This window comes from Lichenostomus cassidix, chromosome 7 (genome assembly GCF_008360975.1).
Source record: "Lichenostomus cassidix isolate B80296 chromosome 7, HeHo_3.0, whole genome shotgun sequence".
NCBI classification, from domain to species: domain Eukaryota; kingdom Metazoa; phylum Chordata; class Aves; order Passeriformes; family Meliphagidae; genus Lichenostomus; species Lichenostomus cassidix.
Genome location: NC_139488.1, coordinates 17,170,980 through 17,231,927, shown reverse-complemented (window position 1 = coordinate 17,231,927; position 60,948 = coordinate 17,170,980). Strand labels below are relative to the sequence as shown.

Here is a 60,948-nt window from a genome sequence, read left to right as displayed (position 1 = left end):
TTTCACATATTAAAAAACCCCCTGACAATACAGTTCACAAAATGTTCTGTCCAGATTCCCCACAAAGTCCCTGCTCTGGCCTATTAATTTGAAAGCCATTTGACTACACATGTAGTTTGAAGATTTGAAGAATGCTGTTTGCATTAAGCATTAAATGGAAAATTAACTGCAGTCTGAAGTTTTGCTTCAGCTAGTGCCATCAGTACTCAACATTTCAGATGATGCTCTTAAAAGCTGTGAAGGTTGGCTACTTTTCTAGTAAAATTCTGATAATCGTGATTCAAGATGTTAAGGGCTTTTATAGTTGATAAACTGCATCTCTTCTTCCACATAAGTAAACTGGTATTTGTAGATTATCTTTTCTGAAAGTAGTAAAACTACATCAAAATTCAAAAAACATCCCACTCTTCCCAACTGAGCTGTCTTGTTTGGAAGCCATCTGGGTGGCAATCCTCCACTAACATGGATTTAGATGAATGGAGTGTGGTCTGGTCTCTGGAGAACCGGTTTAGTTCATCTGCTTTTGTGTGTGTGCTGAGAAGCCAGCAGTGCAGGTAAGTATGTAATTATGGGCTTATTGAAAATGGAGATTCTTTTACATGACAAAGTGCAGCATGCACAGGAAGAATAATGTCCACAGAAAATAGAGTACCGCTGTGAAGGCTCCTGTACTCTATTGTGCTGTAGCCTGTTTAGAGGCTTTGGCTGGTTTGTGGTTTGCCTTACACGGGCACAGGTTTGCCCATTGCACTGGGGACTCACCTGCTGTCAGGGAGGCACCTGGAAATGCTGAGCAGCAACAGTTGCACTGGTATTGAGCCCTGCTCAAACCGCAGGGTAAACAGAGGATTACAGGAAACACCGGCGCCACAAATCCCATACTGCTTCTTCAGGGCTTCTCCCATTACGATTGCTGCCAAATACCACGTAGCAGTTATTTTGCTGTGTTTAACGGCTGTACTTGATTTAATGCACTTTGCTTTTATAAACGTTACCAAAAATGGTTTAGAATGACCGATCTACTTTCTTCTGGCCTGTCTTCAAATAGTATTTTGATCGCAAAGGGCAAGGCAGCCAACTTCATTGTAAAATTCGGTTGGACTGCTGCTACCCGAGGAGCAGAGGCGTCACCCATAGTCTCACTGCTAACGCTGATCTGTGCTCCTGGGGGCCTGGTAAGTGACCCTCCGCGCCCGCGGGAGCTCAGGGCAGCCTGCGCGCCGCAGGGTGGATGCTCTAACCCAGCGCACTCGTACCACACTGCTCGGCAGGCGGTGCTGGGTGCGGGCACTGCTGGGGGCAGCCAGAACAGAGACCCTTGGCCTTCTCGCGTGGAGAAGCCCCACTGCCCCGGAAAACTAGCAAGTTTGGGGCTTTTATTTCAGAGTGAAACCAACCTAGGTTTGGCACATAAAATTATTAAAAAAACCCAAAAAAACTGGAGAGCTAGAGACCACGCGAACTTCCCAGCCCCCGCCCCCCTTCTGCACTCCGGTCCCGCCGCCTTCCGCCCGGGAGGTTTTCGCGCCACAGGGCCAGGCCCTTGCAGCTCCACAAACCCCATACCGCGAAGAGAAAAAAAAAAAGAGGACGCCGCACTGGTCCTTTCGGGGACATCCCGGGAGAACTCCTGATCCCCTCAGCAGTGGCGGGCGGGCGGGCGCGGGGCGAGGGCGGTGGGTGCCCGATGCCGCGGGGCTGTGGGTGCATCTGCCAGGACGCGGGCGGCACCGCGGGAAAGGCACCGCCGGGCCCCGCCCCCCGCGGTCAGCCGCTTTGGCGCGAACCTTCAGTTCCCCGCGCTCGCCCCGCCGCCGCCAGCATGGCCCCGCCGCGCCCGCAGGTGAGCCCTGCCCGCGCCCGCCGCTGCCCGCCGGGCTCGCCGCACGGCTGCGGCTCGCTGCTGCTGCGGGGAGAGGGGAGGCTGTGGAGCTTGCGGCCCCTCCGGGGCCCTGCGGGGTCTCGCGACCCTGGACAAGCCGGGCTAAGCCGCGCTGCCGAAGGCTGTGGGGTCGGGCGGGAGGGCTTTTTAGTTTGGGCACCCCAGGGAGGGCGACGTGGGGGCAGCCCCACCGCTCGGGCCGGCAGACTCGGGTCTCCCGCCCCGCCGCGGTGCTCGGGCGGCCCGCGCATGGCGGTGCCCTTGCCCTGCTGACTGGGGTAGGGAGGGGACTGGGCTTGGGAGCCGCGCTCGGCGGGAAGTTGGCGGCCCGGAGCCGTGCGCCCATCGCCCCCGCCGTGCCGAGTGTGCGGGGCGGCCGTGGGCGGTGTTGCGGGGACGGCCTCGAGCCGTAGGGACGAGACGGGCGGGAAGGGGCGCTGGGGTCGGGTCGGGGCTGAGGCGGGCGGCCCGGCCGCGTGTGTGTGGGGGGGGCGGCACCATCTTGGCGGTGGGCGGGAAGAGCCGCTGGCGGGGCCGCGCCCGAGGGGACGGGCGTGTCTGCGAGCCCCGGGCCGTCCCGGCTCGGCTGGGCTGGGCTGTACCGCCCCTGAGGCCCCCCGGGGCGGCAGGCACGGCAAGGCACGGCGCGCTGCTCTCCGGCTGCTCGCCCCCTCAGCCGCGGCGGGCGCCACAAACAGCGCATTGTGTGTCTGGGGCGGGCCGGGCCGCTGCTCGGCGGAGCTGTGAAGCCAAAGCGCACGAGCAGAGCGGGGCCGAGGAGAGCACGGAGGGCTCCAGGTTGTCCCGGGTGTTTCAGCTGCTGTTTAACTCTGCCTGTGCAGCGTTTGGCCCGCGCTGTGGGCCCGTGAAGCGGCAGCGCTCATGAGCGGGGGCAGCCCCTCGGGGCGGGTGCGGCACCTCGGCATCCATGCCACCCTCGGGAGATAAAACGGGTCACTGCCAGTAGAAACACTTACTGGGAAAGGAAAACCTGCAGCCCATGAAAAAAGGTCTTTCAGATCGGTGGCAAAATGGACAAAACGGCAAGCTGCTTTGCCTAGAACAGTTGTTTCAAATCTGTGGGTAGAATTCTTTGGCCCTTAGGAACTGCATAATATTTAGTGTTTGCCTCAAACCGAAAGTAATAAATGAATCAAAGCAGATTTCTAGGTACTTTCCGTGTACTTGCACATTTTTCCATCGCTGGCTATGATGACAGGGGAATGACATGATTTATGAACCTACTTCCACTTGCCTGTTTGCATAAAAGAAGTATTCTTAAATACTGAATGAAACTCATCGATAACAATGAACAGAACTGTATCAGAGAAAAAATTATTGCCATTTCTAACTCTGAAATTTGTTTAAAGCTGATTAATTAATTTGTTTAAAGCTGTTTAAAGCTGTTTCTTCTGCTGACTTGCATTCAAGATTGTTAAACATCTTAAAATGTTCAAACCTCCTAAAGTTCAATAAAAAGATATTCTTAAAAGCTAGTGTGCTGCAGTAGGTCTCTTAATGGTGTTACTGTTGTCCTTTTGCAGCGCCGAGGTTGTTCAGGAAGGAGAAACTTCACAGCCTTTCGAAATACAAAACTGATTCCCATGGAAACATCCTCATCCTCTGATGACAGTTGTGACAGTTTTGGTTCTGATAATTTTGCAAACACAGTAAGTACAACACAAGAACAAATAAGACCATATGTGCAGTACTAGTGAAGCTTGCAGAAATGTAAAGCTAGTAAAGGTGGTGAATGTTTTGTGCACAGTTAAAACTAATTGCTTTGCTTATGTTTTTGAATGGTAGTTACAAACCTATGCCATATGCCGTAATTTTATTTCACTCTTCACTTGTACTACTAGGTGGTAATTGTTGGAAACAGATTAGCTATCAGTTCTAGCCTTTGAAATGTCACCTAACCTAAGGTGCCTAGTAATTTGCAGCTGTGGTTCTGAAACCCCTTGTTAAATGCCTTAACTATTTTTCTTCTTTATTAAAAAAGCTATTTGCTTATAATGCATTTGTAAATGTTAATAATTTTCTGTATAACTTCAGCTAAAGAATATTTTATTTTTTGTAGAAATGCAAATTTAGGTCAGATATTAAAGAAGAACTGGCAAAAATTTTTCATGAAGCCTCTGATGATGAATCGTTCTGTGGCTTTTCAGAAAATGAGGTTCAAGATGCATTGGTAAGACAGTTGATTTTAGTTTGCTATTTTATATTTAAATTCTTACATGTTCTTAATTGGAAAATAATGCCAGCTTCAGCTTGAAAGTTCAATGTTTCAGAAAGAAGCATCATTTCACTTAATATACAGTCTGAGTAGCTGAAGTTTAATTTTCTTTTTGTCTCCATGAAAAGCACTCAAGATCCTGAGCCTTTAAAATCTGCCATATGTATTTTCAAATATACGTCTTAAAACTGTACTTGCTGGATGTTACTCTGCTGGACCTTGACACTTCTGATTTCCTCAATATGAAATGCTAGGCTAACCCACGGACTCCAGCAAACCACAGAAAAATTTCTGTGTATCTTGACATGTAGTTAGACTTCCACTCTGCCACTGTAACAGGGAATGCTGTGCATCTTTCAACAGCATAGAAATAATGGTAGGTGGTGAAGTCTGCCTTCCTGCTTTTCGTTGACATCAGTGGAAGATAAGTTTTATTGCTTAAAAAGATCAGTAGTTGATATTCAGAAGAGAAACCGAAGGAGTACCACATTTGGCAAAAACAGGTTTGTCATAGCTTCAGAACATGCTGAGGAATGACTAGAAAAGAAAATATCTAATTGGAAGAAGACACATCTGAGTTAAATAATACACAATAGTAAGGAGACTAAGTAGGACACAAAGCTGGAATAGAGAAGTAGAAAAAAAAATCAATAACTACACATAATGTGCAGCCAAGAATCACATACCTGCTTAACAAAAACACTGTGTAAATAAAAATGGCCATTTGATGTCCATTGTTACTGCTGATCAAAATAAAACTGTTACTGTGTCTAAAAAGAAAAATCAAAGCCTGTTGCAAAATGAGCTTTTAACTAAATAAATTATGTCCTCACCATTGGTTCTTGGAAAATTTGTAAGCAAGATGTTAGAATTCAAAGATAAGAAAATACTGGGATTTTATTCATAATTATTTCATTGGCTGGCTCTAGAAGGAAGTTTTCATTTGTTTTCATTGGTACTGTGAGATGACTGTTCTTGACAGCTTACAAAATTGGGTTTGACCCTGTGCAGACAACTGCATAGTGGCTTTTTTTATGGACAAATGCTATATGTGGCAAAATTGAGCCCTTTAAAGGCAATTCTCTTTCTCACACCACACACACAAACTATCTTTGCTATTAGACCTGCAAGTGACAGCTAAGACTGCTGCAACTGGACCTACACTCCCTTTTCTTGTGTGTTTGGTATGACTTGAGAGGCTTTTATCCCCTGTGCTCCCTTCTCCTTCCCTCCTGGCTCCAAAACACACTAGAACACTAGGACTGGATGTCTAGATTTCAGCCAGATAGCCTCTTTAACCACCCCCAGACAAATGTTGTTGACTGTACTCAACTGCAGAGCAGCTCTCTTGGTTTTACATGCTTCCATTCTGGTTTCTTAACAGAAATTGGAGTCAGATTCAGAAGAGAGCGATACAAGGGCTGAAAGTGAGATAGAGCAGAGAGGGCAGAAATGCTCCGTTCCTCTGAAAGTAGCCATGAAGTTTCCTCCTCGAAGATCAGAGAGGAGGAAGGGTGCGATGGAACCTGTTCCTGAAACACTGATGTCCGTTCCAGATTCAGACTCTGACACTGAAGAAAAGGGTGCTGTGTTTTTAGAAAAAAGAGCTTTAAACATAAAGGAAAACAAAGCAATGGCAAGTACTCAATGTCTCCCTGGGGACTCTCCCTTTCTCCCCCCTCCCTCTTGACTCTTGGGGGACCTCTGTTTAAATTCACTGTAATGGGAATTATGTGAATGCATTAAGATAAATTTGCATTCCTAAAATATAAATCTGATATTTATATATTTAACTGGCATATGAAAATCCATAGGCTGCAAGCCTAACGACATAATAAGTTTGAACATTTCCAAATCACTTGCAGTCACTAGAACATAAATAAGACATAAATGTAAAGAGTTGAAGAGTGACTGCATTTCCTGTAAGTAATTGTACTTTCAGCCAATTGCCCTAGTAGTCTGTAATAGCTCATAAATACCCTTTTAAGGCTTTGGTTCATTTTTCTTTCTCTTGTTAGCTTGCAAAACTAATGGCCGAGTTGCAAAATGTTTCTGGTATCTTTGGTGGGAGAAAATCGTTGCCAGCTGTCAGTCATGTGAGTATAAACTTAGTGTACTTGCCTTCAGATTTCTATGAGTCAAATTCTGACCTTACAAAGCAGGATTCTCAATGAAAAAACTTAAAAAACGGTGCAAATCAAAGTCTGGTTAGGATTTTATTGCTTCCTAAAACAGGTATCCTCACTGTGTAATTCTCTTTTGATTTGCCGTGGTATAAAGCAGAACAGATTAATTTATAAAGGTTAAGTGTCTCCACAGGCCAATAAAACTAAACAAGGTGCAATGTAAATATGTATTTATACAAAGGCTGGAGATAAGGGGGGAGGGGCAGCTCAGACTTTGAAGCTCAGGCCTGAATGTTCTGAGAGTTTGGAGCCTCAAAAAACACCTGGCATTTAGCGGAACTTTGAAGAAGGTTGGATTGTGAATCAGCAATGTAATGAATTTCACTGCTGATTTATTTGAAGATTAGAGCAGTGCTATAAATTGCAACTCCTTATAGACATGAGTTCTGCTGCTTTCGACTGTTTCTCTGTGACTAGCAGAATGCCTAAGATGAACTTGCTTAGAATCTTCTTACCTTGTGTTTTCCAACTGGGAGCAGGGGTAGACATATTTTTGGAAAAGATGGAAGGAAGGCATCTTTAGGGCAGGAATTCTGTAAGGACAGAAGCTGTCTGAGTTTTCGCCTGTTTCATTAGGGGCTTTTAAACTTTAGCAGGGACCAAAGCGACTTCCAAGACGTTCATCTCCTAAGTATGCCTTGAGGAGGAACCCAGACCGAAGTTCTCGGCCTCACACAAGGTCCAGGTCCTTGATTGAAGGTCCTCCTACTCTTGAACCAGAAGAGGAAGAAGATGATCCGTACATCTTGGTGAGAAGAAGAAAGATGTCTGATGAATACCTGGAGGTATGATGAAGGTCTAGTTCTCTTTTTGTGGATTGTGAGGGTGGTTTTGCATCCCTTCAAGAAGACAGCAATTTGCAGTTGATGTTCTCCGTTTCCCCTTCCTTGTCCTTGAAAAATCACTTCCTCTTGCACTCTAGCAGGAGTGAAGCAAGATCAGTAGCATCTCTGCACCCAGAAGGTGACAGATCAAGTGAGGGTGCTAAAGCTGCATCCATATCATACATCTGTACAAAGTTCTGTTATATCTTGCCTAAATATATGATGAGTGTGTAAATATATGATGTCTCAAGACTTTAGCATTGCTGTGAAGATCCTCACCTTTATAGAATTTTTGCTGAAACTAATAATAAAAGTATTGTGTATTTGCTATTCAGCATGAAGCCCGTACTCCCAGGAAGGGTCACCGTGGTGCCATGGCTTTTCCACACATTGTGCGCCCTGTTGAGGACATAACAGCAGAAGAGCTGGATAATATTTGTGGATCTGCAAGAGAAAAAGTGTATAACAGGGCCTTGGTGAGTATATTTCAACTATGTGAAATGTGTACTTTGTGAAGAATTTTTCTTGTTATTCCATGTTTGTGTTTTAGCATGAAATAGAGAATACTCCCTCTCACTGAGAGACAGGATGTGATTTTTGGGAGAATTATGCCTGATATCTTGAAACGTCCCTTCTTATTTTTGCCTGAATTTGTAGAATGGCCTTTACCAAACCAATTAGTTTACTTTCACTCTGGAACAACTGTAATACCTAAGTGATACCAGCCAGGGAAAATGATTACCAGACAGTGAAGATGCAGTGTTAAAACAGTCTTGGTTCAAACTCACGGGGTGGCTTTCTGTTTCAGGATAAGCCTTGCTAGCTGCTAAAGAGATTTTGTTCAATGCTTTATTCCCCTAGCTAAAATGCCATCTTAACTGTGTTGTTCCTTTTTCCTGTGTTCTAGGGATCCACTTGTCATCAGTGTCGCCAGAAAACCATAGACACGAAGACAAACTGTCGTAACCCTGATTGCGTAGGAGTGCGGGGCCAGTTCTGTGGGCCGTGCCTCCGCAACAGATATGGGGAGGATGTCAGAACAGCCCTGCTGGACCCGGTGAGACAATGCTCACTGCTGGTTTATTGTGCTTGGCTTGCACAGCCAGGTGTATTGGTCACTACCAACAGGAGTTTTAACAACTGCTTACAGTGCTGTAGTACATAATGCAGCCCTGGCTTGATTCACCCTGAATCACCGAACTGTGTTGTGTGCAGCTTGTTGTATTTACTACTTCTGTGGTTTTATTTGTAGCAGTAAAGTGTGGGAACAGAGTAGCAGCCAAAATATTCTTGTGTTTGTGCATCAGAATAGTGCTCTCTTTTGCCTTGCAGTAGTAGAGCTTAATGCCCTATGGAAAGGAACTGTAGTGTGGACAAAGTGCTGCTGTTGTGGGCTGTGGTGTATGAGTTGAGCAGAGGGGAATGCTTCCTGTGGTTATGTGCAAGGCAGGCAGTGGAGAGTTTAACACCCCACAGACTGAAGAATCTGTACTCTTGCACTAGTTTAGACAAAGTATGAAGTGCTTATATTCACTGCAGAACTCAATGTGGAGCAGGGAGCTCTCCTAAGCTGTGGGTAGGAGTTGCACCTGGCGTAGCAGCTCAGCTAAAATGGCTTGTTGTTACCTCTCTTTTGTGTAGACCTGGAGGTGCCCACCATGCCGTGGGATCTGCAACTGCAGCTTCTGCAGACAGCGAGATGGCCGATGTGCCACAGGGGTCCTGGTCTATCTGGCCAAGTACCACGGCTTTGACAATGTCCATGCCTACTTAAAAAGGTGAGTATGCCATTATGTCAGTGATGTGCTTGCTTTAAGTGGGATAAGCATCTCAAAAATGGGAGGGCAGAGATGTCCACATCCTAGTTCATTAGGTCAGTCTCAAGATTAGTCTGTGTTGCTTCCAGAATCTGAGATTTTGCCCTACGACTTTTCTGATACCCTGGTTCTCACCCAAAACAAGTGGTATATCCACTCTGCCTTTTAGCTCTCAACTTCTGTTGACTGTTGAACAGTGTTTTGCTACAAGCTGACTCATGTTTTTACTTGTTTTTCAGTCTGAAACAAGAACTTGGAATGGAAGACTGAAGCTGTGACTGCCTTTAAATTACATAGTCTTTCACCAACATCATATTATTGCCTGCAGCGAATTGTTCAATCAAATGAGATTACAAAGTGCCTTCCCTGCTTCCCTCTCCTTTTGGGTAAAAAAGGATAAAAAACTTCCATTTATTTCAGTATAAATCATACTTGGCAAAGCTGTTTAATGAAGGTCTTCACCCACAGGCCATTGTTTTCTCTTTAAACAACTTTGCAAATCAGATAGCATCAGTCCTTGCTTTCATGACAGTAACTTTTTTTCCTGAAAGGAGATGGGGCTTTAAGCCATTAGTTTCACTTATGCAGTGACCTGTGCTGCAGGTTTACTTACACTCTAAAATTGGTTGCAAAAAGATAGAGATCTTCTGAAAACTTGGGGCAGTTTTCTCCACAGAACCAAGCAGCCACCTTCTGCAATACAGACACTTAATTGGTCAAATGGGATCATAGAATTCTCTGAAATGAGAGCATGTTCTAGAGTTCAAAGAGGAAGCCCTCTAAGTTGCACCTGAGCAGTCTTCAAGTATTAATATTTGGTTATAGAGTACTAGAAGTTCACACTGACCATTTCAAGGGAGATTGTCTGAATTGAAAAATGCAGCAGTAGCCGTTTGAGGTAGCACTTTGTGGTTTTGCTCAGATGAGAGAAGGCCACTGCTGTTACGGCCTTCTGCAGCACTAGCATTGCCTACTGATGACAGTGATGTGAACATACTGGTACACATTGTGGAGTGACCACTGTGTAAAACAGAATGTTCCATGTGTTAAATTATTGTTTTGGTGGACTCTCTTCTGCCTGTTCTTGCTGCAGCTGCAGAACTGCTTTGCAGAGTCAGGAGTGGTCCTGGGGAAGAGGGATACCTCCAGACCAGGGCTTGGTCAAGTAAAGGGCAGTTCACGTGGCTGTTGGCCAACTTCAAGTGGATGAGAGCCGGTAACTTGTGTAATTTGATTATCAGGAAAAGGGGCAATACATGTTTCTGTGTTTGGCTCTTTTTGTGGAAGGTTCTTTCACATTTGTGAAACGCAAGGACAGCAGAAATGGAGCTGAAGAATTCTGGTCTGCTGTGCGCATGGGGGTCCCCTGTACTCAGTGTTGTAGAACAGAGGGTGCCATGAAAATTGCATCCAGAGAACCACAAAGTGTGTGAATGTGCTTAGTTTGGTTATGGAAACTGCTGTGTAAGCTTTGCATAAGGTTTAGAATGTAATGTTATAAATAATGTACAGTTGAATAGTAGAAGAATCAACATGGGTTTAGACTTCCCTGCTTGCGCAGTATTTGCACTGTGTGTATACAAAATGATCCACAGTTCATACCTTTCTGGGAATTACATCAGTGTGTGTAGGAGGGGAGGAGAGAGGAATTTAGAAACAGCAGATATTTATGTCTCAGACTTGCAGGTCTGTTTCATAAATCATCTGTCCTATGGAAAATCTGTCCTCTCTTCATCTGTTTTTATAGTGGGAGTAGCTGTGCAATCTGAGGTGTGGAGAGTGCTCTTCCCTCTAGGTACATTTTGTGAAGAAGGAACTGATTTTAGAAATACATGTTCTTGACAGATAAAAGTGGTTGGGTTTTTTTTTTCCTCCTAATTGCTTGGCTTGCCTTCTGATTGCTAGAGTGTGAAAGTACTGTGCTAAAAGGAAACCGTTGTGTTATATTACAGAGACTGCTGTATTTAGATTTACTCAGATCTACACTGTTCTGTACAAAATTTTTTATTTTGAAAATAAAAATTTTCAGCTTTTGAATACTTTTGCCTCTGAACTGTTGCTAAAAAGCCTGTTAGAGCTGTACTTATATTTTACCACCTTTCAGGTAAACCTGTGCTGCAAAGTAAAGGAGTTGGTTGTTCCCACCATACCTGGGGAAGCAGTGGGACTTGGACATCTTACTGTCCCTGGCCCTGTGTTCCTGAACCAGGCTTGCTCTGATATTCATGCTGCTTGGATTGAATTGTTTGATACCTGGTGACTAACTTGTGATGGTTAAAATACAGAGTGCTTCATTCAGGCTAGATACAGGTTCTAGGCAGATGTGCTTTGTGCTTTACCCTTCTGCTTTTTCTCTTTTTTTTTTAACTAGATGCCTACATCCTGTGCTGACAAGGATGAGGAAAAATTTTGGACACAAGTGGCTGCCATTTAAATTTATTTATTTATTTATTCTTTTACAAACAAGCTCTTAAGTAGCCTCTCAGGAGCTCTTTCCTGGAGCAGAGAATTACCTGAGGGGCCTTGATTGCAGGCTGATAGTGAAGACTGGTTTTGGCACTTGTGCTGCTTTTGCATCCTGGGTCTAGAGACAGGAGTTGTGTGAGGCTGGGGTGGAAGGTTACACAAAGCTGGCCTGTAGTGAGAGGAAATGGGGAAAAAAGTGATCCAGCAGAGTGAGCTGTCCCAGATACTCTTTACTGGTAAAATCTTCACCTTGTTACTCTCACCTAAAAGCTGTGTTTGGATGTGCCTTTCATCACACTACCGGTGATGTGAAAATAAATTCATATTTATGAATCATGCAGGATGTTAGTTCATGTTTTATGTGATAATATTGTGGTGTCTCAATACACCACTTCCCCAGGGTCCTCTACCACAGCTACTTAAGTACTGTTGATGTGAACTTGAAAAATAGTTAACGAGCTTGTGGTTTATAAGTGTAGTGGATGAGCAGCAATTTAAGAAACTTGAGAGAAAAAGGTCCTGTCAGCTTTAAAAACCAAAGATACATGGAAATAGAGTACCTCTGTGTAAGGAAGGACAAAAGAATGAAGCTCATGTGTGAGGTAGAATGACTACTGATTTATTACTAAAAAAGGCTGCATGGGTTGGCATTCCCTCACTTACTCAGCTTTAAAGCCAGGTGATCTTGTGCATTTTAACCTGGTATAATAATTTATGATGAATATGTAGTATATACACTGATTAGAATTGCCATAACCTTATTATCAGAAGATTTTCTTAGACTGGTATATATTAATATGTCATTTGCTTCTTCCCCATTCCACTTGCTTTTTACTTAAGCTGAACATTAAAACATTGAAGCTCTTCAAATCTTGAGAAAAAGATTTTTGTCTTAACAATTAAACGTTTTTCGTTTTATGTAAGTTAAAAAGCCGGTATGGCAGTGTTACTTCTCAGGCTGAAGGAGCATACACTAAACATTGCAGAGCAGCACACTTGGCTACTTAACCAATTATATCAGCATAAGGAACTGCAATAAAATTTTAAACTTTGGAAACTATCCATCTTCCTTCCTAGCCTCATGTGCTGATATACCTTTATTTTGTCTGCCAGCAATCTAAAAATGTATTTTGAAGAGAAGAGCACAGGGATGGCAACACACCAAAGCATCATCATCATTTGCTTGGGTAGGCAAATGAAATGAGAAAGGGCAAAATGGTGGAGTTTAGTTAAAGAATGGCTTGAAGTGTTCCAGGGTGGAGGAACACAGTTGACTTTGAACCCATCTGTAATACACTGTGCATCTGAAACTTTTGGCAAGAGAGTCACCCACTGACCTCTGCTGGCATAATCCAGATTGTTCTCTTACACCTTTTTGCGATTGCAGCTCTTGCACAGCCAATGGCATGAGCTAGTGGGGAAATTTTGGAAGCACTGCCTGCTGTTCTTTCATCTAAAGCAACTCTAAAGTGAGTACAACTACAAGTGAGTAAAAAAACCTGTCAATTAGAGGCTGGCCAGTCTATGAGGTCCTAAACGCCCAGATAATGCTGGGCTTTGTTGTAGATACAAGTGAGTGTATGGGCTCCAAACACCCAAGAGGGGACAGCACCACACTTGCATGACTGGGTCTCACTCTTACAAGCAATAAGCCTGGGTCTCCTAAAAGGGTGTAAAAAACCCTACAAACCATCTGGACCTGGGAAACAGTAGGGGAATTGTATGATTGAACTCAAAAATGTAATGATCAGTGCTAGAGGTGTCCTCAAAATGGAAGGTGAGAGGGGTAATAGGAATCCTATAGTGACTGATACAAGAAGTTGTGGATATTGAATCTGTATAAAAATGTCTTGAGCATAGAGATACAGTCATATTAAACCAGATCTTGTTGCTGTTTGGTACAGGCTTTCTTCCAGCTAGAATTGATCAAGCTCTTGTTGCAAGGATGGGCAGACAATTCTGTGAAAAAATAAACCAGAAGTCATGGTATAGTCAGAATGGGGTAAGAAGGCATTGCATCTATCTCTGTTAGTAGTACTTCAGTAGTTTTTGTACTGATCACTTGGACTAGAAAAAAAAATCACTTGAAGTGTAGTTCCAGCTGTGTCGAAACCTAGTGATACAGTCTTTCTCTTGGAGTATGTCCACAGGTAAAACTTACATCTACTCCTGAAAGCAGATGTAAAATGTTACTGAGGTTAGAGATTTGTGTTTGGGCTCAAGATAGTTTTGTATCCTTTCCTGCCTCTTAACGTAACCGCAGGCACAGAGAATGAAATTATGTGCTAGGTTGTGTCAAGAGGTGTAAGTAACAAGTCTATGGCAACCATCCTCATTTTCTTTTAATCACATACACAAAACCAGAGCAACCCTACCAGCACTCCTTTTGCCCTTGCCTTACCTCTTTTGGCTTTAATATCCATGTAAAACTGGTATGTTTGTGAATTGCCACATAAGCTTCACAACTGACTGACACTAGGACTGAGGGTGAGAGCTCTCCCACAAATAAAAATTGTAATTGTTCATGTTTTCAGAGAATTGGCAGTTATGTCTCCTCTTTGGATACCCAAACTCCTGTTTGAAAATAAAACTACTGGAAAGATTATACTGAATTAGTATTAAGTATTAAGTATTTTAGACTTGAGAGGTATTTAGATGTTTTCTACTTTATTGTATAGCTGAAGTAAAACAAGTTCAAGCAGTATCAACCATTTTGTTTAACACCTTGGAAGTTCACCATTTTTAGATGTGCTCTAAAGTTCCAGATATAGCAGCTTAGTAATGTTCCTACTCGAATGTGAATGAACACAGGCACTCTTATCTTACATGATTCTCTTCTTATATAGCTTATTAGTAGAATTTAGCAGTAGGAAAGATTCTATTTCTTAGTGCTTTTGTGCTGTGTATTTTTTTCTTGTTGTTGGGTGTGTTGGGGGGTTGGTTTCAGTTTTGGATATTTCTTTTTGAGGCTAGTTGTAATGTGAATACAAGTGATAACAGTGAATCATCAGGAAAAAAACCCTTTGGAAATAAGCCAGAGTCAAATTCTTTTCTCGTGCTCTGTTCAATCTGCTTCCTCTTTAAAAGAAAACTTTCACATTAGCAGAAAAATAAATGCTTAGCCAGAGTTCTTTTTGTGTCCCTTTCAGCAGGGAGAAGGGAATGAGTGTGCCGAGCTCAATGCCCATGCTGGCTTCCTCCTGCCGTGGAGAGTTAACACTCTAAAGCTTTTTCTTCCCCCTTTATTTCTCTTTCCATTTAATTCTTATGAAAAAGTTGCGATGTTACAATTTTAGTATTGGAAACCAAGCACAGAGTTTTGTTGTGAGGAACTGAAATGCTTTGATGTAATCCTATTTTTTTCTGGGAGAAGTAACTTCTAGTTTTTAAATAGTTGGTGTGCCTTGAAAACAGCATCTATACTATAAAGCTCTGAAAAGCACTTCCAGTAAATAAAAATATACTTGTATATGTGATATCAATGTGCCCATTACAGAATACAGATACAGTGTTCTGTCAAAGCCTGCTGATATGATCTTAAACAGGTCACTTCTCCTGTAGCTGCAAGACCAAAACCCCATTCACTCACATAGCTACAGCCTGCTTTGGAAAAAATTAATACTTGAATGTTCTTAATGTGATTAAAATTAATTTTCATCAAGATATGTAGACTTACCCACAGCAAGGAATAATGCATTTCTTTTTTTTTTTTTTCTGTGTACCTACTAAGTACACAGTACAGGCTGGAGACACACACCTTCTCTCCATGCAAACAGAGTTAGTTATTTCTTTGACATACTCACTAGTAATAATGCATTATTTCTTTGTCATACTCACTAGTAAGTACATTATGCATTATAGCTGATGCATGGGAGTTGACAGTATTTTAGTCTCTTAAGTAATGTTGGTTTTATTCCTACCTGCTTTTCCAGTTTCCAAAATCTCATGTCTAGCCTTTGATTTCTATTTTTCTTTCCAGTTCTGAAGAAAAGTTACCAATGAGATGACAGTTTGGCTGATGTCAGGCTTAACTAACTTGCTAATTAAGCCTGACTGCTGAAATCTAGCTTCTGTTTCCCCCTATATAGATACCAAATTATACTTTTAACATATTGCGATCCACAAGAAAATGTGATTCCTGCCGTATCTTAGAGTTCCCTGATATCTAGTGCAACAGCCAGCCTCACTGGAGCTTCCTTGCAGCTCCCAGTGTGCCACAGCTTGCTGTATAATATGCAAGAAGACATGGATTTTGTAAAAGGGTCCCTGTGCTAAATGACTTAGTTTCTACAAAACACTTAACTCCTCTGCACACTTAAAAACACCTTGAGCTCTTTCTGCGTCAATTTCTGAGCAATGTTTCCTTGGTGTTGGCCTGACACCTAAACCATGTTGACCTTTTCCCTGAGAAAGCAGTTGCTGGAGCCAAGAGAGGTACTGGAGGTGTCAGTGCAGGGTACTGTTGCTAGTGCTTTTACCTGTAGCTGTACTGAGCTCTGCAATGCTGTGATTAGTGTGGTTTTGGGACATGGAACACTGAAAATAAAAAGAGTGGAGAGAAGCTGTCTTGTTGCTCTTTGTTACAAAGATCGTTCAGCAGCTGCCACCAACTCCCACCACTGGTGAGATGAGGGAGGTTATGCTTTGTTTGACAGCCTGTCTAGAAGCACAGGTATTTTTAATCCAGTGTTGGTGAGACTGAGGTTCTGTCACATCTGTCACAATAGAAACCTGGGCATAAAGGGACCTTAAAGTGTCTTGAAGTAGAAACGTTATTAAGTGAAACAGCAACTAAGGTGGATCTAAGTCCTGGGGTCCTATGTAAAGTTAATTTCCTATGGTTTACTTGGGGGTAATGTTTGCATGTTGGTGAGAGCCAGAGAGGCTGTTCTGGCGACACACAGGTACAGCTTGGCAACTGCGCTGTGCTCAGCCCAGGGAAATCTAGTGGAGGCCACATCCCAGTTTGGAGACTGAATGTGGGAGATTGAGCTAACAGTCTCAAGACTCCCCAGCTTTCCTTAAATTAAATAGTCAAGGGAGCAAATGCGGGAAATGGAGTTCAAAAATGTCCATTAAATGGGAAAAAATCCTACTGAGGAATTGGGGTATATGAATTGCCCCTAGTTACCCTAGGTTTACTGTCACCCCTTTTTCTTTTGCCCTAAATGAAAGTCTTGTTTAAACAAAAAACTGATAGCACAGACCAGCAGTGCTATTTATTGATGTAGATAAATTTACTTTAAAATTATTTTAGTAGTGCTTTAGCTAGGGAATTAGATCTATCTGATATAGGTACAGTATAGCTGGAGATGCAGAAAACATTCTTACATTACAAAAATGTAGAGGGTTTCCTCCTGGTCTTAAGCTCCTTTGATTTATGTCCTAAGACATTGCCAATGCATGCCTTTTGTTACAGTTCAAAGAGGTTTGTGTGCTAAAGTCTGCAATTGCTGAAAAAAAAGAGTAAATTATGCTGGAAAGTAAATATAATTTGCAGCCTTGGTTTGAACTATAGGTTCATGTTCAGCATATTTTATATTTTTTTTATTTTTCTTAAAACTGTTAGAAGAATGTTCCGTCTGAGCAATTGCTCTAAAAGCAAATGAAACATAAGGCACCATTTTTTGTTCATGTGTTAGTTCTCTGAGATAAAATGCTTTGTTGTATCCTGCTAATAAATCCTAAATTTTTTTGGTATCACTGACTTAAAAGTCAGAGACTCCAGACTAGAGCAGTCTGCTTTCTTGAGGGCTAGGACAGGCATTCACATTGGAGCACGCCATAACCTCCAGACAAACCTTTTATCTTCACTAATGTGCATTATTTTACCTCTTGCAACAGATACCTCAAATTCTGTTTTGCCATCTGCTCCATGGCAATTGAGGCGTCAGAGGGTTGGCTATTTATTACTTAATAGCCATGGATAGAAATACGGTAAATTCTTTACAAAATAAAAATCAATACTCACTGACATACTGCATATTGAAGAAAATAATTGTTTATGGCACACAGCTTAAGCTGTTCTGGTAATCACGTTGAAAAATACAATATTTATTCATTAGATCAAATTTAATGAGGCCTCCTGGCAGTAATTATAAAAATTACTGTAGCAGTAAATTACTAATGAGTTGTGATGTGCTTCCTACCTGTGAGGAAGGACTGGGGGTTGAAAAAATTGATATCCAGACAACACTAGGGAGGGTGAGATCTTGAGGCTAGGAGTCAAGCTCACAGCAGCGCGGAAGTTGTTCACTGCACCGGAATGGTTAAACTGAAAAAAAAAAAGAGAAAAAAAAATAGCAGAGAGACTAATAATCGTGCGTTTCACTTTAAATGGATAGTAGCTCTAGGTTTGTTTCCAAACTGACACCTATAGGCAAGGGAACAATGTTATCAATGGGAGGAACAGACTTCTGTACATTGTCTTGCTACAAGCGCAGCTGAAGTGACCTAATTTACTGTAGTAGATCTTAGGCTGGGAACAGCTTCTTGCTTTCCAGTCGTAATAAAGTTCCATGCAAAACAGCAAAGAGGATAATGTTTTCTTAGTGCCCTTAAATCTTCTGAAGAGTCACCTAAGATGTGGAGCTAAGACAAAGGTTGAAATCCCCCACCAGCTTGCTTTGATGCAGGGAAGTTTGACCTGGATTTCTCTCTTCTGAGACAAAGCTTTAAGGAATGCAGAGGCTTTTGGTAGCAAATGGTACACAGTATGAATAACACCAGGGCATAAAGGTGTAAAAACGGTGCCACTTCTATCAAAGTCCAGGTTTCTACTGAGTATGGGGTGTTGCTGCAGTAGCAGAGACTGGCTAGAGAAAGGGGTTCTGCTGCATGTCAAAATTAATGCAAAAATTAACTGGCATGTAATTATGTTTCTATCTATAGCTTGTAAATGTTCCGTAGATGTGACAGGTGGCTTTTGGTATTGTAAAACAGTGAATTGGCTAGCTTTTAGCAAATACTTGCTGCAAAAGATTGATTCTGGATTGGAAACATTGACCCAAAATCAAACAGAAAAAGGCTGTGCATTTTTATCTCTCACGACACAGAACTGCTCTTAAATAATACATTGTTGAGGCTTTAAAAGGAGTGGGGAAATCTAGCATGACTTATTTACTCCTTATGCTGGCATGTTGTACTAAAAGGGGCTGCTGGGCATGGATACTTCCACACACTCACACACATTGTGAAGTCAAAAGGGGAGAGAAATGTGTCCACTCACCCGGGGTCATCTTCCAAAACCCTTGAAAAAAGCAGAAATGCAGGTCCCTTGCACACAGAGAGACAGAGATGCTGGCTTTTGTGGAGCTAGGGGTTTCTTAGGCTGAAAGAGCCTTAAGAGTCAGGCATTACAGTACTGAGCCCAGGACCCTTCGTGGCTTTAGCCTCACATCTAAATAAATATATACACTGAAAATACGTACAAAGCCTTGAGCAAGCTAGCAAATGAACAGCAACAGGTCAGCATACAACAGGATTATTTTTCCTGTTTCTATATTATCAAGAAAAGGGCACATCTTGTTACCCCCTCTAAAAAGCAGTGATTTGCAGTGGTTTGGCTAATTCACGTTACCTGGCTTCTTGTTACTGAAATGAGGCAAGGAGAGCTTCTGCCACGATGCAATTACAAAACCACAACACCTCTCAGCCATCCAGAAATTAACCTTATTTAACTTCATTGCCACATAATCCACAGACCTACTCTGTCTGTGTTGTTATGTTACATCGCAGAGAAAAACCATCTGGTTTTGGCTGTGAAGATGGTATCTCTGCTGCTCGAGTGCTGAGCTCTTTTCCTAGCACTGCCATGCATTTCCTCAGTGACCTTAGGAAATTCAGTCTTCCCCTGTTTTTCTTTTTAAAGCATGGAAATCCTCTCCAGGCTTTCCCTTGCAGTCTGATCCTGTCTGGAAAAGAAAATAGTGTGGTTTTTTTATTATTTGCTAAACTGAATTTGGCAATGGACAGATGTTCACTTTGCATACAGCTGTGCTGGCTGAAGATGTATTTTTCTGTCTTTCTGGAGGCTAAATTAACACTGATAGAAAATTCTGTGGTCTTCAGATAGAAAACACTTTAGAAATAGGAATTATTGTGGGTTGGATTTTCAGAATTGCTGTTAGCCACAGCTGAAATCAGTGGAAGCTGTGGGCTGAAAAAACCTGGAGCCCTGAACTACAGTAGTTTACATCAATGTAGAAATAGTTAATTGCTGGCACAGGATTTTGAATCAATCTACAGTAAAAGCTCTCAGGTAAATACAAAAGGTAAACGTAGTGGAATGCTCCTATTTGGTTTTTTGCCTGGGTGTTTCTTTGACGTTTGTTTCAGTGTTTTTAACTGCAGAATGCAGGTCTGAGGACTTACTGCCCAGAAGGCTACAGGCTTTCACAACAGGCTGTCTGACTATTGTCTCATGATACAAAATAGGTTTTCTGTTAGTATTGTGAATTCTTAGGGCAAAATGGGAGTAATTTACCTAATGTTTCTTCTTCTACACCTATGAAATTAATTTAATGTATGTGGAGGAAGGGGGGGACACTGTGGAACTAAATCCAAAAACTAAATAATAATGATGAAGCTTTTAAGAGAGAGTGTCTCACAATCTGACATAAGTAGTAAGATTGTTGCTGTGCACTATTACTATAATTAAATTACATTATGCTATTGCATTAAACTAATCAGTCAGTAATACTGTACTTAGCAGCAAGATTTTGTCACATAAATATTATGTGCCTTTAAACTTCTGCATTTTGTCTCGCAAAATGCAGGGAAAATACAGAAACCAGAGGAGCAGAATATAACATGAAAAGCTGTAGCAGTGGAAAAAGGCCAGCTGGTTCAACATGCCAGTCCTTTTAAAGCAGGTAAGTACAGTGTTAGAATACATTTACCAAAAGGGTGGAACATGAGATGCATGCGTGAGGTGCCTGATATTACTTTGAAAATGTTAGGTACCATTCTAGAAATTATCTTTCTAGCATTTTCCCAAACTACAGAACACGTAAGGTTAAATCAGAAGCTGCTGAGAGTAAACTGTTAAGAAAAACATGCAAATAATAACTGAAATGAAGCTGCAATTTTTTATCTGAGCAGAGGCAGGAAAAGAAGGAGGCTACGGATCACTTAGACTATGATCAGTGAAACAGGGCAGCTGATCAGAGAGATGCAGTCTTTAGAACAATGTTAGCTTTTGCAGACCCAGGAAGCAGAATAATATTTTTCAAACTGAAGACTTCATTCCCATTGTAACAGATCAAACCATCTTTCAGAGCAGCAGATCCTGTCCTCTCTCTGTCTGGTAAGCTGTTGTGCATTTATTCTGGTGCTAGTTCTTTTCCAAATGAGTTACTGGTGCTTTCATCCACATCCTGTTGACAGCTATCCCTTTCTCACCTTTGCAAAGTACAGACTGTGTTAATTGTTCCTTTTTGTTATCATGCACAATTACTTGGATTTTAGCAAAAATTATTAAGGAAAATGACAAGCAGATTTCTGTCCCTCTGCTTACCTCTCCCATAGATAGCATACAGACACACACTGCAAACTTACTGTATGCCAAACTGCTGTAACTGGGACTACAGCATTTACTGTCCTTACTATATTTGCCTCTGCCTCTAAGTGTTCACTGAACCATCCTAGTCTGCAGTCCCTGTGATCTAATTGTGCTGGCAATATGCCGGGATGGACATGCTGTTCATTAAAGATTCAGATGTATACAGGGGTTCTCTTCCAGCTCCTGGGGGTAGGAACAGGATGAAAACATTATGAGACTTTATTAAGTCTTATAAGACTGCCACCCCTTGCCTCTGGCATCTTAAGGGGCGGGAATTAGCCTTTACAGGGAGGTTATCATCTGTAATACATATTTATGCTGTGTCCATCCTGTATAAGAATGCTCTCAGTAAAACTTAGGCTAGGCTGTAATAATACTTTGCACTTCTTTGTTGCCTTTCATCTGAGCATTTCATTGTGCCTTTAAAAGCTTTCATTAGCTAAAATTCACAACCCTGTTGAGCAGTAACTGTGGATTAACACCTCCACCATATGCAAAATACAGTTCAGAGAAGCAAGGACTGGAGTAAGTGGTTTAAAAAGCTGGAAAGAATGAGGAGTGTTGTGGGGAATTGAATTGATTATTTCCATATCTATGTGCTAGCTCTGTGCTTTCTATCTAAATATCTTAGACTTGGATTGATGTTCTGGCTTCATTCTGCTGCATTTTTAAATGCTGCTGTGTGGCAAATTTAGCATTGTTTCAAAATTCTGAAGATATTCATTTGCAGGTTCATTTATTATCTGCTGGAAATCTATCCTTTGATAACTGGATGCAGATGTAGCCATGAGAGAGCTATAATTGCCTGTGGAGCTAGGTATGCATTTTAAGTATTGTTAAGCTACAGGGTCTAGTTTCCCCAGGATATGTATGACTCTTGTGAATGCCAGTTACACACATTCCAGAGAAGAGAATATGCCCCTAAAGCTACAATGTCCTTCGTGCATAGCCTCCAATCCTCTACAAAGCTTACATTTCACAGGATTCAACATTATTGGTTCTTTTGGGATCAATGAGAAACTCACCACCCATCTCCAGTATCTCTGAATTACAGAGCAGAACCAGATCAAACACAGAAGAGTTCCCTCATTTATCCTGCCTCTGTAATACATCAGAGTGTGTGCTGCATTCATTTTGTGTAGGCGGGCTGGTGTCTAATGTACTCTGTGAACATATTTATAAAGGATTAACCTGTGCCTGGTGTTCCTAAAAACTGATTTAGTTAAAATACATATTTTATTCTACTTGTCTCAACCATACAAATCATTCCTGTTTAGCTTTGATGTTAGTCATTTTTGCTGTAGTGTAATACACTGCACATTATCAGTAGTCCTGCTATGTATGACAGGCTTTTTTTCCCCCAGCCAATATTTCTCGGTGCATTGTATCATCTGTGTCTGAGAATTTTAACCTGCAGTGAAAGTGTTCACTAATATAATGTATTGCTTAGCAAATGCTGGAAGACTGAGGGTTTGAATAGGGTGCTCTTGCTTTCAAAGTGTTTAGAAGCAAACTGGGTGCAGAAGGTCAGGAATCCCAGGTGCTGGGAAGGACCTGGATGTACTTGTGCCTGGAATGCTCTGTGTGTGCACACACTGACCTGACACCTGCCACACTAGGAAGGATCCAGTAAAATGAAGCTCCTGGACTGCAAACAATTGCAGCCCAACCTCCCACCAGCCCCAAGTGTTTATATTTAAAAATACTTACTTTGACTCAGGCAATATTTAGACATTTGTTTTGTGTAGGAAAAGGATTAAAAGGAGATGCTAATAAATAACTTGGCAACAGGGAATTCTGACCCTCATCTGCAATATGTGAAGATAGCTCCAAAATGTGAAGGGCAATTTGAGAAGTTGCTGACTAGGAAGTTGGGATAAAACTGAAGTAGGGCAGACTTCTGATGAATGATTAAGGGTAATTTATTAAAGTTATCAACCACAGGGAAAATAACCAAAGCAAACACTAGAAAGCTTATTTCTTCAAATGTTTGACATCCAGCCTTAAGGTTTCTTCTCACCTTGATCTTCAGCCAGGAATTTGGGGCTTGGTTTGGTTTTGGTGTTTTGGTTTTTATTTTGTATCAGCCTGTACTGGGATAGCAACTGCATAAAAAAATCTTACAGAGTTTTCAGTATCTTCTGGTAGAAAGGAATAGTGGTAGTTGACTATACTTTTGCTGCTCATCTCATTGCCATTGAATTCAAGGAGTGCAGGCTACTATAAATTCTGTTCTTGATTCCGTGGGTTTTGTATAACTCCTGTGTCATATACTGTTTGTTGTACCATCAGTCCCTCTTATCTGGGTATAAGAAAACACAAAAATAAGTGTGCCTAGTAGGGGGAGGAAGATTCTTCTCAGCAGCCCATCAGGCAGTTTTTCTAGTTCATTTTCTTCCCCATTGTTCAAACACCAACTCAGAAGCTTGCAAATGTTTCTGTTTCTTGCCAAGACAGTGGTGCTTTTGCCCTGGCACACATTAATGTTTTTTTCCCTTTTCTTGTGTTTTGAGTGCAGCTGAACAACAAATTCCTCTCTGTTTAACAAGCAACTTCCTCATATTAAAAGTTTCTTCCAAACCGAACTATCTTTTTTTGATTTCAGCACAGTTCTGCATTTGTATTTGTTAATTAAATACTGACAAGTGTATAACAGCAAGTGCAGCAATATTGTGTGTTTGTGGGCTTTCAGAACAGCCCCTCTGGAACCTGAGCCTGTGTGTCTCAAGGAGCCACGGCAGCAACCGTGCTTTGAGAGGTAGCCAGTAAAACAGCAAGTTGGTACTCAGGAAACAAGAGTGGCTCCTTCAAAAGAAATCGAACCTCTTTTCTGCTATTCCATGTGCATCAGGCTTAACAGTACTCTCAGAAATTTTCCTGCAAGTTACACCCATTTCACACTCCTCCCTGAAACCAAGATAATTTTAAGTTTTACAGCAACAAAATAATTTGCTGCCTGTGTTCTCACCAATGCAAGAGACTTTCTTTAAGTGAAAGTTGGCTCATCGGAGGCCATGGGAGGATGTGGATAGATGGATGTGTGTGTACATGCGTCTGGAGTTCTTTTGTTCTCTCCGTTAGCTTTGACTGTTAAAACAGCCATTTCAGTAATTTCTTGGCTGGCTTTGCAGGAAATAGAATCTTGGTCTTTGCTGCTTCTGGAAGAGAGGTTGTCATAATGTTGCTCCCCCACTTGACTGACAGACACCTTTGCGAACACACAGCATGTTTCATCTCAAAGCACTCGATGAATATCCTTAACCCCCCCTCTGGACCAGCCCACCTCTACTCGCAATGCTCCTTGTCTTTTCTCACAGGATCGCAATCCTTGCCTTTTGTTCCTCCTTCTCAGGAGTTAATACCTCCCCACCTTACAAGTCAGCAGCAGATTCTGTCAGTTTAAAACCCCAAATAACAAACCCTCCTACCCTGAAGGCCTTTTCCTTTCAAGCATGTATTTTTCTAGCCTGTGAGGGAGTCAGTGCCATAACCCTGAGTTTTCATGGAATAGTTTCTAAGTCTGTATCTGTGTACCATGAATATCTTCCAAAGAGGGAATGCACATCCCCCCTTCTTGCAGCTCTTACATTTTGTGCCTTCCTGCCCCCACTCCCCAACATCCTCTGCTCCTTATATGCCCCTTCACTTCGTCCCCTCTACATGTGATGGCTCCTTTCAAATCCTCATTCACTGCTGCTCTCACCTCAGCCTGCTCCAGCCATTGCCTGACAAAGCAGTCACAGCCCAAAACCCAAACATTTTTTGCCTGTGTTAAGGAGTCCCACTGTTGGTCTTTCACAGATTTCCAGAAAGCTGGATGACCTGTGACACAAGTTTCCAATCTTTCTCTTTCCTCCACACTCTTTTCCTATCTATTGAATTTCTGTGGCCTGAAAAAGAAAGTATCAGCTTGTTTTTTTCCTTTTTACCCCATTTAAGATCTCTGGCATCACATCCCCATCTTTCTTTCTAGCTGAGGGGTTTTTTGGCACTCTCTGGTATTGCTTCTTTCTTCCTAAAATGCTGCTGCTAAGAAAGACTAGACACATCTGCTCTGGGGATAGCTGACTGTCTCTAAGCCAGAGACAGGAGACTGCTGGCTTAGAGGCAAGAGGTGACTCCTCCACAGAAACGTGAAATAGGTGACATATAGGGCCAGCTTATAAAGGGAAGCATTAACAGAATTTGGTTCATTTCAAAGATGTAGAAAAGGATCCTGAAGATAAACTGAAGATCTGTGATTATTAGGTGATCTGATGATCTCTGTCATTTAATCACTTGTGTTTGCTGTTTCTGACGCGTTTGCTGAGCCCAACATGCTTAAACTGTGCATCCATTCTGATTTTTCCCCTTTACCTCCTCACTCTCCCACTTTACTTTAAAATGGCAGCTGCTTAGAAATCAAAGGGGTTTTTTTCAGATGTCTCAGACGGTGGCATGTCAGGTAGGTATATAAGAGACAGAGGGATTTAAAAATAGGGAGGATAAAACTATCATAATGACTGAGGCCTCCGCGTACTTTGCAGCATGCGTGACAGGGAGGATGTCCTTCCTTGGAGGAAGCCCACAGCTCCTGCTACTGACAATTACTGTGGGGTTTTAGACATGACAGTGATTCAGGTTTTGTTTTCAGTCTCTGTTGCTTTTTTTTTTCACCTTCCCAAACCCAGGGGACTGACAGCCAGGCTAAGCTGACCACTCTGCCAGTCCTGTTTCTGCGCAGTGGCTCTGGTGCCTCCCTTTCACCTGCTCCACAGTCCCTCCCTGTACATGCTGTGTTCCAGCAGGGAGGCTGCCCAGCTGCATAACACTGCTTCACAGCAAGGATTTTGCTCCCTGGTGACTCACTGTATTTTGCACCTGATGTTAAAAGATGATCTGTCACCTTAAATCCTACCAGTTCTGCAAGACAGCTTTTATATAATCAGTGGGTACTTTTACCCTCTTTTGTCCAAACATGAATATAAGGTCCATCTTGAATCCCCCATATATTATTTTAAAGAAAGCAGCTGTGTTGTCCTTCAGGAAAACAGCTTGTAATTTAGCATTACTGCGTTATATCCCCTAGGCAACGCTTTCTGTCTTCAGGACATATATTTATCACAGACATCACAGTATCTCTATGGTGGTTTAGTTTTCCATCAAGGAAAGCTAAAAGAGCACTTAATTCCGTAAAGCTTTGATTGATCTTCACCACAATGTACCTCTGGTGCTTTTCTCAATGTTTCCTCTGCTGAACAAGATTTCTTCTTCCACTTTTGATCTCTCAGAAGTCTGAACTGATCTCAGAAGTGTGAGCTTGCTTTGCCTTCTAGCGCTACCTGTCTTTGTGCTTGGCAGAGCTTTCCTGTCCTTTGGTCAGCCCTCCAGTCCTGGTTAGCTCCATCAGCCAGTGGCTCTTTGCCTCACTCAGGAGGCTACCTGTGGAGAATTGAATATATGTTAGCAAGGAAATAATCTGCCAGCACTGGATGGCTTTCACTTTTTGTTTTCAGTTTCATTTTTGGCATTATAAAACAGTCATGGACAGTAGATAGATGGACACACTTTAAGATGTTCAGTTAAGATGAACAGAAACATGATGGCCCCACTACTTGCTCTGAAACTTTTCTCTGTTCTTAACAGAAGCTGCTTTGTTATTTGCTATTTCTTCTGGTGATCATTTCACTCTTGAGCAGTGCCCTTTTATTGTTACAAATTCTGATCCCAAAAGACACAAGAAACTAAGTTTGGTCTTCTGAGTAGTAGATGCTAAGTGCTACAGCACTTGTCAAATGTATTTGATCAGCGCACACAGCTTGAGAAAAAAGCAAGCAAGCAAGGAAGAAGTGGGAATGCAAATTTTAGAGAAATCTTTCAAAGTCTGCAGTAATTGGCAAGGTAAATGCAAGGCTCTTTCTGCTTTTCATAACACTGGTAATACCAGTTTATGATAAAAAGCTATTCTGAGTTACACAAGAAGGTAAGATATTTGCCAAAAAAATTCTTTAGTTTCAATTCTGCTTTTTTATAATGGACATGAAGTGCCATCCATACTGAATGACTGTTGGCATTCGACTTACCACTGAGCAACTGTATGTTGATGGATAAGCCAGTCTCATCCAAGTGTCAGGAAGATTATCAAAAAAAAGAGCTGTCTGTAGTTGCTCCATCTCCGAGGAGATTGCCAACTCACCCTAACAAAAGAAAACATTAGTGTGCTATTTGCGTCTCACAAAGAGACTGTGATAAGATGACATGATAAATGATAGAGGGCTTTTTTTTTCCCCAGTAAAAACACATAAGGTAGCTAAATCGTCAAGTGTAAAGAGTATTTTGGCTCTTGCCACTGGGGTGAGTCATTCATTTTTTAAAAAGGGGAAACAGCAAAACAAGAGTGTAGGTTCTGGGTTTTCACTCTAATTGCATTAAGTAATTATATGATATAGTAATTCATATACATACACAAGGAAGCACCCACCTACGCATATGTACAGGGAGAAAATGATAAAGGGCCAAATTACTAACTTGCTTTCTGATATCCCACAGAAAATTGTACATGCAATCAAGCTACCATTCTGCTGGCTTGCTTGCACTAATGGCTATTTGACTGCCCATGTTTTGTTACTCTGAATTAAAGATCGAAAGGAAGGTAATTTTAGGTGGCAAAAAAGGAGGTCCCTTAAAGAAACTAGCTCTATGAATTAGATTTTCAGTACCTACTTTTGGAGTGGTGTGCGTTAACTATAGCTCTTCATGGATTTACCACAATTGTCTGTGTAAATTGCTAGCAATGCCTAAGAAGCTACTTGGTTGCCCAGTTCTGTGATTGAACACATATTACATGTTAGTGCAGCAGGTACATGGCTGTTTGAGATTGCTAGATATTATGAAAATTCGGCGTTCTACGATTAAGAACATTACATGTTGCTATTTGTTGGTGTGGAGAGACGTATTATTACCAAAAATTGCCGAAGATGTGTGATGAGCTACCCACGCCCCTTTTCCCTTGCTTTACTGCACTCCCCAGATGCACTGTGAGATCAGGACTCGTGCAATGCTGAGGCTGCACCTTTACCTGCTGTTAATGGCCATCTCCTCATGACGGTCAGTGCCACATACCCATGGCTTTAAAGATGCTGATCATTTAACGCCATCTGAACCATGTGCCTTTTCCAGCAGGGATCTACACAAGGTACTGTTTGTTTTTGGCATCAGAGGGTCTCTTGAGGCATCAAACAGCTGCCTCCCTTCTCTCCTATGGATTGCCTAAAACACACATGAACACGTACAGTAACTAGCAGCCAGATCTCTTTGCAGTTATAACAGAAGGGACAAATTTCTGCAATGTCAGAAGAGAAGAATGTACCAACCTTACCTCCATGTCTGCACTGAAATTGGAATCAGTCCATAACAAGAAACCTTGCATTTTGCTTCCTAGTATGCAGAGAGAGAGAGGATTTCAGTGTCCTGAGCAGTTTCATGATAATTTTTTTCACACAAATTAAAACAAATAATTTGATATATGGAGACAAGTTTCATGTTTGGAGTAGGCAGCTTATGAAAGCACAATTTTTAAATAAATGAAATGAGAAATAAGCTCCCCAAGTGTCACTCACAACTGCCTGTTACTGGCATCTAGACTCATGCTGTTTAAACATCCATCCCATGCATCCCCTGAGATTAGTAAAGCAAAGCACACATATCTTCAGACCTCAGTTCTTGAAGAGAATGCTTTATCTCATGTATGAGTGGATCCAGTCTTTCATATTCTGGAAAACAAATCTGTTTATATGAGTATCATTCCACTGGTGTTTGAGTAAAATATCTGATCTTCCTCTCTTCTGAAAGATTTTTTTCTTTATGTTGTCTAGCTCTGCCTTCATCCTCAAGAGATACCATGTTGCATGAGACAAGTATCTCAGGTACCCACTACTGCATAAATGTTAAGGAAATTATAAACTTTGTGTATCTTAACTTTATGCAGTGAAAGCATTTCCATGCCTTTGTGTCATAATGTGAAGGATATAGAGGATTTATCCTGTAAAACGGATGAGTGGAAGACCTGTGCACATCCGTGCTGTTAGGAAGAAACCCAAATTCTGCCTTATAGTTTAAAAATAACAGCATTTTGCAACCTGACAAAGGATCCTAAATGGCACAACACAATTAATATATTGTAACATTCCAGCAAGATCTTTTTATTTTGTGGTGCAAAATAATACATATATTTATGTTTCATGTATACTAGAGACCACTCATTGAAAAATTCGGATTTTCATCCCTGCAAAAAAACAGGTATGAAAATATCTAATTCTAATGAAATCAGTGTCCATAGGAGGAAAACCCCCCAAACATAAACACATAGACATTGCACTGTCTTGTGACAAATTTGAAGCCTGATCTATGTTTTGACCGACCTTGTATTCCACAGCTTAAGAAACTCCTTCCCCAATGAGTGAGTATTTGAATTGCAGCTCTAATAGCATATGGAGCATGTTGTCTGTGATTATTTCAAAAGCAATCTCCCCATTGGGGTGCAGGCCATAACGGATGGGACTTTGGGGAGGTAGCATTTTATCCATATTTTTATGGTAGCCTTCATAATCCAGGTTTGAAGAGACTGCAAAGCCAGAAGCAAGCACCGACTTCCTATCAAACTGTCAAAAAAATAATAAAAACCTTGTCACTAAGACACTGCTGGCAATCCTCACTAGACAGAATAAGGAACCTGCTTAGGCATAAATGAAATTGCTCTATTATGGAGTCATTGTTGAGAACAAGACTTTTATAACACTATTATATCTGTGGAAATTAATCTAATTTGCTCCCCATTTTAATTAGCCCCTTTATGTCACACCCAAGTTCCGATGCTTACAAGAAAAAAAGACAATTTTTTTAATAATCAGATTATCTTTCTGAAAGAAAACAGCAGAAAGATAATTTTAATTTAAAAATAAAGAGACAGAAATATTTTAAAAAGAAAAATGTTATTTCTTCCAAATTATGAACTGCTGCTCTCTGGTGTAACATTATTATTCTGTGTAGCAACTTATTAAATGAAGCAATTTATGGTAGCATCTCTGAAAAATGCCATCCTTTATTGAAATGAAAGCAAGTAATAGCATAAGGACTGTAAAATAAAAAGGCAGAATACCTTTTAGACCATTACAAAAATACATGTATTGTCTATTTGAAAATCAATACAGTACTATAAAATAAAATGGAGCTGTGGTATCATCAGAATAATTTCTATTTCAAATGGTTTGCTGAGAGCCAAATTGTGTCTTTTATGGAAAAAGAATGACAAATGGTTTAATTCAATATCACACGCATGTGAATATATGAGCTGAAATTCTGCTACAACTCAAAACTGTTAGGCAAATATTTTAGTATCACCACAAGTTTAAAAACAACAGACATGTGGGAGTACATCCATTTATTTACACTTGTACTGACTTAAAATTCAAAATGCTATTTGATGCTTTTAAAGTACTGCTGTGGGATGTTAAATTACTGCTGAATTCTTACTGTTCTGAGATACCTTTCAACCTGCCAAGATGCATGATGATGATGATGATAATAATAATAATAACAGCAGTAGTGTGGGGATTTTTAAAATAATGTGGGGCTTGTTTCTGTAAGATAAATACCATTTTCACTAACCCCTGTTTTATGATTCAGCATTTCTGATGCAATAAAGTGAAATAATGAAAGTAAAACAACAACAGGTTTGTGTGGGATGGGAAAGGGAAAACGAGCACGTGCATTGTCAGAATTTCCTCAGAAATTGTAGACGAAAAAAAGCTCATGTTAGTGGCGCTTCCCTCTCTCTTCCCCCCGGGGAAAATTCCTCCTCTTGTTTTTAGTGTTCGCTACATTTCCTTCTTTTATTCCTTTTTCTGATCTCGTCCTTTTGTTCCCCTCGTCTCCTCGGATCCTCCCGCAGCGGGAGCTGCTGGCGGCGGCGGGGCGCGGCGGCCGCGGGTGCAGGTGAGCGGGGCGCGGGGGGAGCGGGGCCGCGGCGGGGCTGTGTGCGCAGGGCCTGCCGCTCTGCCTCGCCTGCCGCTTCCCCAGGGACACCGCGGCTGTGGAGCCCCCGCCTGTGGCGCTGGGAGCTTGCTACACCTGCCTTGCTCAAGGCTGCGGGGGAGGCGGAGGCGAGATGGCAAATGCTGTCTCAGGTGAGGGCTGTGAAGCAGCCCTCTCGGCCGCGCTCGGCTCGCAGGGGCTGCGAAGGGGCTTGCTTGCTGCCTGCCCCCATCACCGCCTGACAAATGCCGCGTTCAGCCAGGGGCCCTCCGCCCGCCAGGCATGGCCTCTGCCACGTGCACTGATAATCACCAAATGCCCCACAGAGGTGACAGGGCTTCTCTGCCTCCCTCTTGCCGAAACAGTTTGTCGCCCACGAGCCTTTGGTCATTATCGCCGCTCGGCCGCAGCAGTGCGTGCACAGCACTGCGAGAAATCTTTGCACTGCTATGGGATCAGAGGTCACCAATGCAGGGGACGAGGGCTGGTTTATTAAACAGCCAAGTCTGTTTAAGGTATAATTCCTCAGGACGAGCAGTGTGCTTGTGGCCATTTAAACGAGTTAACAGAGCGTGCCCATTCATGCCCGTGTTTGCTTTTCCCCAGGTACAAACCCCAGCTCGACGGGCGGCCGCCCGGGGTTGCCGTCGGCCGAGTCGCCTCAGCCCCGCAGGTCTGTGACCTCTGGCTCCTGCTCATGTCACATCCCTGTCCTCCGGGTGGAACCCGCGGAAGAAAGTGCAAGACGCGCCTGGGTTTTGCTGACACCACTCCAGCCGCGCTGGCTCCCGCACTGGTAATGCCCGGGCTCCCACAGGCGCCCCGGCGGAGGCTCCGGGGCGGGGGGCGGGTCACAGACTGTCCCCGCCGGTGCCCGGCTCTTGGCAGCGGGCGCTGGGGGTGCGGCCCTGCCTGGGGAGTCCCGAACTCCCACCGCAGCGTTGACACGAGCGCCTGCGAGAGGGAAACCTCCCCTGGAGCTCGGGGCCGCCGTCCCAGCCCCGCGGCGCTGCCCAGGCCCAAGCGCGGAGGGTAAGCGCGGCTCTCCCTCGGGGCACCCCCGCCGGGCCGGGCCCAGCCGAGTCCCCGAGCCCGCCCGCACCTCGGCACGGCACGGCCCGGCCCGGCCCGGCGGCAGCGGCCGGCAGGGGGCGCTCTGGCTCCGGGAACGCGCTGCCGCTGCCCGCCCGGCCCAGGCCGCCCCGCGGGCACGGGTGTGGGCCGAGCGGCTGCCCCGGGCTCCCTGGCACCGCAGGGCCGACTGCCGCACGGCAGCGGAGAGGCGGCGGCCTCCTCGGCAGAGCCGCCGGCCTGACGGACGGCCCGGGCGGTACGGCCCGGCCCGGCCCGGCACCCCGAGCGCACCTGGCGGGCGCGGGGAGGCGGCGCTGAGGCCGGGCCCGGCCGGGGCCGCAGCGGGCTCGGCGGAGCCGCAGCCCCGGCACAAGTTGGCGACAAACGCGCTGTGGCCGTGGCTGCAGCCGCGCGTTCCTTTGTGCGGCTGGCAGCACTTGGGGTGACATTCCCGCCGCTGCGCGGGTGGCTGGCGGTTCTTCCCTTTTTTATTGCTGGAAGAGGTTATTCTAAACAAGAGAAAAAGAAGAAAAGCCGTAGTGATTTTCACAGAGGCTTTTTAGAATATACTGTCGAAAAACAATTTTTTTTTCAAAATTGGTGAGTTTCTTAGCATTCAGGTGGATGCTCTTTCTTTAATACAGATTTGTGTTCCAAAGAGGTACTTGATTTCTTTGACCATATCTTTGATCACAGCTTATAACTACTACCTATATACACCTGTGTTTGAAAATATTAGAGTCAGTAAGAAAGACTGTTTTCATCAAAAGCCTTCCAAAACAAAGGTTCAAAAAGACAGAGGAAAAGATGATAATTTAGTAGCCAAGCCATGCTTTCCTCCTCTGTATGATCCAAACGTTTTGGACCAAACCCTTAGCAGTATAAATTGATGTGGTGAACCTCACTGATTTACCTCAGCTGAAGACCTAATTCCAGTTCACTGCATGCTCAGAATATGTAAAAGATATTCCAGTGACACAAAAACACGTGGTTGTGCATCTCAAGATAAACCAAAGTAAGCTAAATGGAACCAAAATAAATTCTTATTCCCTACTACAGTAATTACCTGTAGTGACTGCAAATTCTTCATTTCCCATGCACAAGGCATGTACTTAGCTAGAAACTGTATAAGATGCATTAAAATGGAAAGAAGTAGTTTCTTGTTGGGGTTTTATTTTGCTTTTTTGTTTTGTTTTTTTTTGGTGATAGATGTCCGGTCACTAGGATATCTGAACAAGTCTTTAAGAAATTAAATTCATTCTGCTTTATTATTGCATATCCTCTAAAGGCTTTTAGTGACTTCACTGTTTCAAGTGGCTTTAAAATGAGACGTTTAATACTCACATTTTTAAAGTTTTATTTCTGTGGTGTTTTGTTTGTGCAGTCAAATTTATCCAGTGCAGCATGGTGATCGGGCAATATTACAGGTAGTGGCTTATCAGTTATTTTGATGGGGGGATTACCAAACCCACCCTGGAACGAGATGTGCTTTAGGGAAAGAAGCAGGTTCCTCACACTCAAAACCAATCTGCCTCCTGACTTCCTTCCCTGGTTTTCTTCAGTAATTTCTATAATGTGTCCAGCCACTTTACTACAAAATAAATATTCAGAGGTAAGGAGGGAGAGGGGGGAGAAGGGAGGAAAAAATAGGCCTCCCAGTGAGCTATTGATTTGAAATTTGAAACATTTTATTGATACAAGAAAAACCCAGACATAAGGAAGCAGTTTGATATTGCACAATATTTGAAAAAAATCATGTGCATCTGTTTAGCACAATACACTGCATAATGACAGCAATCTTCCCTGTTTGTATCTATTCATCTGATTATACAGCGTAACAATTCTTTTTGCTACACATTTATTTACTAAAGGATTTTTTTAATGGATAATAAATTAGTAAATCAGATATCATGTGCTTGGGAAAATATATTAGTTGACTCCCTACATGCAAGATAGTTGCAATTCATATTTTATGTGATATTCAGTGATATATATAGAGATGAAGTTATGTGCTTCCCTTGTGGCAAAGACAAAGGAAGTTTTAAATCACTATTTAGTACTCTTTCATCTAAGCACATGTTATTTTGAAACGCTTCAGTTTTTAACACCGCAGTGCAGCACTGATGTAATGAAGAGCTTTGACTTACTTGAAGTATAACCCAGTGGCCTTCTTTTGATGCCTTTTCCATAGCTATTTCTGCTGCAGCTTCCTGTCCTTGACCCAGCGATACATTGTGAAGTTCTCCTGAGTCAATGGTAAATTCAAACTTGTTCCCTAAACAGAACAATATACTGTACTACTTTGAGCCAAATAATGAAGTGTTCAAACAAGCATGTGTTCTACACACAGTGTTTAAATGCTACACATCATATGAGTCACCAAAGGAAAAAACCAGCTCTCAAAAATATAGTTTCAATAAATCAGCTGAGCTAGAATATTGTGCTGCTTTCTGCCTAGGTATTCTGTATTAGCAAAATGCTCTTGTGTCTGAAAAGCATCCCAGAGTGAAACAATTGATTCCTGCTGATGGCTTCCCTGCGTATTGCCTATATGAATATTTCAATGCACTCTGAAGTGGATATGTTAGAAATTTATCTAAAGGAAAAAAAAGAAATTAAGTTAATGTCTCACTAAAGGTGACATTACACACAGGCAATGAAAGGGGCTAAACAGAAGTCCTTACGCTGGCATTAGGAACTGGTTGGGTCAGAGGAAGGTTAGCAGGTTTTCAGTAGGGTCAAATCTGTTGCTAAAGTATACTTGTGCAAGGTTGGTGACTTGTGCTACTAAAATACAGGAGAGCAGGCAGCTACCTCTGATTTCAGAAAGCAGTGAGTGTTTCCCCAGGCAGCTGCCTGAGCCAAGCACTGTGTAATGCCATAGGTTTGTTAACGAGTGACAGCATGTGCCAATCATGGAAAGGCCTGGTTTATTTCTCTGGTTGTGGAAAAATTTCTAAGACCAGTGGTACTGCTAACTAACTTGGTAGAAAGGTCTTTTTATTTAATGATAAATGTTATGTTTTCTCATGATTGTTAGTAATAGTATCTAGTCCAGCCTGATCTAATGGTTCAGAATCAATAAGGGGACCAGTCCAGGATATAAGCACTACTGGGGAGCAGCACTGCCTTCTTTGGAAGTTTTTGTGAACACTGGACACATTTAGTGCCAAGTTACCTTCGGGCAAAGTTCCCATGAATTAAGAATTACAGTTGAGAGAAACCTTGTGAAAAACAGCAGTGCAGGTGTAAGACCTATCTATGGGGCATAATAGTTTATCATGACTTCTCTTTGGTAGAGATCCAAATGCAACACACGTTAGGGTCACTCACAGTACAAAATCTGTCCTTCAAAGGGCTGAGACTGGTAATACAAACTGACAGCACAAGTCATCCTGGACATTCTGCTTCCTCCCATAAATATTAGGTTGAGGAGAGAGCTTTTTGCTTTTCATACTTTCAGAAATTTCTCCTGTCTGGACATTTCAAACCCATTTCTTTTGCTTGTTCTATCCAGGCACCTTCAGTATCTCTGTTCAAGTAACATTATTTATCATTGTTCCCACTTGAAAAAAGACTATATAGAGCCAGTATATTTGAGCACAAGCATATGGGTTTAAAAATCAATGTAACTGAAGTTTTTTATTTTTAAAAATAAATATAAAATACATTAAAAAATCTAAAAATGTAGGGTCATTATTGTAGACATATTGTACCCTGATTTCTCTTCATGGAGAGTTGAAGAGAAAATCGAGTAAATATTTAAATAGTGGTCTGTGTAAGTTCAGAATGTTCACAAAGCATGAGTTTGTTTCTCTGTAACTAAAAGCTTTAGAACTTTTAGTTACAGCTAAAGAGGAGCTGTGAAATTACTAGAAATTATTTGTAATATTTATCAGTGTTTATTTTCTCAAAAGCTTTGAGATTTATTTGTGGCCAATTTCCCCATTTAAAACATTTTAAAATCTTTTAAAACCATGCAACACAGCTTCTGGATATCACAAGCTTAAATTATATAGAAACATTCCTCAGAGTATATGAATATGTTCACAGATGATGATTAAGTGTGTCAGTTTATAAGACTAGCTAAGCCTTCACCAAAATATGGACAAAATTCTAAACATACGGCTTTTCTGAAATTTCTGTCTTAACAAATTAAATGTGGACTTTTGTGTGTAAACTCTTGTAGTGTGTCAACGAGGCTAGAAGCACTGAATTGTCAATACAACATTCCAAGGTCAGTTGAACTCAGATTTCTCTAGAAGAGGAACAGTTTCTATTAAGAAATTGCCACAACAAAGTTATGTGGTGAAATGCTTAAAATTTTAAAAGTCTGTAAGAACCAGACCTAAATTTTTCACTGTTGTAAGAAACAACAAGAGAGCTCCACACCATTATTTATTGTGTTGTACAGGGACGTGCTGGGTTCTGTTACTTGGTATTTAATCCAGGGGTGCATTCAGCTATGTATTAGTAGCGAGCACTGAGCCATTAGAGCAGCAAAAGATATAACAGAAATAAAATGTTGGCTGCAATTGCCCCTTTGAAAAAGAACAGGAATTTTGAGAGGGGAGAGAAGGAGTTTCCTTGGCCTCGGTGGAGTTTATTATTCTCTGAAAACAGGTAAATCAACGCTGGCTCAGGAAGATACTTTAGAATAGGAGATGTTTTGCCTTTGAAATGTACCAGATTACATGTCATTTCAAATAGTGTTCATGGCAAAGATACCCCTGGGACCACCTTACAAGAGCTTTATTTCTTGCCTGCAAATTAGTCAATTCAAAACACTTCTCCTCTCGTCTCTGCCTTCAGCTCTTAATACCACACATGCCATTTGTAAAATAGCGGAGAAGAATGAAAAGACCCTGCGTACAATGGTACAATTAAAAAAATAAAACAAAAGACTGTAAAAGCAAGAACAAGATGGGTTTCAGCAGACAAGGAGAAGAATGAAATTTTGGTGCATTTTTGGAGGCATTTCAATAAACCCTTTTTCTTCCGTTTCAGCAGGGGCTCATTGAAACAGCTATGTTTTCCAAGTGCAGGCAGACAGACAATAGCATCTAAATTATTTTTAAGAAAGCACTTATAGCACTAAGCATTCACTACTACTAAATCCATCTTAGAGGAGAAGGGTGGAGGAAGAAGAAAGGTCAACAAATGTATCAAGTTCTTTGTGTAATGCCTCACTGACATTTTCCAACTCCCTCAGCTGGCTTTTATTTTTTTATTTTTTATTTTTCAGAATCCTGGTAAAATGCAGTAAAGGATTTAAGGTTATCGTCTGTCTCTCTCTAACTTCTGACATCTCTTTATAACAAGAAAGAGTCACAGCCAACTGTATTAGGAGGACAACACAATGAATCCTGGTAAGACAGGGAAGGGGGGAGGTTCAACTTTGCTGCCCCTTTGCCCCTATTTCTTCCTCACAGAACAGAAGTGCCATCTGTTACTAGTCGTAACATGCATGCATTTGATTTCCATTCAGTAATAACTATCACAGGAAAAAGATGATCAAGTGATCTAATGCACTGTCAGCATTAGCAAATCTTCCCATCCAGTGTTTTGTTTGCACCTCCAAAGATCTTGCAGATGAAATGGATACGGGCAAGTGTCTTAATTGCCTAGAATTATTCTGTTCTCTGGTAGAGGACCATATGGTCAAGGTGTGGATCATGACCAGACTGAGGATATTTACGTGCTTAGGTCAGAAAGAGGTTTAGGAAAACCAAGCAAGAGGACTGATGTTTAGATTCTCCAATCTGAATTCACTGCAGTCTCTATTACTTGCTCTTGTAATACATCATCATAATAATGCAGAATCAAATCACAGTATGTTGTGTGAGGCTAGAGAGTATTAAAGTATAAGCCAGTTTCAAAACAATCTGTAAAAATATTTCTTGGGCTTCAGTCAAATTTGTCACATTCACAAGTGAAAAACCTGGCATCACCAAACACCTTCCAGTCCAGCAAATTCAGTTTAAGGTTGTGCTAGTGTTGACTGGGGTAGAGTTAATTTTCTTTATAGCATCTAGTATGGGGCTGTGTCCTGGATTTGTGCTGGGAACAGTGTTGATAATTCAGAGATGTTTTAATTATTGCTGAGCAGTGCTCACACAGAGTCACGGCCTTTTTTGCTCCTCACACCTTTCCACCAGGCTTGGGGTGCACGAAAAGTTGAGAGGATAACAGCTGGGGCAATTGACCCCAACTGACCAAAGGGATATTTCCTGCCATATGGCATCATGCTCTGTGTATAAACTGGAGAGGGAATTTGGCTGGGGATTGTGGCTAGGGGACTGACTGGGCATTGGTTTGGTGGTGGTGAGCAATTGTTTTTCATTAGCATTGCTTTTTCTTGGGTATAATTTTTCTCTTTTTTTGGTATTATTATTATTTTTATTATAATATTTTAATTATTAAACTGTTATTATCTCGGCCCTTGAGTTTTCTCTCTTTTACCTTTCCATTTCTTTTCCCTCTATCCTGTTGTGGGGGGAGTGAGTGAGTGGCCATGTTCTCCTTAGTTGCTGCCTGGGGTTAAACCACCACAAGGATTTAAAAAAACACAATGAGAACATCTTTTCTTTCTAACTTGCGGCAGGTGCCAGAGACTGTTTGGATCCCTCAGTTATGTCCAGCTATGTCTGGTGTCTTACTCTTGAAAGAAATGGGGTGCAGCAGCAGATGTCTGTGAAGGAAATGTGCCTATAGTGTGCTGTTGGCAAAGCAGGGTAATGATTAAACAATTGCTGCAGTGGGATATCTCTGTCAGAGCCCTTCAGGTGTTTTGGTGCTCTTTCCTCTTGCTGTCTATACCTGATTGTTTTAGCAGTCTCTCATTTCCTCAGCTTCACATCTTTTTCCCCTTTGCTCTTGCTGTCTGCACACCTTGTTACTTAAAACACTTCTGTGACCAGAAATTGGCCACATTGTCAGATGCCAGCTTTCTTCCCAAAGGCTGGGGAATGACCTCAAACATGGGAGAAGCATGGCCAGTGCTGTTATAATATAAATAAATTTGTAAAATGGTTCAAGAGGAAAAAGCCAAGATAATTACTAGCAAGTAGCTTGTGCTTTAGACTAGCTTGATTTGCTCAAGTCAAATCTGAAGCTGATCTGTCTGGCAAACCTACTGATGTCTACATTGTCAAAATACATGAGACAACATTTCATTTCTCCAAATTTCCATTAATTTCATCACCTTATTTTCTTTCTTTTCCTCCTACGCCAGGATGACATTTTGAAGTGTACTTTTAAGAGCTTAATTTGATCAAATGATCCAAGGGAACTCCCTATAGATATCCATGATTTAATGCTAGATCTGTTCTAAAGGATAGTATGCCTGACAGTAGCAATTGGTTTAAACCCAGTTAATTTTTAAATAATGAATATAGTTTGTTTTTTCTGAGCAGAACTGTATCTTGCTTACAAAGCTCAGAAATGTATCAAACAAAGGCAGGGCTCAGCCACCTGTGGTGGTGAGCATTCTGAGCATCCCAGCCTTGACCAGAGCAGGTCTTTGTCACCTTGCTGAAGTCAGTCATTGCACATGTCCTCATGCTAGATAGTTGTAGGTGATTTCCAAATGACCATGAGGATACTGAACAAGAATTCACTGGTTGGCTGATTTATGTTTCAGTACAATAGATATTCTGTGCTCTGAACACAAGTCGGGTCAGCATCTAAATCTGAATTTCTTTGTCTTCCCTTTCTCTTCTTCATTTGGAATTTTACTTTCCAGCTCAGAACACATGCTCTAGAAGCCAAAGAAATCTCTTTTATCAGGCTAATATTTTCATCCTAGTCCAGGTTCACATCCGTGTAGGCTTTGGGCTCTTCTGCTCTGTACCCATTTGTCACTCTTTTCAAAGGGAAGAAGAAAACTCTTGGTAGGGGTGCAGAACTTAGAAGTGAACTGTGACGAATAAGAGCAAGAACACAGCTGCACAAGACTCAGCATACTTCTCACAGACAAAGTACAGTGAAGGAAAAGATGACACTTTAAGCTAAATGAGAGATCATTATACAACACTCTTTCCATTCAGCTCATTCTAGGAGGAATTTATACATGTGGCAGCAGCACTCAGGACATGAACAGCTACTTTGAAAGTTGATGCATTTCCCAGTGTTTGAGATAAGGATGGAAAGTGGAGAGTGAGAAAATTGGCTGTCCCTACAGAGGTGCCCCCCAGCCACAGCAATGTTTGTGAGGCTGTCATGCTTTTCTGTCTGTAACGAGAAAGCAGCCTGGACTGGTTCAGAGCAAATGCAATTTGTAGGAAGCATTTCAGACTGATGTTCTTTCCCGAGGATGTTCTTTTCCTTGGGCCTGGCAGAGCCAGTTGGCAACATGAACAGATCAAGGTGACCCAAGCAGAACTACACAAACTTGTCCATATTCCATTGCACTGTGCTGAATCAGGAAGGCATGCAAGGGACACCTGAAAATCTTAAGGCAAAGGACTGTTCTGTGGGCTGCTTGGCCACACTTACACTGCATACACAGAGTGGTAAATAGCAGCTCGTGCATAGGGTTCATGCTGTACAGGGAGACCTAAATGGGCTGTAAAAGTGAGCTTTACCCTTTCAAACAGGCCAATGTAAATGACAGTTGTAAATAAACTGCCTGTAAATGCAGGCAGTTGGGCTCTTTACACTCAGTCTCACATTGTAAGAGTGTTTTGCTCATTACACTGCCTTGTGAAATACAGCAGTAAAAGCCTGGGGCCAGAGGGAAAGTGGCAAGCCAGTGGTAGCACCAGATTAAAACAGCAGCAGGCAAACACATTGACCTCTTCCTGAGTGGTAACCTTGAGTGAGAGCTAATTCACGGGATTGATTTTATTCAGTTTGTACATGAGAAAATAGAGCACAGCAGCATTGACTGCTACTGGCCAAAAGTGCTTGTGAGCTTCAGTGATCTTTATAGTGTTTGTTTCAGCTTCCAGGTTCTTAAAGATGTTGGTGATGTTATGATGTGCTCTTATGCACAAAGTCTTCTGTTTGGCAAAAATGTATTGGCAAAAGGCACAGAATTGAACTGAATCTAAAAATCTACTGTTAGTCCAATTAATGATTTTAAAAGTCTAATAGTCAAGATTACTTAATGAATATAGTAAGATATCATTAAAATTGAGCTAAAATTGCTACACTAAAAATTCCGTCTTCTCTGGTGTTGCACTTACTCCTCCAGTGCTCCTTTGGGTCTTAAGATTGGTATTCCTCAAAAGGAATGGGGCAATATTATGATGAGTTATCACCAGGATTAGTGTGATACTCAGGGGAAAGGGATGTCTTTCTTCTCAGCCTGGTGTCTGCTTGGATTTAGTTTTATATGTTTTCTTAACATTATCATCTAACTGTGATTAAATGGCTGATTTGTGTCATCTGTGTCTGCACTCTTCCCCACAGCTGACTCTAGAGTTGTAGGCAGTTCAGTTCACAATGAATAGCCATTTTTTATTACCCTAAACGAGAGTTAAACAAACCTAATCAAGAGTGCCTCACAGTTGGACAGTTGCTATCACAGGTAAACCAAGTTAAAATCTATCTAGGCCCAGAAAAACCCAGAGCATTGATGAGTCCCTATACTGTTATGTCAATACAAACGTTGTTGTTTTTTACTAACAATTGCAAAATCACATTTATTGGGCTATAAAATCACTTTGAATAGTCTATGAAATGCAGAGTTCAGCAAGGGTTTGCAAACCCTGCCATGACTGCAGAGTCATGAATGGACAGCAGATCTTGGAAACATTCACACTTTCCTAACTTCTCTTGAATTAGAGTAATTCAAGGTCTGATTGACTTGTATTTCTTCATTGCCATCAGGAGGCCAGCTGACAAAAAGTATTTGATTTTCATCGCCAATATAATTTGCCCAATCAGCAGGAATACTGTGATTATTAAACTGAGAGCTATAGTTTGTAGTGCTAAGTTAAAAATTCTTATAGCTGCAGGAGATCATAGTGTAACCTGATAAAAGCATAGGATAATTAGGAAACATGCTTGAATCTAAGATGCATGTCTAAGACACAGGCCCTATCAGACAGGTTTTACACAAGGTAGTTCACAACAATTTTTGAAATTGGGTCTGTGCAGAAATACAACTAGATCTTATATCTATGATTAGAGATTTATTAGAAACAGAATGAGAGATGTCACAGTCACATCTGTTTAACTTTTGAGCTAAGTAATCATCTGGAGACTGGAAACTAATATCTTCACAGCTCTATTAAGTATTTCAATGCTATTTGCTGGCATTCTTCTGAAAAGACCCACTGAATATTCCATTTTCTTTGGCAGACTGTGTTCACAGATGCACATCTTTGATAACAGAAACACTTGTTATACGTTTCCAAAATTATCTGATCATCTTCTTACAAACAAGAACTTTTCCATCAACTTGATACGATTATGTATTTTACATATATGCAGTTTTCACCATGTACAAAATTCAACATGCTTTAAAATACCTCCTGTACATTTAATTAAAAAATGTGATTTTTCCAGAAAAAAGAAGTGTTGATCCATCTTTTCTTTCATGTTTTATAAGCACTTGTAGTTTCAACTGTACTTGTAAACATATGCATATTTTAATGTTACAAGTATAGATAATATCTAGGTGATCTGTTAAGTGTGGTTAATCTCAAGGAAAGGACATACAGACCTCATCTTCTGGAGATGAGAGCCACAGCCGTCCAGGGACCCTCTGCTAATGTTTCCTTTCCCTCATGGTAAATAATTTTTCCTAATCCCAGGTCAGAGTTTCTCTTGGTCTGACTTCTGTAGGTTGCCTCTTTCCTGTCCTTGTGCACATCTAAGAAAAACATGTCTCTGTCTTCTCTGTAGCCTCTTGTGAAGTATTTCCAAACAGCAGTAGATCCCCCTGCCGTCTTGGCCATTTCAAGGCTGAAGAACCACAATGTCCTTGGCCTCTCCTCACAGGTTTCCTGCTACAGCCTCCACTGGAGTAGTGCCAGTAGATTAATGTCTTTCTTGTACTGTAGAAGATGCAGAAAATAAAATGAATTTTTTTCATTTGTAACATCTATTTTAGTTCATACACTTAGTGTAATACCCTTATCTTCTACAGCTGTACCTTCTTTTTGAGTTTTGTCCTGTTTGGTTTAGTTGGATGTGCTTCTACTTCAGCTTTCAGTTTTGTTCCTCTGAAGTCCAAATTTCTCCTTGCACTGACAGTTCTTCAGTTACCTCCCTTGCTACTAACTATGACAATGCATGTTTCAGCATTTTATAGGCTTTCCAAGTGAAAACCGCCCACACCCTTTTCCTTCTCTTTTCTATTTGCAAAATCTTGTTCTGCTTCCTGTATACATCTGCAAGAAGCTGAAACCCAAGGGTATGGTCCCCTCTGAAGAGCTGGTTAACACACTGCCCTCAGACCTACAAAGTTTAGGACAGAGAATACCTAGAGGAGAAGATCCAGGATTTTAAAATGACAAGAGTAGAAGTTTGACTCTGTAAAATTTCTGACAGCACTTGGTTCTGCCGTGCTGCTGTATGGAGTGCTTGTGAGTTTCATCTGCAAGGCACTGAGAAGAGCGGATGCTCAGGACTTAGCAGAAATTATTCTGCCTTTTGAAGGACCAAGCTCTTGAAGAACCCCCCCACTACTAGGAATATGACCTCTTCAGGTACTTAAAATTACTTAATTAGCATTATAAACATTGAAAATAACAAGGTCACTCTAGCAAAGGTAATAGAGTGGTAATTGCAGGTGTTACAGAACTTAGTACAAAAGATGCGTGTTTCCAGTATTTGTTTTAAAGTGTTTTAAAAGGCTAGGTAAAGAAGGGAAGCAAGCAAGATATCAGGTAGTGGGGTTTTGTCCCTCTGTGTTTCTGTAAACTAAGAATAGAGGCAACATGTAACAAGGATCTTGCTATTAAATTTGCCCATGACAAATAGTGCAGCTGCATGTAGTGTGCAAAAACATCTGTAGAATCATGACACATGCAGAATCCCCCCACACTGAGAGCGTGACATTACACTGAAAACAATTCCGTTGTAGAAGCAATATAAATACATTTTATATAATCTTTCTCCACCTTCTCCTCCCCCTTATCTTTTGAATCATGTTAACTGCAGGATTCTGTCACTTCTTCACAGCATCAGTAAAAAAGCGTAAAAGTGACTAAGCATTTCAGAATTAACCTCTTCTTTCATTAGTGGCTAGGATGCAGGTATTTCTGATCTGAAGAAATAAAAAAGAAAGAATAACCAGTGGCAGAAATGCACTAGACACCAGAGCTTACTCCAAATGGAACTTGACATGGTTTGCAGATACAGTTTAACTCTTGAGAAATCAAAGGATAATTTTCTGTGTCAGCCTCTTGTGTGGTTGTTGAGTGGGATTGCTGCTAGTCTTTACTTCACCCATGTAAATGACAGCACAAAGTACTGTGATATGTGATATCACAAATTACTATGGAAAAATATGTCTAAAATACATAGATTTCTAAAGTAAAGGGGAATCTCCTTGCCTGGGATTTTGTGAGTTCCCCTGGTTTACTGTTCAAATGTAACTATGGTGGAACTTGGTAGATGACCCTTTAGGCTCCACATGGTCATGTGGAAGGACTGTGAAGAAGGACTGTGCCTTTTTCAAAATCCTTGAAGGCTTTTCCCAGAAATTATTTTAACAAAATATTTGCTTCCTTCTTCTAAATATTCTATTATTTGCTCTCTGAAATAGTTTCTCTGAAATCTTTAGATTTTAAATGTAAGAAATTTTATAATTGCAATGCAAACACTGATTTTTGTAATGTCTGAGGTTGTCTACAGACTACATGATGATAATACCATGACAAGGCAAACATATGCATGTTATGAATGCCTAGATCATCATCAGCTTGTTTCATTGAAACATACTTTCAGTCATTAGGACAGTTCAGACCTGAATCTACCTTAAGCTCCAAGATAATTCCCAAATTTTTTATGCAGACTGTAAGGCAAGCATGAAGCTACAGGAGCCAGTCATCTTGGTCATAATTTTCAACTCCTTACCCATTAAATTCCTCCAGCCCAACTCCAAAAACACTACCTGTATGACATATTCCGTTAACGATTTTATTGATAGCATACATTTTTCATTTACTGACTTGCTGATATTCTTTGGCCAAGTCCTTTGAACTCTTGCTTCATGCAGCACCACCTGAGAAATCTCTGTTTTCCTATTTCAGAGAAACATACTGTCCATAAATCAGAAGGGTTTTAAAGCACTCTGATCATGGAAAAGATAGGCAAGTACAACTGATATCACCTGATGACATTTGCTTACTAGTTAGGGTATATTTATTTTTTAATTAAATTAGATATGAATCCTCATTTCATAATAGAATGATTTTTTACATCCACGTCCTGGTTTGAATGTCCAGTAACTGCTTGTACAAGATACACAGTCACGTGCATCAGCATAGCAGAAAGGAACAGCATACATCCTGCAGAGGTGCAAAATGCTTTTATTAACTTTGCAGTATCCACAACTTTTACATGGAGAGGTGCACATCCGGTGGCCAGATGTAACTGCAGTCAGCTGTGGCCACTCCAAGCTAGAAAAGAGTGTCTGAGCATCCTGCTCACTAATCCTTCCACTGCAGTGTCTGTGTGCTAGCTAGTTTCTTGGATAAGTGCTTCAACAGCTTCTTTTAGTCCTGGACTCCAGCTAATAATATAAACAGTGGCACAATTTTTAACAAGTTAGCACTGTAAGGAGTTATGGAAAAATGTACCAGGGAAAGCTACATTTATATGATATGTAAAATGGAGCACTAGAATTCCCCTCTTGCACATTTTACTCTAAATAAATTGAAGAGTTTTGTGGCGATTTAAAAAGTTTTTTTTTATTGTCGTCATGATGGAGATGCAGCGATTCTTTGAGGGAAGATACATACACATGGATATATTCACTGTGGATAAGTGAATAGAAAAATAAAAATTATGAAATAAATTTAGTTTGGTTTAGACCCTAAGGAGCCAAATTCAGCATCAGAATTATTATTATTATTATTATTATTATTATTATTATTATTATTATTATCATTATTAGAGAGGATCTAATTATTTTAGTTGTTTTTCTTTGTTTGTATTTTTGCTGTGGTGTGTTGTTGTTTACAGCTTCTCAGCCAGAAGAATATCCTGAAGGAAATTACTGTCAGAAGCCAAAAAAAGTATCCATAATTCATCCTAAAGCACTGTCAACTTAATTTTAAAGTAATTTTTGTCATGGTAAGTTTGCAAATCCATAAATCAAACCACAGGAAATAAAGGAATTACGTACCTCCATTTAAAATATTCTGTTATCCTAAAACTTCATTGTAAGCATAATTTTTGTTAATTTAAAACTTCAATTACTAGAAAGAGAAGAAAGAAACAAAATTGTGAACTGTATTGTGTACAACTGTATACATCTGTGTTGTGACTCCAGAGCCATCTCCTGAGCTATGGAGAAGTTTTTCTATATTTATAATAGCAGAAATTAATTTAGATTGTGTGTTTCTCTGAGCACAGTGAGGAGCACATGTGTATTTGTGAATTAGGCTCAGCCTGCTTAGGCCTGTAGAAGGCACAATGTACTGGGAGGTCAGCATTTGCAAGTGCTGTTCCCTGTGCAGATGTGCAGACACTCACGAGACGTCCTCAGTTTCCAAATGTTTCCAAACTGACCTCGTGTGTCTCAAGTAACAGCGCGGCTGATTCAAGTTCTTTAGCTCTACAAGACACATTAATAAGCAGGTGTGGAAGCCTTCTGTGGAGAATCACTGAAAATGTGGTGAAACCTGTGTCCCTGAGTGCAAGAACAGCAGCCTGGCAGCAAGTGCGATCATGGTGTTGTTTCTGCTCTTCTGCGCACTGGGGGAAATCATGCAGAATTCCTTGTCCCAGGACTCATTTTATTGCCACAGAAGGAGCAGAGCCCCAGTGTGTGTTCTGGCTCAGAACTGCCACCAGCAGCTACTGAATACAGCCACGTTCTGAATCTCAACACACCATGAAAATCCTCCTTTAATCAAATGCTCCCGGGGGAGCAAGAAATTCAAGATGCACTTCCAGTCTGGGCCAGTGCACAGCACTAGGTCAATACTTGGCATAAAGAGCTTTCTGCTTGTCACTGCAGTGTGGCAGTCAGGGCACACTTGTAACAAGCAAAACCAACAGGCAGCACATGAGGTAACAGGAGAACATGAGGGCAGCAAGAAAGAAGAGGCAAAGGTATAGGACTGAGTGGGGCACTGTGGTGGCTGGATTAGAAAGCATTTTGCTTCTCAGCTTGAACTGTTTAATTAAGGAATTTCACAGTAATTTTGACTAAGCTTAACGAGTAACAAATTCAGTGCTCTGGCTCACTAAAATCTTTCTTGCAGTCTAAATAAGCTGCAAAGCTCGGAGCTGGAGGAATTCAGTGCCTTAACAGCACTTTCTCTCCAGCCTGCGCTGTAGGTAAGTGCTGTCCTGTGGCAACCTTTTTAGGGTCAAGTGATTTAGAGAGCTTAGACGAGGCTGGGGTTCAGGATCCCTATATTCAGACACAATCCTGAGTAGCAGAGGCTGTGAGGAAATATTTTCTGACATTTACTAGAGGGGCAGGGGAGGGAAGGGAGGACTCAGCTCTAGAAGAGATAGTTGGTACAGCTAAACTAGAAGGAGGGGAAGGGCTTAGGAATATAATGAGGAGGTGGGGGAAATGACACTGGAATAAAAGGGTGAGTGTATGAGATACACACTCATCCTGGCCTTCCTCTGTTCAAAGCACTCCCTCCAAGGGTGGGTGCAAGACGTGAATAGAGGGGATGGATGTCAAAATATTTCCATAAGGAATATAGTGCAATAAATCAGAGAAAAAGGGCAGAATGGAGGCAAGGAGCAAACGGTAGGAGAATTATTTTAGTTCTAAGTGAATGATTATGTCTCCTGAGTGATTACATATCAGGATGGTGGTGTGTTGGGGAAGATTGTTCAGCTAGATAGGAAGGAGTGCTCAAATTGCAGTCATTGAACTGTAGTGCATGCAAGGGTGCAAATAAGGTAAGAAAAACAGACAAGTAAAAATCAAGCTGGAGTCAATGTGTCTTGGGCACTGCAATCCTTGGGAGTTAAGGTAACTATCATACAGGTGTAGGAAGAGTTTGCAGAGGAAGCTACTTTGAATACTTGCAGAACATAATCAGAGAGAGAGCTGATGAAGAAAATAACAGACTTAAAAATACTCTGAACATAACTTGCAAGTACTGAGTTAGGTACAAGATCAATAATTTCTTCCAAGTTTCTGCCAAAACAGAACCTCCAGCAAGAAATACCTGCAGTATGACATACCTGTAGAGTCAGCCCAGTACAGGGCTGGTGAAAGACAAGAGATACGACTCCAGTATATGGTATCCCATTCATTATAGTTCGGTGAATGGAAAGGGCTTTAGTAGAGTTGTTATGGTTGCTGGGGCATTAACACCTTGGGCAACATCAGGCGTTGAGATAGTTTCTATATTTCCTTCGTAGCTGTGCATCAGTCTTTACTCATGCTAGCACTTGTCCCTTTTTGACTCAAATAGATAACTTATATATTGAGACAGATGTTACTTTTATCCAGTTGTTCCTCAATGCTGAGGTTTGATCTTATGCCAATGATGATTGTACATGTATGACCAGGGACTTTTTATGTGGCCATAGAATTGCCAGACACTGCTGTCAGTTTTCTATTTAGCAATTATTGTAGCATACATGCACTCAGTGACTGGATCAAGACCTTTTTTTCCTGAAATAGGGACCTGGAATAATAAAGATTAAGTTTTAAATTTCTACTTACAGAAGCTAGTATATCTCAGAATTCACTCTTTTTTTTTTCTTTTTTTTATTTTTTTTTTTTTTTGTAAAAATAAGCAGCATCACTGGGAAAATTTATTTGTCCTTACTTCACCCAAAAGTCAAGGAGAAAAAAAAGATTATGATTCCTGCACTGTATCCAACAGTCCTTATTTTGCCTCCAAGAGGTTACTGGGAACTTACTGGGGAATTTCTGGTCATCTTTGCTCCATGTGGAGCAAGGTCAACAATTATTATGTGAGCCATTGCCAGTTACTCTTTCAGATGTTTATAATTACAGGTACATTGCTTTATTTATATGCTTGTATTTTATTTCCAGGTGTTCTATGAGAACATGGAACTGCATGTCACAGCACCTTTTTTCCATGGGTTAAAGGAGATTTTTCCAACACTCCCAGCTTCTGCTGCCCAGGTACCTTCTGCTGAAGCAATCCTTTGGTACTGAGGAGGGTCAGTCACACAGTGCTGGTTGGATTATGTGCTGCCTGTTAAATCCACAAGTATATGGGAATATAGCAAGGAAAAGAGAATAACAAAGCTTTGGTGGTTTGCTGTCCCTGACAGTGTAGTAAGTTGGAACAAACTGCAAAAACTCCAAGTTATTTTCCTCAGCAGTCCTGCCTTCAGGTACACCCAGAGCATAGGGACAGTGGTTGCCACTGCACGCCATTGCCCCCTTCCCCAGACTGGCTTTCTAGCCAAAGTTAATGATTCATAAGACTCTGCACTGATTTCACTCTGAGCTTCCACATTTGCATAAGTAAAAGCTTCTGCAGCTTCTGTAGGGAGATTCTTAGTGAAATTGCAGTACAAAACATTGATATCATGTAATTATGGTAGTTCATCTTAACTTAAATGAAATTGTTACTTTAAACTTGCTCTAAGTGGCTCACAATGTAACTTTTGTATGACACACCTACAAAACAAATGAGTTAATCACAATATGTGTCATTTTTAATTTTTCTCTTTCATTTTTCTTTCAGTCATTCTCTCTTTGTAATTAGCATGAAGACTACCCTTCAGTCAAAACTAGCCACCTGGAAAGTTTCAGCTTGTAATATGCAGCTTTTTTGTGAATTATGAATGTGCAAAAAAGAGACCTTTCTCCTTACACCCACTTCCTTGCATAATTCAAATATGAATGAATGAATTTTATTCAGGCTTGCCAAAAAAAAAAAAATCATATTTCAGCTGATAACAAGCATGAAAAATTTCAGATGAAAGGGATTTTTAAAAAAAAAAGAATATTCTGAGCATGGGAGAACAGCAGGTTAAGACAGAAGTCTCAGTGCAGCCTTTACTATAACAATTGCTATCAAGCAAATACTATATGCAAGCACTAAAGCTTGCTTTGTGCTGCCCTGGTGCACAGTAGCAGGGACAGAGCAGAATAAGAAAATCTGGTCCCTGTATGCAAACAGTAGGGCACAGCACTTGGCAGAATACAAGAAGAAGGTGAGCCTGCTTACTGTTCTGGCTTGCTAACCGTATTCCCGAGGTCTGTGGGTTAGTTGTCACCTCTAGCTCCAGTCAGATAGCAAAAGATACTTCAAACACTAGCAAAGGGCATGTTTTGGTCCTTTCCAGAGGAACATTTTACCAATTCCTTGCCTCCAAATACACTGTTCTATTAAATAAAATATTTGAAAGAACATGATGATTTAACAGGTCCAAAAGGGAATGGAATCAGTGCCAGGCTTTTTTCTGATTAACCATGTATTTTAAAAATATATATCTGTGAAGAAGGTATTATCTGCGCAAAGTAGAATGCGATTTGGGCTTGTGCCAGTACTACTTTGAAAATAAACTATCACAGTGAAGAAAAGTTACCATCTGGAACATTTCTGCATCACATTTTTTCTTGTTCCTAATAGTGCTTTGGTGACAAGTCCAGCTCTCCTTTTCTACCCAGAAAACAGGATTAAAACTCCCATTCATTTACTATGTGTTTATTTAAAAAATGCCCATTACAGTGGCTAAACAGTAGTTTTCTTAAGTATTGAATAGTAGTGAATACTTAAGTATTACCTTGCAGATTCATAGATCCACATTGATTAGAGGAGCAACAGACAGGATTTGCAAGTGGCAAGCCTGGACATAAAAAATCCCCTTCCAGTCTGACGTGAGTTGACTGTTACAAGTTGAGCTTGACAGCAAGTGACCAAAATTGAGTTGTCAGCATCCTCCTGCATAGTGGAAGAAGTTGTTGCTTTCTTGTGCAGATGCAAGAGTTTCTGTGGGAAAACAGAACATAATCATGGTTCTGAATGTCTCTGTGGATTGGTAATGTCTCTAATACATAGATCACTTGTGCAAATTCAGTCCCAGCTGGATGGGAAATTATTGAAAATGGTTGTTGTTTGATTGATATAAAATGAGTTGTCAGCTTGATTCAATGCCTCCAGGGCAGATGTCCACAGCATAATTGGCACCTGTCAGAAACAGGTGAAAAGAAACAAAGAATTCCTTGGTACAGAGTAACAACTAGTCATGCAACCACCCAAAAGAGTCTTTGCATGCCAGGGCTCAGAGAAGAAGGTAGAAAAAAAAAATTACTTGTGGGCAGGATCTTTTATGCCATAAAGTCAATAAGAGATTTGACATGACACTTGGTGCAAGCTTTTCCCTGGGGTCCTGGCTAGACACTATCAGTTCTGCTGTTTAGTCAACACTTTCCCTAAGAATTAGAAGAAAACTCACACATTTGGTTACTTATTATTATTGTCATGGTAAAGGTGTATTTATAAAGACCAGTTACTAAAATTTTTACGTTTGCTCACTATAAAAAAATGCTGGGTTTTATTTTTATATTTTTAAAATTTTTATATTTTTTGACAAATTCACCTCACACCAATACAACTAGAGAAATTAGAGAGTGTCTTCTCAGCAAAAAATAAGGCAAAGAAAAAGCCAGCATTGATAGTACAGCAGTGTCAGTATTATTAGCTAACAGTGACCTATTGTTTACCACAGAGCGGATTAAAACGGATTTTTTCCTGTAAGTCACTAAGTAGCTGTCATATGGTTATTACTGCCTTTGACCAAGTGTGGTATGGCTAACAACAGGAATGAATTCTACTTCCCATCACCAATCTGTCGAGCTGGCCACCTTCTTCATGGGGCTGGTGCTTTGGGAGGTACCAGCTGAAGGACTTTCCATCAAAACTCATTTTACTGTCTTCATCTAGCGCATGGCTCAACTTTCATTCTTTCCTTTCATCTCTGTTTCCTCTTTTAGATTATTTTTCATTATGCCTCCCCCCCAGCATACCCACACTTTGCCTTTCATCTCTCTACGTATGCTATTCCAGCACTTGTCAGGCCCAGCAGGAGGCACATGGGAGAACCAAACAATATGATATGTTAGGTGGAAGAAAATATTAGAACAATCATTTATTGTCACACTTTAAAGAGGTCTGCTATGTTATTTATTTTATTATTCTGTATTAGGTACATGGTTTAGTTTTACAGGCATTATTAATCACTAAAATACATTACACTTTCAGCCAGGATGTTAACATTTTAAATGCATTCATCTTGCTTCTTTAAACAGAAACAAGGGGCCTTCTGCACTGCCCTCCCTCCCCTTCAGTCAATAAATCCTTTCTATTGATTCAGGAAATAACTCTGAAACCCTGTTTTATATTTTAAGTTCTACTAGCCACACTCAGCCATATAATTTTGCTTAATAACAAATGGATCTTCTATTTTTTGCTGTTTACTATGTGTTTGGTTATCAAACTCAGCTTGAAAGTATTGGGTGGAAGAGAACAAAACCTATAATGGCGGTGAGCGACCACAAGAGATTTCCTAAATGAATGTTGCAATAAAATAAAGTATCTGTAAAAAGTGTATGTGTGTGTGTGTATAAAAAACATTTTCATCAGTAGATGAATGATAAATGAAAAAATCCATCAGTGAGTATAGATTCCCTTGAGCCAGCCTGAATCAACAGACAATATGGATTTTTGATAATTCATGGCTTTGCCATTATTTGTTCTCTCCCGAAATACCCATTGCAAATCTCAGGAAGATAATTAGATAATTATCATATTGCTTAACTAAGTAGTGCAAATTGTATTAGATTCTATGTATCCCAACCCTGGGCAGAATCATTAGTGTTGTTTAATTGTTACAAATATAGTCATTGCATTTTAATAAATTGCCTTCATTGTCAATATCCACAATCGACTACTTCTCTTAATGTTCGTGCATAGGTTGGTTACCAGGTAATCTTACAGTTAATATATACCACAATAAAGCAAAAATGTAAGAAAATGCAAAGGTCAAAACCATGTTTCCATTATGAAAAAAATGAATGATAATGACATAATTTTTTCAGCTCATCAGGTTCTTTGCTAAGTGCCTCTGTTATTGCCAGATCAGTAGTGTATAACAAAGAAGTGCTTTCTGTAGGCTGCTTCATTAGCCTGCCCTGTAGGACCTCACCTCAGACCTTTCACTAATCTGTTGGCCAGCTCAATAGCCTTGTTAGTTCTATTCACTTCTTCCTGGCAGCGGATTTTCTCAGCTGTAGCTCTCTCAAAGGCAGTGGTTAAAGCAGCCAGGATTGTGTCTAGTTCCTTCAAATAAAAACAGTAACAAACAACTTTGGACATTGTAAGAACACATAAAAATATTTCTGCTATCCCGTTTTATATTGCTGAAAGTTAGATTACACAGTGCAAGAAAGCAAGTGCAAGATTACACAGTGCAAGATTACACAGTACATTAACTCCGCTCAGAATATTTTTAGGTCCAAAGGTGGATTCAGGAAAACCTGGGTAAAAATGGAGCTGGTCTTCTGATTTCCCCCACTAATTCAGAACAGCCTTCAAAATGAAATTACAAACTTGATCTTATATCAATAAAAAAGGAATGTCCCTTCTCTCCCTTCTCCCTGAAGATTCTGAAATGAAATTAAATATACTTCTTATTACAGCTGTATATCCTCTCTAGGAGATCCAAAACTTGGAAAGACAGCTGTTTGGAAATGAAAGAAAACAGAAGGGTTTAAAGATGATAGATAAAATACTTGAAAATGCACAAGTCAGTGTCCTTTGCTGACTTTCAGTTAGATTATGCTTCCCAGTGCACAAACTGTTTCTGAAAACAGCCTGAAATCCTCAGCCACCTTAGATTTGGGAGCAAACAGCTCAGTGTCTGGTACATCAAAGCATTTAAGCACACAAACAGTCCCACTAGGTCAAAACCTTAGTTATTCCCAGAGGGAGGAGTGGAAGATAATTCAGCATGGATGACTGAGCATGAAGACAAGGCAAGAACAACGTGCAACTCCAGAGAGTCACAGGCAGAGCACCCAAATGACTCTGAGTGCAGAGGATGTACTGGCTGGGGAAGCTGATAAAGGAAAGGCCAGAAGGTGCTGTAAGGGCCCAGCATAGCGAGCACTGGTGGCACTGGGTGCTTGTGACCAGAGCCAGGGGCTGGAGCTGGAGCCATCTGGGCAGCCACAGCAGCGACTCCCTTCAGCTTGGCAAATATGTATCCATGCATCTCTACTGAACTCGGCAGCATTCCCCAGGGAAACTCAAAAGCTGAGCGTGGTTCCTGGGAGGGGGCTGTGCTTTATCCCAACTCTGCTGCTGACAAGCTCTGTGCACCTTGGGAAGGCCAAGGGATGCCCTGGAAATCTTCCTAAAGAAATGTTTAATGAGTCCCTCAAGTCTTCCTGCATTGAGGACACCATGAGGTGGAACCTGTGTGTATTATAGGACATTAAAAGGAACTGTGTGATGGGACAGATGGCCGTTTTATTGGGAAGGTTTGGACAAATTTGGAGTAAATTACAGCACAAGCATTTCTAAATGGGGCCCAAAGATACCCTTTAAAGCAGAGTCCAGCAGTTTTGCATCACCCACGCAGCCTAAAGGGGCTCAGGAGTGAGCAGAGTGGGGATAGGTTACCTGCTGCTGCTTTGTGCCCCCATGAGAGGAGAGCGCAGGCAGTGCCTGCATTAGAAACGTGTCCTGCTGGCCAGGCTGAGGCACACTGACCCAACCCTACCTCTCCTTCCTGTACAGGGAAGATCCAGGCACTGACTGAGAACTCACCATGCATGAAGAGAAGCACCTGCTATGGCTCTGAGGCACATTATGTGGCTGCAGAGGCTGGGGATGTGATCCTATCATTTACCCAAAACTAAAAAATATTAGTGAGTGAGAAACTATACCTTTGCCAGTATTACAATGAATCATGTGGGAAATACCTCTGACAGAGGAAGGTATTACAGATAATTGAATTTTAGAGGCTTCTAAAATGACCAAAAAAGTCTTTTTTAAATGCACCTAGTGGTCCTGATTCTAATATTCATGTTTTTGAGCCAATCAAGATTCCACCTTTCCTCAAGCTTTCTGTCTTCCACCCCAGTGCACTCCTACAAAGCTTGTTGCTTGATATGTATATACATTGCCTAAACAGAAATGAAGGTTATCAAATGGGTAGCAATAGGTCTGTCTGCAGGTGAGATCAAGGACCAGCACTTAGGCACGGAAGCTAAGGGGATGCAGAGAGAAAAAAGTGGAAAAGCTATCTGCTGTTCTGAGCATGGATGCTGCAGTGCTCATGGTGGGGAGCAGAACTTGCTTGCAGCTTTTTTCAGAGGTCGTTCAGGAATTAGGAAGGATTTTTTACTGCAGTTTCAGCTCTACTGAGCCAGGCTGAAACACATTATGTGCTACTCTGCCCTCAGACCATTTAGTGTTTGGCAAACCTTCCTCTACAAGAAAAAAATTAAAAGGAGGTATTGGAAACAAAAATTTAAGTGGAAGACAGAGACATAAAAGAACACATTGGTGTGTGTATATATATATGTCTGTGTATATGTATGTATGTATATTTTTATGGTTGAACAATAGAAGAACAATTCTAGTTCATGAAGGTCAAACCCAGAACTAGTGAAAGGTGCCAGAGGCAGTGAAAGTGCTGGCAGGAGCCATATGGGGAACCGGAGTTGCCAGCTCCTCCATGAATTTTTTCAAGGTTTTATAACATGAAACACTGTGTGCCAGGAAAAGAATGTAGCAGCTCACTGTTGGGTACACTTCTTCCCTCTCATCCTTTTCTACCTCATTTGCAATATGAGCACCCCTTCTCAGTACCTTTACTCAGCTGGCAAGTTATCTGTGATGTGGAACTGATTTGGGCAAGACAGAGAGACCAAGCTGCAGGTGAATAGTGGAGCTGCACAGAATTACTTCCTATTCAAATGGAAGCCCAGAACAATCAGGCCCTTAATGTGTTACAATTCATTTGACTATCCACATTTTTGACTTTCTGTAAATAATGTGCTAAATGGATAAAAGAATATACCATTTTTCCTTCTTTCCTCTGAGTTACTGATAACAAGTTCCTTCCCTTACAGTTTGTGCATATAAATGTGATTAATGTAAAAAAAAAAGTGCCAAAATCTCTTTATCTTTCTCTCTCTTTTTTTAAAGCATTGCCCTTTTCAAAACAAGGGGAAATTCAGTATAGTTTCAGTGCCACAGTGATCAAACAGTGTCACATCACTATGGCAATTGCTGCCCAGGCCAGGAATACAGATCAGCTTTAATTGTGCAACGCCTTATTGCTGGTGCATGTCAATCAGAACCCATGAATTGAGAAAAATTTGCTCTGTTCATTCTGTTAAATGATGTATCCAATTAAACCTGTTAGAATTCATGATCTTCAGTCAAGGTTAAATGAAAGTAGTTACTCCTGTCAGCTAGGTGATTAAATGCTGCCTACATCAGGCACATTTATGTGCAAAATTAAAATTTTGGTATAAAGCATGAATCTTTATGCATGCCAGTTAATTATCTTGCGGTTCCTCCATTTATTAAATGCCCACTGCATTTCTTCTTAATCATCAGCTTCCTTTCAAAACTTATTTCATACACTACATTATACCAAATTTCAATGTTTAAAATGAAATGCTTTCTCAATGAAAACTTCCTCTTTTCAAGGGTTTGGCTGTTGCTATGTTACTAAAGATGGCCATTAACAGTTTTTGAGTCATTATGCAGAAGGTCTGTTCGTGTTGTTTTGCTCGATTCTGAGAGAGCGTTATAGGAATCCCTCGAGCTGCTCCAGTGGGGCAGCTCCTCCTCCCCAGAACTGAGTTCTGCTGCACATCAGCCAACTCCAGCACAGCACAAGGCAGCAGCCATGTGCTTCTGCCAGCTTGCCCAGGACAGGCAGGGCGGTGGGGCAGCACAGCACCAGGGGCCCGGGCTGTCAGCAGCACCAGGGCCAGCAAGTGGCTGCAGCAAGTCCAAGCTGGACCTGCAGGTACCAGAAACACCAGAGCCTCCAGGCAGGCACCGCTGGTGCCCAGTGCTCAGAGGATTGGCCCCTTCCCCTGCCAGCCTTCAGAGCTGTCTCAGAATTCCCTTTGGCTTGGCAATCTGACGCGTCCTGTTTGCCCCAGGCAGCTCCCATATTGCAATATCATATTTTAATTAGAAGAAAAATTATGTGTTGCATGCTTGAATTAAATTAAATTGCATATTTATATTTATAAGACACAGTATTGGCAGGATTTAAATGCTATATGAATTGAAGAACCAGAATACAGGTGTATTATAGTGATTTGTAGCTGAAACATTTGCTAGAAATGCACACAAAGCAGAGCAGTACCAAATGCTAATTTAATACCCTAAGACAACACTGTGCTCTTGCAAGCACAATTTCCCGTATTCCATGCGAGCATTTATCCCCCTTCATTATGAAAAGGTATTAAGAACCTTTGTTACAAACAAGCAACATAAAAAATATGTCATACCACTTCACAACTACTAATGAATAATATCATTTAAAACAGACTGGGAAATAAACTAGTATAACACATTCTACTCTACTAGTACTATAAATATTCGCAAGGTTGTTATTAAAGATAAATGCACACAGTAATTTTCTACTTGTGGGTTTTACAGGTATAATTTTGAATCATACAATATTTTTTAAAACACATCACAAGGATGGAAACCAACAAAAAGACTGACTGGCAGCGATTCCTTGTGATCAATAGCTGACATCTCCATCTATCTTTGAGGGCCCACATAAATTATATCGTGGCAGTGTGAACCTTCAAGAGGAGTGATGTGATTAACTAGTTCAGGGTCACAATGGGGAGCATATGATCATAAGGGTTTTACACCTGTGGCATTGCCGTTCTGTGGCTGCATTTGCAGGGATACATTCTGCAGGTGCCAGTGGCTGCCCTGAGGTGCTGCCCGGGGGAAGGAGGGCTGTGGACAGCCTCAGCTCCACATTCCCGAGGGACAGCTCATCTTCACTGAGATCCAAAGCTGAGAACTCTGTTTCACAGCAGGTGAAGCACAAATGTCACAGACCCATGCCCAGGCTGAGAGCTTCCCTGGGAAACCCTGGTGCAGTTGCAGCCGTGGCTGCTCCAGCCTGCCCCTCCCAGACCACAACAGCCTCCACTCCAGGCCCTGGAAAGCACACAAAAACCCCCTCCTCTGCTGCTCCCTAGAGCTGCAAATAATGGACTTCTCTTTCCTGGCAGCTGCAGAGAAAACCACAGATATTTTTCCCTGTTTTGTTCAGCAAATATAGGCTGTAAGTTAAAGCCCAATATCTTTAGCTACCTCAACAAAAGAGGGACAAAGGGAATCCACACTTAAAGAGAATAATTCCTTGGGGGCTCTGACAGGAGATGGCGATGCGCCAGGGAAGGTGGTTGGAGAATAAGCCTCTTTGCAGGATTCTGGGATGTCTATTGCTGAACTGCTTCAAATCACTTGAACTATCTAGAACTCATATTTAATTCTTATTCTTCTTTCTCTACATGTTCTTACCTTCACTCCAGTCCTCCAAAACCAGATATCATAAGCTGTGAACCCCAGGTCCAATATGCCTTAATGTTAGCCCGTGAAACAATACTGGCAGGACAATTTATTTCTGCTCAAAACAATTTCCCTGTCCTAAAATTGTGATTGTTAGGTTAGCATCCTATTGAGATGAGAAAAGGAAAGAGCTGCACTTTCAGGTTGTGCCTAAAATTTTAAGGAAGGCAAGCTGCACTGACTTATCCTTGGCATACTGTTTTATACCCATAAGAACAAAAAACTTCTTTTTAGTGGCAGATTAAATTGTGCAGAAACGGACTGACACTGAGAAGGCAAACACTGCAGTCCACTTAAACAGGCTGAGTTGCACATCAAAGGCAGCTTGGCCACAAAAATATAAGTGTGTACACATGCACTCTTGGTTTATTTGATTTCATAAGCAACTTTATATTTAAAACAAATATAAAGATATAAAAGAAATAAAATTAGCATGGAATGATATATTTTTAGTGGATCAATTTGCAAAGAATTTATTATTTAGATTATATTAATTTTCAGAAAGCTTGCTTAGAAAGTAATTAAATGTATTTTGTCCTTTAATTCTCTCTTTTTTGTTGTTTTGTATTGTGCTACTGGAACAAAACTAAAAACTATGGAATGGAAGGATTTATTTTTTTTTACTGAATATTATAAATGAATAGAGCAAGGGATGTTAATGTTTGTCATTTTCCTTATCTGTACACATGAATATGTTATATGCTCATTTCCATTGCAAATGGAACAACAGAACGATCATTGCAAACTGAAATATACTGTACATTTAATTTCTTAATTTCTTTGAAAATGCCACTGACAAAAATAATCAGTTGCTAGTATTCTTGTTCTAAAGCTCTGCATCTCAATGAAAATTGAAGGAATTAATGGTGTCCATCTGGAATAACGCACTCAGTGTGTTCTGGAGGGTCATTATTATTCACTGTTGAAACAAAGTCAGGCTATGGAGCCCTGAACCATGACTGGGCAATTGTGCAAGGCAATGTACAAACATGTAGGCATCCTGTTTCTTGCACTCCTCTCCTCCACCTTGCTCACACTGAATGAAACAAAAAGGAGGCAGAGAGGAGACGTGACTCCTTGTCACAGCTACATTAGTGAGGAAATACTGAAGAACGGAAATAAGTATTTGAGGCAAAGGACAAGCTTGTCACTAGAATGAACCAGAATAAAATGTCAGTGGTACTGTTAGAGTCACAATTAGGAGGTTTCTATCCATCTGAGCAGTGAGGTTCTGGAGTAGCATTCCTGTAGGAGCCATGGGGCACAAGAAACCTCTTGAGGGTTAAGAAAAAACAACTGTCTTTGAGTTTTTTAGCTTTCTACTACTCTGTGTTTACTTTGCAAAGTACAGTAATGTCTCCTTCTCATTTGGTCCCAGAGATTAAAAATACAGAAAGAGATAGTGCCCAGCCCAAAGTATTTTTTTTATCCTTATAGACAACAGAACCAAAGCAAGAAAGATCTGTAAGTGCAGGCATCAACTCTGAGCTCAAAATGACGTTTTAAGATACAGTGAAAAAACCCACTCAGGATGGCAGGAAGACTGGTAAATTTCACATAATAATGAGGCTCTGTGGGCCAGAAAACAAAATATATGTAGAATAAATAGGCAGGAATAAAACCATAGGATGAATATAGGACAGGAAAGCAAACTGCACCCTGCTGAACAGAATGGAACTGGTATCCATGCACACTTGGTCCTACTGCTAATGGGACACTGGGTCACAACCTGAAAACCCTTACTTATGCAAGTAATCCCACTAAAATCAATGGGAACCATGACTGTAATGACTGCTTCCATGTCTCCACTAGGGATTGCAAGGTCAGGTCCATTTTCTGTGCAATATTGGATGAATGCTAGAAAATCAATATCTCTATTGAGACTTCTTCTTTTGGAGTAAAAATAAACCTGGACCATTTTGAGTTCAAATGTTCATTGTTCCTGGGTGTTTTTATAAATTCCTTTTGAAAGCAAAATGGTCAAATCAAAATGGAGTGAAATGCTCATCTTTTTGGTCTGTTTTACAGCTTGTTGTTATACCTAACTTTGTAATGCCATAAAGGTTAAAGGCAACTTCATAGTTTCTCTGTATTTATTCTTTATCAGTTAAAAAGAGACATTTTAGTTTTAGCAATTCCCTCTATTCAAATGAGTCAGTGCTGAGGGATGAGT

General features: G+C 41.2%; 2 protein-coding genes and 1 long non-coding RNA gene across 5 annotated transcripts; 2 read left to right on the top strand and 1 right to left on the bottom strand.

Annotated features, from left to right (window-relative positions):
• Positions 1–1,727: 1,727 nt before the first annotated feature.
• Positions 1,728–10,982, top strand: CDCA7 (cell division cycle associated 7). Of its 2 annotated transcripts, none has more exons than XM_085066435.1 (10): positions 1,728–1,843; positions 3,427–3,552; positions 3,963–4,073; positions 5,503–5,754; positions 6,137–6,214; positions 6,901–7,089; positions 7,464–7,604; positions 8,036–8,185; positions 8,770–8,906; positions 9,185–10,982. In XM_085066435.1, exons 1-10 carry the CDS (start codon positions 1,823–1,825, stop codon positions 9,213–9,215), a joined length of 1,236 nt encoding a protein of 411 aa, XP_084922561.1. In that variant the 5' UTR covers positions 1,728–1,822; the 3' UTR covers positions 9,216–10,982. The 2 variants fall into 2 exon arrangements, with proteins under 2 accessions (XP_084922561.1, XP_084922560.1); XM_085066434.1 differs by having other exon boundaries at positions 6,898–7,089.
• Positions 10,983–11,261: 279 nt separating this feature from the next.
• On the bottom strand, positions 11,262–29,037 carry LOC146434647 (uncharacterized). Of its 2 annotated transcripts, none has more exons than XR_014853468.1 (7): positions 28,667–29,037; positions 28,326–28,389; positions 28,031–28,221; positions 27,036–27,149; positions 26,178–26,394; positions 17,561–17,685; positions 11,262–11,580 (listed from the first exon to the last, which is right to left on the bottom strand). It is a non-coding gene; the product is annotated as an uncharacterized LOC146434647 (long non-coding RNA). The 2 variants fall into 2 exon arrangements; XR_014853467.1 differs by having other exon boundaries at positions 11,264–11,580; positions 28,331–28,389; positions 28,667–29,035.
• A 1,841-nt stretch (positions 29,038–30,878) lies between these two features.
• Positions 30,879–43,101, top strand: LOC146434646 (uncharacterized). The gene is made up of 4 exons (XM_085066436.1): positions 30,879–31,136; positions 31,591–32,016; positions 37,304–37,427; positions 38,663–43,101. Exons 2-3 carry the CDS (start codon positions 31,682–31,684, stop codon positions 37,374–37,376), a joined length of 408 nt encoding a protein of 135 aa, XP_084922562.1. The 5' UTR covers positions 30,879–31,136; positions 31,591–31,681; the 3' UTR covers positions 37,377–37,427; positions 38,663–43,101.
• Positions 43,102–60,948: the final 17,847 nt, after the last annotated feature.

What these genes read in the sequence shown, in the direction of transcription:
- CDCA7 (XM_085066434.1), top strand. Translation starts at nt 1,823, where the DNA reads ATGGCCCCGCCGCGCCCGCAG. An exon ending in TAAAGGAAAACAAAGCAATG is followed by an intron (nt 5,755 to 6,136) that starts GCAAGTACTCAA and finishes TTCTCTTGTTAG; the next exon opens with CTTGCAAAACTAATGGCCGA. An exon ending in GAACAGCCCTGCTGGACCCG is followed by an intron (nt 8,186 to 8,769) that starts GTGAGACAATGC and finishes TCTTTTGTGTAG; the next exon opens with ACCTGGAGGTGCCCACCATG.
- LOC146434646 (XM_085066436.1), top strand. Translation starts at nt 31,682, where the DNA reads ATGTCACATCCCTGTCCTCCGGGTGGAACCCGCGGAAGAAAGTGCAAG. An exon ending in CCCAGGCCCAAGCGCGGAGG is followed by an intron (nt 32,017 to 37,303) that starts GTAAGCGCGGCT and finishes TTTATTTTTCAG; the next exon opens with AATCCTGGTAAAATGCAGTA.